Below are 71415 nucleotides of genomic sequence, written 5' to 3' on the forward strand. Positions count from 1 at the left end.
GTCTGTGAGACAGGAGGAAGGTTTTAGTTTAGAAACTATATCTGTGAGCACAGACAGTGGCACAGACTCAAACTGACAGAAAACAGCTGAGCACTGAGTGGATACACAACACCACAATGAAGAGGGAGATATGTTGGCCCTAATAGCAGCAACCTTTTCATTAAAAAAGGAGAGGAATTGTTCACACGTTTTCTTTGACATCTCCAATGAAGTGGACTGACTCGGACTAAAAACAGAACCCATAGTTTTAAAAAGAACTCTAGGCTTACTGATGTTATTCAAAATCAAGGCTGAGAAATATTTCGTTTTTTCAACTTTAACAGCACTCTGATAATTTCTCCAGCACTCTCTAAAGCCCCATCTCCACCGCACACAAGTGCCGGGGCGGAGCGGTACGGAGCAGTTCGGAAGCACTAACCCCGACCGAAATTTTGGGTCGTGTCTCCACTGCAGAGAGGAGCATGAAAAGTGGGCGGGGCTTATGAGCTCCGCAGAAATGTGACATTATAACAGAAAAGAACGTCGTCAGATGTAGATCTTATGAATCCTCTGTTGTTTAAATTCTCCACTTTGCACTGTTATTTTTTGCAGCGGAAAAAAAAGAAGTTATTTTTTGCAGCAGTCATTTTTTGCAGTGGAGAGCTGCAGCACAACTTCCGTGTTTGTTTTGAGAGAGCGAGTCGCTCGGCCGCTTGCCAGCGACTTGCCCCGCACTCCAGCGCTCGGGTGCGGGGCAAGTGGCCGGAGCGTTCCCCCCGGTTGGCTGAGGCACAGACACGGGAGTCTGAGGAGGTTCTCCACTCCGGCGCCTCCGTGTTCCGGCAGCACAGCGCCGGAACACGGAGGCTCCGAGCTCAGAGCTCCTTTTCATCGCTTCCGCGGTCTGTCCCCGCGATAAAGCGCCACTGACCGCGGCTGAACAGAACGGAGACGAGAGCTCCAGACTCCGGTGTCCCGGGCGTGCATCAGCGCCACGGCCAGCGCTATGCCGCAAACAGAAAACTCCAACGCGATGCAAAGTCCCTCCCCCCGGTCTCCCCCTGCCTCAAGTCCGCTCTTTCACAACAAACACTAAAGTTGAGCAGCAAAGAAAAGAAAATGAAAATAAAAACAACCAGTGCGCAGCTGACCACACTGACAGCAGAGGCTTCATCCAGCCAGCACATTAAAATATTGAGGGCGTGTAGTAAATCACTGACCAATCAGCAGACAGCAGCTCAACCTCAGACCCGTTCCATGGTCCACGGCACCCCAACGGATGGGTAGCGGAAAAGCGGTCGCCTTTGGAGCGGTCTAGAGCGGTTTAGACTGCATTCCATGTCGTGACACGCGAGCCGGAGCGGTTTAAACCCGTCTAGGCTGGTACTTTTTGTGCGGTGGAGACGGGGCTTTTGAATCTGGTGCGAAACCTCCAAGCGATCCTTCTTCCACCTACGCTCCGCCCTCCGACACTCACGCCGAGCTGCGCGCGTAGTGTCATTGAGCCACAGTTCCTGCTTTGGCTTGGGACAAATGGCTTTAAGTGGAGCAACACTGTCCAGGACTTCAGAGCAGGTGGAAATAAAAGAGTTCATCAATTGCTCCGTGTCCGTAAATGCAGCGGAGTTTTGAAGATCCAGTGCCGATGCAGTGAAAAGAGGAGAAAAAGCAACGGCCGTGTCAGGCTTGATAACACGACCGTGACGCACGGGAGACAGCTTCACCTCTAAGTCCAAAATAAAATCAAACGTGACAGGGCTGTGGTCAGAGAACACGACATCTCCGACAACGACATGGCCAACAGTAAAACCATAAGACAACACAAGGTCCAGCGTGTGCCCGTGCACTTGTGTTGGGTCAGTGACGTGCTGTGTCAAATTAAAAGCTTCCACCAAGTCCAAAAACTCCCGGCCATTGGCTTAGAGGGACAGCATACGTGCACATTAAAATCTCCGACAATTAAAACCCTGTCATAACGCGCAATAAATTCATAAAAGTCTCCAATAAAATCCTTGTTGTGCTTCGGTGGTCTGTAGACGACAGCGCACAGTACTGGGTCAGTCTGGCGTAGCTCGAAACAGCTCAGTTCAAATGAAGAAAAAGACCACTCAGATACCACTTTGTGGTAAAAGCAGTTCTTTAAAATAGTAGCTATACCTCCGTCACGACTGGTGGTTCTCGGTGCGTTGATAACAATACAGTCTGGAGGTAGTAGCTCTGAGAAAGCGGTGGACTCACCGGTGTTGATCCAAGTCTCTGTTAAAAACATTACATCCAAAGTGCGCGATGTGAAGAAGTCCTGCAGGATGAAAGTCTTATTCACCACAGACCTCGCGTTCACGAGTGCGCACCTCGTGGAAGCTGTGGTGGCCGCGTGAGCTGCCCGGCTCAGCGGCCTGAGGTTAGCCGGGGACACACCGCCAGAGCCCCGGAAAGAAGAGCGGTGAGGGCGCAGCGCGCAGAAATCCTCCCGGTGTCCGAGAATGGGCACCAACCAGGTGCCAACAGGAGCGAGTGTCCGTCGCGAGACACAACGACGAAAGCAGTCTCTGTAATCCCGTCGAAGATCCGAGGACCGCACCGCGCCGGGAGAAAGAGCCAGCCAGGCTTTCAGCTTCACCAGCCGACCGGATCGCACTCCCCGGCGTTTGCGTTTTCTGGGAAGCGGTGCATTCACCCGGCGGAGGTGCTCAGGCAGGTCGGCCAGGTAGAATTAATTCGACTTGTTTGCGTCACGAATTGTACACGATTGTACCGTTTGTTCTATTTTTTGTAGTTCTTGACGATTATACACCAGCAGTGAGTCGATGGTCCTTGTGACAGAAGTTAAAATCAGCATAAAATAAAACTGAGCAGAGCCAAGCGGCGTACCAGACACACCGGCGCCATCTTGGAAGTCGGAGCCAACAAAGTACTACTACTACTAATAAAAAAAAAAACCTTAATGTTTCCTCGGAGAAAAACAATGTTTTTATGAGGCTATCGTGGCTGACCAAGTTAGGCCACATTTACACATAACCAGTTAAAAAAAAAAGAAGAAAACCCTGACATTTCCCTTGACGTTTAAAAAAAAAAATCTTCATTTACACTGACCCACATGTACAGCTGGTTCAGAGCTGCTATGAGCCTGCCAAACCTGTAGGGGGCAGAGTAGCAAGAAGCATGAAGTCATGATATCCAATCAGAATCCTGGAAAGAAAACAGGACCTCACGACTTGTGACGTAATTAACCGCCAAAACCCCTTTCGATGCAAATGGAGACAAATATTTTCTCCAGATCTCCACTGTGGCCGTCAGGAATCATAGTTTGTGGCGAGTCGTCGTTGCGTTTATGTGGCAGACTGAAGACCGGTTGAAGCACTCAGGGAACGAGGCAACACAGGGACCAGCACGTTTATTTTTCACCTGTCAGTCAGCAAGGAGGGCACAATTAGTGTCAGCACACAACACAGGCACTCTCTCTCCCAATTCAGAAGCTGCTTGGTTCTCCAGACAAAATACATATCTGATTCGACAAACAACACAAACATTTAGAATAAAAATAGATATAAAAGTCAACAATAAATACGAAACTCTAGTACAAAAATTTAAGTAAACTGTCAAATAAAATAGTTTGTACTTTTCCCCACAATACAGTCGTCATACAAAGAAATTAAATTAAACACAGATCAACAAAAGTGAATTGAATTTAGAATAGTACAGTCCTGCTTTTAAAGTGCTTACAAATAAAACAGTGAACATAGGAACATTATAACACACCTGTCAGTCAGCAAAGAGGGCACAATTAGCGTCAATTAACTGCTGAAAATAAAGTTGATTAAAACCCCCTTTTTGACCCTTAAAATCAATAATTTGGTCCTCATACACATCACAAAACATGGCTGTTACTATTTCATGAGGGTTTTAAAAGAATTTAGTGACTTTCTCATTAATTAATTGGAACTAATGGAGAGAGAGGTTCAGCACATCTTACCAATTTGGTTCTGCCAGACAAATGCAGCTTCTTGGGTGCATCACCAATTTATGTCCCCCCCACTACAGCAGGTAAGAGGAACTATTTAATTAACTTCGTACACAAACAATATAAACCAAAATACTATGAAGGCAGTCTGTTATATTAATTCATAAGGCAGAAAATATTACAATGTAATTTTGAGAAGGTTCGCAAATTTAAATAGAATAATATTTCAATATAAAATACTTACTCAGCTCCATTTATGTGTAAATGAACCCAAACGCAGAGAAATATGACAGATTTCTTTTGATTTTATGCTGGGACTGATGTATGGAGTTATTTTTTATTTTATTTTTTTAAATGTAATTAATTGTGAATAAAATCACTTCCTCTGTAATTCAATCTTCACAAAGGCTTTTTTTTTTGGCACTAAAATGACGCCATAGTTTCAGTCCTCAACTCAGTATCAAGTCTCTGGAAATGGTGAGACGGATGTTTGATGCTGTCTCTGCACGTTTTGTCTCGTTGGTAAAGAGGAAAAAGTCATGAAACACCGAAACGTCTCATCCACGAAGACTAAAACTGTACAAGGTAGAATCGAGATGCAAAATGCAAATTAAGTTTGCCGCTTTCAGTCTCAGAAATATCTAAACTAGACAGGGACGTGTTTTTTTTACATTTATTAGTTTCGGGTGTTTTTAAAAAATAGGGTGTAGTCAAGTCTTTTTGTTCCCTGACTGGGGAAGCAAATGTTTAGGAACGTGGGCAGAGTCAAAACATTTGAGTGAAATGGAGAGAGACTAATTTAACTTGTTTAGTACCCCCCCTGCAGCCTCAATCAGCACCAGCCAATCAACTCTGAGCCCCACAATCACTTGACCTGAGTGAACGGAGCCACAGCCTGTGCACTTTTAAAGGACCACAGGTGAGTTGAACAGCAGGTTGCCATGTTGGCTGACCAGAAACCACCAAACTGCTAAAACTGGAGGAAAAACTTGCAGGTAAAATACTTATTTGTGGCCTTTCTCTGGCTCTCGTGTGTGTGTGTGTGTGTGTGTGTGTCTGTGTATACTATTGCCACTTTGTTCATGTAATAAATTCACAACTTTGGTTCTTAGAAATATTACTATTCTCAAAGTGGTGGACCTGCACTCTAACTAAACTCAGACGTTAATTAATTAATTAATGTTTTTATTATTTTGCTAACGTTGTCGGGAAGCCGTTTCACCAAAAGCACGTTGTAAAAACGGTCTTTGATTTTAAATATAGTCTGTGCACGTCGAGTCGACGTCAATTCCGTGGTTTTCCCTCAATAAACATCCATTACAAGCTTCTGGCTTCAGGAGAAAAACAATGTGATTAATCAGCAAATAATTACAGAAAACTGTGTGATAAAAAAAAATTTTTAATCGATTGACAGCATTAGTAAAAAGTACATTACCGTTCATCCGAGGTCACTGAAATGTTACAAATAATTGACTTATTATATAATAAGTCCACTATTTGGGAATCGTCTGTCTGGGAATCTTCTATTTGGGAATCGTCTATCTTGGGAATCGTCTATCTGGGAATTGTCTGTCTGGGAATTGTCTGTCTGGGAATCTTCTATCTGGGAATCGTCTATCTTGGGAATCGTCTACCCTGGATAACACCGTTTCGTACACAGTCATCAGTTTGTGTCTCCGACGAGTTGCGACTCCTCGCATCGTAAACCGACACGCCCGCTTTTAAAAACGTACAAAAGCAAAGTCCCCCAGGTCGAGATTCTGTGAAGTGTCTTGAACCTGGATTTTCTTTCAGACGTGCAAATCTACGTCTCCGACGTCGGCGCCCGAAAAAAAGTACCACGTTGATCTTTGGCGCCCCCTCCAGGCGTCCGGGAAGCAGGAAGCTCCTCTTTTATACAAGATCCTCTCAATAACAAATGCAAAAAAAAAAATTTTTAAAATATTATAAAACGATAAAAGCCATAAAAGGGAAAGCGCCGAAGGACGTCCGACGAACAGTCCGCGGCCCGCTGGGGGGGGGGGCCTCAGCCCCAGAAGCCGAGCGCCGCCATGACGGTGAAGCCCAGCAGGATGAAGAGCACCTTGAGCAGCTGCCTGCCCGGCGTGTTCAGCTCGTGGGGGAGGATCTCCAGGAAGGTGATGTAGACGAAGGTGCCGGCGGCCAGGCCCTCCAGGACGGCCTGGATCAGGGCGCCGGCCGGCAGCTGGGCCTCCGTCACGCCCACGCCGATGGCGATGCCCAGCGGCGACATGACGGCGAACACGCCGATGTACGCCGCCACCCAGGCGGGCGGCACGGCGCTCTGCACCAGCTTCAGGGACAGGCTGAACACGATGATGCTCTTATGGACCATGATGGCGACGCAGATCTCCAACACCTGCAGACAATTCACACCAACCATTTGTTGTTGTTGTTGTTGTTGCTGTTAGCGCTAAAGCTTTAGCTACTTGCTAATCAAAGTCAAAGTCAGCTTTATTTGTCAAATGTGCCGATATGCATGGCATACAGCCCAGATGAAATTCCGGTCCTCTCAGACCCACAGTGCACAGCTTAATAATATATTAGGAGAACAATATAAAGACTTAAAAATCTATACATCTAAAATCTATACACCTTATAAACAGTAAAGAGGAATACGCGTGGCGTCAGCTTTTACGAACACCAGTACTCCAGCGCACCACCTTCACCGCCTTTGATCATTAATATTAAAAATTAAACACGTCGCACAATAACCGTGGGCTGTTGAACAGACATGAGACATTTCAGCGTGCAAGACTTTCACAAGAAACGCTTAATGAGGTTCTGAAACCGCTCATGTGATCGGCGGCCACAGATCTGACTCATGTGACCAGTCGGCGTTTCCTGTCCGGGCGCTGCAAACGCTCCGCGTTCTCACAGAACCTCCGCGTCAACTGAGATTAGGAGGGAAACTTCGCCTCACCCAGGAGAGGAGAGAGTAAATATGACATTCCCATGACTGGATTATTGTAGCGTTAGCGTTAGCTGAGCTGTTGGTGCAACGACCGAGTCGCTCGTTAGATTAATCCGAAGTTATGTCAGTTAGATGCTCTATAATCTGGATGTTAGAGGAGGAAGATGCTCTATAATCTGGATGTTAGAGGAGGAAGATGCTCTATAATCTGGATGTTAGAGGCGGAAGGTGCTCTATAATCTAGATGTTAGAGGGGGAAGATGCTCTATAATCTGGATGTTAGAGGAGGGAGGTGCTCTATAATCTGGATGTTAGAGAAGGAAGATGCTCTATAATCTAGATGTTAGAGGAGGAAGATGCTCTATAATCTGGATGTTAGAGAAGGAAGATGCTCTATAATCTGGATGTTAGAGAAGGAAGATGCTCTGTAATCTTTACAATCAAACCAAACCAGAGAGATCCTGATTCATTTCAGAGTGACTCTTTGCCTTCTGACCTTTGACTCTTCGTTCTGCAGCCCGATGGCGAGACCCTCGAACACCGAGTGCAGCGAGAGAGAGAGGAAGAGCATGAAGGAGCGGAAGGAGGAGTGAGCCTGAAAGTCCACGTGCACGTGGTGTCCACTGCTCTCCACGTCCGCCCCGTGTCCATGTCCATGTCCGTGTCCGTATCCGTTATGGTTGTCGGATATGAGCGGCGCTCGCTCGCCCTGCCGGGCGCCCCGCGCCTCCTTGAAGCTCAGGACCATCCGCTCCAGGATGAGGACGGTGAAGAAACCGGCTGCGATGATGAACTCGGGCAGCGGGAAGCTGGTCTGTGGACGCCGGACAGAGACGGACACTTCAACTTTTTGAAAACGGCTCCCAAGGTGAAGATTTCGAAAATGACATTGCCGTGTAAATGTGAAACTTTTCTCAAACAAAAATGCAAAAACTAGAAATGGGGCCAAAGTCACACTTGAGTATAAGTCGCGTCTTTCTACTGTCATATGGTGACATCTAGTGGTCACAGATGGTATGTACCATGTATTTTGATAAGTCATAAAGACACATTCTAACATTGTTCTAACATTGTTAGCTGAAGGCTACATGTTTAGTGTTAGCTGAGTGCTACATGTTTAGCTGGTGATTACATGTTTAGCGTTAGCTGGTGCTAAATGTTAAGTTGGTGGCTCCATGTTTAGCATTAGCTGGTGCTAAATGTTAAGTTGGTGGCTATATGTTTAGCGTTAGCTGGTGCTACATGTTTAGCGTTAGCTGAAGGCTACATGTTTAGCTGGTGGCTACATGTTTAGCGTTACCTGGTGCTACATATTAAGTTGGTGGCTAAATGTTTAGCGTTAGCTGGTGCGACATGTTAAGTTGGTGGCTACATGTTTAGAGTTAGCTGGTGGCTACATGTTTAGCATTAGCTGGTGGCTACATCTTTAGCGTTAAGCATCAGAATCCCACAGTTTTCAAACTGAAACTTTCCGTTCATCTGTTTTTGCCGTCACGTTCGTCAGCTGCTAGCAAACATGCTACTTTTACAGTGAAAGGCTTGTACCTCCAGCCCGCGAGCGTCCAGCTCTGCGCTGATGTCCGATAAATAATCGGGGATGATGTCGAGGAGACATGCCGACAGGAAAACACCACCGGCGAAACAGCTGATCAGGCTGAGAACAGTACGATGTCGTTCTGAAGGAGGGAACAAAGCAGGTCTCAATATTCAGTAATTTACCTCACAAAAGTAAAAAATAATCCAAAACATTACTTAATTTACAGTATTTGGAGTATTTGTAATGTAACTTTATAGTATCATTATTAAACATACCTGAAAAAATGACTTAATTATGTTACAAATAGAGTATTAGTAATTGTCTGCATGATTTTAAAAGGAGTTAAGTAAACACGGTGAATAATGTTTTCATGTACGAGTTTAAAAAAACAAACAGACTAATTACCTCAAATTACTATGTAAAAGCATTAATATTAGTCGTTTTAATTAGTTGCTATTAGTGCCAAAGTACATTATACGGCATAACTTGTACTTAAATATGAGTAAAATCTACTTGAAAAAAATCTGTCTCCAAAAGTACTCCGTACTTGCAGTAATTTGTATTGGATCTGTAATATTTACAGCATTTCTCTTGTAGTTACTCCACTAAGTAATAGTATTTAAAAAACATCCCCCAAGAATACTACCTGATTACAAAATTTTTTATTTATTTTCCTTCTGATATTACCAGTATTACTGATATTCACACTACTGTAATTAACCAATATTACAACTCCACTACTTGAAATGAGAAAAGTACTTGTATAAGTACTTTAACAAGTACTCTGTAGGGAACAGAGGTGGATTTAAAGAGTGCAATGCCTTCAGGGTCCTGGTGGTCTTACGGCAGTCAGCTGATGGAAGCCTGGAACTTAAAGCTCTATTGTTTACTGCTCAGAGTATCCGAGTATATGGAAGGGAGTACTTCTAACTGGGGTGTACTTGCAATTGAATGCGAGTAAAAATATATCCCACAAAAATAGAAGTAATTTATGAGTTAATGACAGTCATGGGTACGTTTAACATGTCAGCAGTAAGGTGGGTTTAAATTGTACTTGTGTGAATTACATACCCCTAAATAGTACCTGATTACAGTAATGTGAGTATTGATAATGAGAAACGTCCCCTTAAACTGTGTGTATCTCTGTCTTTCTGTGTATGTGTGTGAGAAAGTATTCATGAAAATACAAGTAGCTAAAAAAGAAATTGATTTACAGTTACTTTTACCAATTGTAATCTATTACATCCACTATTTGTGATTTGAAAAGTAGCAAGCCTTTAAAATGCACTGGAATATGAGCAGCATTAAAGTATTTGTGAAAAATACTAATAAATTCACTCAAAATGTGGCTTTAAATAAAGTAATTGAGCTTACTTTTACAGTTATAAAAAGTTTTAATCAAATATGTAAAAAGTATTAGTAAAATTACACACTGAATTACTATTTAAAAACTACTTAGTTACAATTTGGAATTCACTACTTTCATTTCTTCTGAATATATTGAAGTACTGAAGAGAAGTACATGGCGTAGTTTGTAATTGAGTGATGTCCGTGAACGTATCAACGCCTGAATCAGTGATAACGTCAGTAAATGTAAACAGGCGCTTTAAAAGCTTTTATCAACAAAACAATGATCTTTGAGTCACAGATCACCTGAATATATTCTTCCCAGTCTACACTGTGTGACCTTACTGCTTTGTGTGTTTTTATACGTGTTTGTCAGGAACAGGATCGGCAGTTATTTCCTTGTTTTCTTTGACTATCGCAGCTCAGACATGTGACTCCCGAACACTTCGAATCCGCCCAGGTCACACCAGCCTCCCTTCACATTCCCAGCAATTTCAGTTGTTTTTCACAATATGGACAAAATGACACGCTCTGTGTGATATTTTAAAAGTGAGAGTGCGTTGCGGACGTGTTCCCTTTTCATTCGGCATCAGTGTCACGAAGCAACAGTCCCTTTAATCGACGCTAAAACGTTGAATGTTACCGACCTGTGCCTTGTGTGTCCCTGAACCAGGGCAGTCGCGCGGGGATGAATCCGCAGAGCAGCGTGAGGAGGAGCAGCCCGAACAGAGCGCCCAGCTTCACCTGCAGCAGGTAATCCATCACGGGTAATCTGTAACTAGTAACTACCCGAACAGCATGTCTCGGTCCGCTGCCGCTCACGGACAGAGGATATGACAGTCTGGATATAACAGGAATCGAGTAGTGTTTTGAGAAAGAGCGGAGCGACGGTGGCCGAGGAGGAGCACACCACGGCAGAAAGCGAAGGAGGTCTTCTTCTCCTTCTTCTTCTTCTTCTTCTTGGATTAGGTAGTCTCGACGCTGCAATGGTGTATTTGCTGCCCTCTACCGTTTGTTATTCATATTTCTTTTTGCCATCTCTTGAGCGAAGGAGGTAACAAACCGGGCCAGTAATCAAATAATCCGATTACTTTATTCAACGATGGCTTTTATGGAGTATGGACGATTAAGAGTAGTATTTTAAATGTTTAATTTTACTCATAGTTACAATACATATCAGATAATACCTTAAAGTCGTAGTAGTGAAAGTCAATTATGCCTTCTGTAGTTGTGTATTTTGAGGTATCTGAACAGATTTTTCAAAGTTCATGATCTTTATACTTGAAATTAGTTTATAAAAACTCACTCCTTGGAGAAATGTGTTTCTTCACTTCAATGTTTTCATATTTTTCAGTTAAAATTTTGAGTCTTAAAAAAAATTGTACCCGGACTTTATTTTTGCGGAAGAGTATTTAGGGCCACTGAAGAAAAAAAATATCGATGGAAAAATAATCCTAATGCACTTCAAGAAAAAAGTCAAAAATGTTTGTCAAGAGCTTGTTTTTTAATATCACCAGTAGGTGGCGCGCTCTCACCATCGCGTATCCGCGAGGAACCACGTGATGACGACATAATGACGCGCCGGAAGTACCCCGAGCCTCGAGTGCTGATGTGTTCCAGGGGACTGTCGAGCTGAACCGAGCCGAGTAGAACCGAGCGGAGCGGCGAGCGACTCGGTTCCCGGGTGGACGTGTGTCAGGAAGCTGCGGTCCGGTTCGGAGCCGAGCCAAGCGGCGTGTGTGTGTGTGTGGAGGCGGCGGGACGAGCAGCGGCTCCCGGGTGGATGTGAGAGGAGAGCGGCGGAACGCGGAGCTCATGGCGGTGAGAGGCCGACAAACACCGGCTGATAATGACAACCGACACCTCGGCTCCACCTGGATCGACCGAGGCTGTCAGAGTACAGACAAGTCTGTACTGCACTATTACTGACAAGTCTACTGCAGTCCTGAAGTCTGTACTGCACTACTACTGACAAGTCTGTACTCCACTATTACTGACAAGTCTACTGCACTACTGAAGTCTGTATTGCATGACCGACAAGTCTGATCTCCACTATTACTGACAAGTCTGTACTGCACTATTACTGACAAGTCTGTACTCCACTATTACTGACAAGTCTGTACTGCACTACTGAAGTCTGTACTGCATTAACATCAAGTCTGTACTGCACTATTACTGACAACTCTACTGAAGTCTGTACTGCATTACCAACAAGTCTGTACTGCACTATTACTGACAAGTCTGTACTGTATTGACGACAAGTCTGTACAGTACTACACTTCTGACAGTCTGTATTCGAGTACTACTGACAGTCTGTACTCATGTACTACTGAAGTCTACTGCACTACTGAGCAGTCTGTACTGCACTACTGACAATCTCAAACTGTCAGTAGTGCAGTACAAACTGAGTGCACACTACTACTGACGGTCTGTACTCAAGTACTACTAACACTACTCAAGTACTGCTGACTACTCTGCTTCAAAACTACTCAAATACAACAGAAGTACTCGAGTAACAGCAGAAGTGGGAAGAGTAGTGACAGTCTAGCCCAAATACTCCAAACAGTACAAGTAATCCAAAATTGTAATTGGTCACAGAACCATCAGCATTGTGATCAAGTACATAGCATCACATGTCAATGAAATGGAGTACCCTTGAAGAGTAATAGAGTACAAAAAGACTACTTGTTTATAATTTCTTCTGATCTAGTGGAAGTCGCTTAGGAAGACGCATTTGTGGGATACTTGTATGAGTATTTTAAGTACTCGTGTTTAAGTACATTTTGGTACACATGAGTTAGTCTCAAAATGATAAACTACTGTACTAAGTACAAATACGCGTTGATGTAACATTGGAATATTTTGGGGTCGTTTATGAGTATTTTCTTGAAGTGTGTGATTTTACCGTAGTCTTATCGTGTGTGTGTGTGTGTGTGTGTGTGTGTGTGTGTGTGTGTGTGTGTGTGTGTGTGTGTGTGTGTGTGTGTGTGTGTGTGTGTGTGTGTGTGTGTGTGTGTGTGTGTGTGTGTGTGTGTGTGTGTGTGTGTGTGTGTGTGTGTGTGTGTGTGTGTGTGTGTGTGTGTCAGCCTAAAGGTAAAGTGGGCACGAAGGGGAAGAAGCAGATCCTGGAGGAAAACGAAGCGACGCTCAAGTTTTATACTCGAGTGATTCTGGGAGCAAACGTGAGGCTTATTTATTTGTTTACTTTATTTGGTTTTTTTTTGTTTGTTTTTTAGTTTATTTGCTTTGTAAGTTTGTCTGTTTGTTTGTTTGCTTCTTTGCCTGCTTGGTTATTGGTGTCATTGCTTCTTTGTTTGTTTTTTTCAGCTTATTGGCTTGTTTATGTACGACTTCTTTCTTTTCTTGTTTATTTATTTGCCTGTGTTTTGTTTGTTTATTTGTTTTTTGTTTGTAATTTTTCAGTTTATTTTGGTTTATGGAATTTGTGTTGTCACTCTGTTTCTACCCTGGTGATGATGATGGTGATGATGATGACGATGATGATAATGGTGATGATGATGACGATGATAATGGTGATGATGATGACGATGATGATGGTGATGACGATGATGATGGTGATGACGATGATGATGATGGTGATGACGATGATGATGATGGTGATGACGATGATGATGATGGTGATGACGATGATGATGATGGTGATGACGATGATGGTGATGACGATGACGATGGTGGTGATGACGATGATGGTGATGACGATGATGATGGTGGTGATGATGATGATGACGATGATGGTGATAATGATGACGATGGTGATGATGATGACGATGATGATGGTGATGACGATGATGATGATGGGGATGACGATGATGGTGATGGTGATGACGATGATGGTGATGACGATGATGATGGTGGTGATGACGATGATGGTGATGACGATGATGATGGTGGTGATGATGATGATGACGATGATGGTGATAATGATGACGATGGTGATGATGATGACGATGATGATAATGGTGATGACGACGATGATGGTGATTATGACGGTGATGATGATGACGGTGGTGATGATGATGATGATGACGGTGAGGATGATTGATGATGATGACGATGGTGATGATGATGACGATGATGATGGTGATTACGATGATGATGACGGTGATGATGATGATGATGATGATGTTGACGATGATGATGTTGACGATGGTGATGATGATGATGATGATGATGAAGATGATGAGAACCCTGCTTGCGCCCCCTGCAGGCCATCTATGCTGCAGTCAACCTGCTGGTGTTCTACGGCTCCTCGTCCTTCTGGACCTGGGTGAGTCTCCTCACACCTCCTGCCAGGTCTTCAGGGTCCTGTGGTTCTCTGGTTCTAAACAACCTGGTTCTGGTTCTGGTCCCCTCCCCCCCCCCCCCCCCCCCCCCCCACACAGCTGCTGCTGGCCTTCGCCCTGGCGGTCTACGTGGGGAGCTACCGCTCCATGTCGGCCATGGCCAAGCCGGCGTTCGCCGAGGACGGAAGTCTGCTGGACGGAGGAATCGACCTGAACATGGAGCAGGGGATGGCAGAGTGAGTCCTGGTTCTGGTTCTGGTTCTTGGGGATGGCAGAGTGAGTCCTGGTTCTGGTTCTGGTTCTTGGGGATGGCAGAGTGAGTCCTGGTTCTGGTTCTGGTTCTTGGGGATGGCAGAGTGAGTCCTGGTTCTGGTTCTGGTTCTTGGGGATGGCAGAGTGAGTCCTGGTTCTGGTTCTGGTTCTTGGGGATGGCAGAGTGAGTTCTGGTTCTGGTTCCAGGTCTGGTTCTATGCTTAGATGTTCTCTTCCTCCCTGTCTCCATCTGTTTCATTTTAAAAACAGCTGGTCTTTCCTCTGTCTACCACTAGAGGGAGCTCACACACCACAAACACACTTCATTCATGAACACAGTCTTTTTATTTCATCATTATTTGAATCTGATTTATTCAAACGTTTAACCTTCAGTATTTATTAGTTTTTTTATGTTTGAAGAGATTTAATTAAATTCTCTCTTTGTACTTTCATCCACATCATTCCAGTTTTATTCCTCTCTCTGTTTCTACATCTGGTAAAGTGAATTTACTAGTTAAGTCAAAGCTTCACACTCGACATGTAAAGGCCAAACGACTTGGATTAATTTACTGACGGAATAATGGATCAAAACAAGTGATTTAGTTCAGTAAAATCACATAAATTGTATCGTTGCTCATAAAAATAGGTTTTGTTTGTACCACAGATGTGGATGTTTTGCTTTTTGAGCTCATTTTATATAAACTGCTAGTCTTCTGCTGAGTCTGTGCAGCAAATTTGATCAATTTATTTGAAGACTTTTACACTTATTTGTCTGTTTTATTTTAATTTTGTTTGTTTTTCTTTTTGTCTTTTTAGTTCATTCTTTTTTTTTTTAGATTTTCAGTCCCGGTTTTCTTGTTTGTTACTATTTTTGATGTTTTGTATTTTAAAAAAAAGTGTGTTTTGGACTTTTTTTTTTTTATTACTATTTGTGTTCTTTAGCCCCTCAGTCTCAACTTGCAGGCTTTTAAAAAAAAATAATTTTCAGTCTCGTCAGTTTTCTTGTTTACTATTTTTGACTGTGTATTTTTTTTAAAAAGGGTGTTTTGGACTCTTTTTTTTATTACTATTTGTGTTTTTTAGCCCCTTGACTTGCAGGCATTTTTTTTTTGGTTTACTTTTCAGTGTCGTCAGTTTTCTTGTTTGTTTGTTACTAGTTTTGACTGTTTGTATTTTTTTTTTTAAACTGTTTTGGACTTTTTTTTTATTACTATTTGTGTTTTTTAGCCCCTCAGTCTCGACTTGCAGGCATTTTTTTTGGGGTTTACTTTTCAGTGTCGTCAGTTTTCTTGTTTGTTTGTTACTAGTTTTGACTGTATTTTTTTTTTTTAACTGTTTTGGACTTTTTTTTTAATTACTATTTGTGTTTTTTAGCCCCTCAGTCTCGACTTGCAGGCATTTTTTTTTCTTTAATCATTTATAGTCTCGTCAGTTTTCTTGTTTGTCACTATTTTTGACTTTTTGTATTTTATTTTATTTTTTTAACTGTGTTTTGGACTCTTTTTTTTAAAATTACTATTTGTGTTTTTTTAGCCCCTCAGTCTCGACTTGCAGGCTTTTTTTAATTTTTTTTTATTTTCAGTCTCGTCAGTTTTCTTGTTTGTTACTATTTTTGACTTTTTGTATTTAAAAAAAAAAAACACATTTTGGACTCCTTCCCTCAGTCTCGACTTGCAGGCATTTTTTTTATTTTTATTTTTTATTTTTTTATAAATAAAACACATGTCCCCCGAGATCCTCTCCAGGCGTCGTGCAGCTTCGCCTCGCCGACACCAGACTTGAATGACGTGACCTCTCGTGACTTTCAGACACCTGAAGGACGTCATCCTGCTCACGGCCATCGTCCAGGTGCTCAGCTCCATCACCTCCTACTTCTGGTACCTCTGGCTGCTGGTGAGCCTCCGATCCGCCCTCGCTTGAGTCACGCCGCTTGATTTGCGCTCGCTCGGATATGTGATGTTATTTATGTGTGTGTGTGTCAGGCCCCGGCCCGGGCCCTGCACCTCCTCTGGGTGAACTTCCTGGGGCCCTGGTTCACGGCGGAGAGCCCGTCGGCTCCGGAGGAGGTGAACGAGAAGAAGCAGCGGAGGCAGGAGCGCCGGCAGATGAAGAGGTTCTGATGCTGAGCGGCGACGCGGCAGTATTTGTTTTGAGACGCACGTCGACAAGAACTCCTAATTTAATTCAGGAAGAAACTCTGCCGGTGCCTGCGGCGCAAAACAGGGATTTTTGTGAAGCGCTCTGGATTAATACAGTAGAGAGAGAGAGAGAGAGAGAGAGGGAGGGGGAGAGAGAGAGAGAGAGTCTAGCTGTTATGATGTGTGTGTAAAATATAGATTTGTGTGTGAGAGACCTGTAAATCTTCTTCCCCCAACAACAGACACTTGTTTTTAACTATTTTTGGACAATTTGTTTTGAACTAATCCCGCTCCAGACGAGTTGTTTTTTTTCATTCTTTTTTTTTTTTTTTTTTTTGACTTCATCAGTCTTTTTTTTTAAACTTTTCTTCTTTTTACCAACTTTTCCCCCCACATTGAATTCATTTGTCTTTTTTTGACTATTTGCCTGTTTTTTTTGGTCAATTTTTGACTTTTTTTGACACTTTTTTTTTTTCCAAATTTATTTTTATGACCTTCTTTCCCCACATTTAATTCATTTGTCTTTTTTTGACGATTTACCTTTTTTTTTTTGGACAATTTTTGACTTTTGTTGACACTTATTTTTAATATTTTGTTCTTTTTATGACCTTTTTTCCCCACATTTAATTCACTTGTCTTTTTTTGACCATTCGCCTGGTTTTTTTTTGGTCAATTTTTGACTTGACGCTATTTTTTTTTAAATTTTGGTCTTTTTATGAACTTTTTTCTACAGTTAAATCATTTCTGTCTTTTTGACTTTCTTTTTTTTTTTTTTTTTACCTTGTGGGTTCTATGCACCCTCAGTCTCGACTTCTGAAATGACACCCGGTTCTGTAACGCGACATGGAGACATTACATGCTGACATTAACTGAGCCTGTGAGTCCAAAGGGAGGGTAAAATGACATTTACAGGTCCTTACAAGCACTTTCACATTTCAGTACACACACACACACACACTCATGCGCGCGCCTCTCTCTCTTCAGGTGAACTGTCATCACGCAGTTCTGCTGCTATGTCAGTTTTATTCCTTCTGCCTCATAAAATCCTTTTTTTCTGCCCGAAACCTGTTGAGATGTTTGATCTCGTACAGAACTGAGCGTCTCACTGTGACTGGACGCCGTCACACTTCACCTCATGCAGGTTTCTCACCCACAAACTGGCAACCCGTCCGTCAGACTGAAGAGAACGAGAAATGGTTTTGTAATAATAAAAAAAACTATTTGTTCAGTGTTTGGCCTCCACCTTCACCTCAGTGACTGTTTATAACCGTTAAATCTTAATATGCTGGAGCGGAGGGAAGAGAAAACTATAGAAAGTAGTGATGGGGATGTAATGTTTGTGAAACTTTAATCACATTTACAAAAAAACCTGTTTAAAAGAGCAAAACTGACTGATCGAACTTGTCGTCTTTTATAGAGCTGTGGCTAAATATGTTTAGAGATAAAAGGAAATGTTTAATGAAACAATGGGAAAAGATGGAATCTACGAAATCTCTAAATTTAATTAGTTGAAATGACAGAAAACTATTTCAAACTTGGTATAAACGACACAAATCTGGTCTAAATTTCATCCAAATGATGGAGTTCGATGTGAAGTAACTGCAGAAAATCACTTTCAACTCACTTTAACCAGGGAAAAAGCGATAATTCTGCATCGGCTCCAGATTCCAGACAAATTAAGTACATTTTTCACTTTTACTTTGATAGTAGAGTGACAGGACTTCCTGTTTAATGTCTTTTATTTTTTTAACTTGTCAAAACATTCTTGAAGCAACAACAAAACACTTGTCCAAAACATTACCTCTACAGTATTTTTTTATTTTTTTATTTTACAAATGATTTGTAAAATTAATACTTTAAATTAAAGAAAGAGGATTTTTCAGATGAAATAATCCAAACACAATAATCTCTGAGATTAAAACAGGAAGAGATGATGTTGCGCGAGTGTGTCCAGCTCCACCCTCAACACATCCTCCACGTTATCGATCCCTTCAGACCGGCACCGCCAGACAAAACAGGAACTTCGGGGGGACGTTTGACCTCTGACCTCCGTCCAACTTTGAAGTGAAGACAGAGAATCACGGGCGGAGCTGAGAGGGTTAAACCTCAACATCCAGCTGAGTCCAGGACCCAGAGGGTGGAGTCCTCTGGGAACATCAGCGTTTATACTGTCCTTAATCCAAAGTGTCCACAGCAACTCCCACTAACATCCAGATTACAGAGCACCTTCCTCCTCTTAATTCAGATTATGGAGCATCTTCCTCCTCTAACATCCAGATTATAGAGCATCTTCCTCATCTAACATCTAGATGATAGAGCATCGTCCTCCTCTTAATCCAGATTATAGAGCATCTTCCTCTAACATCCAGATTTTAGAGCGTCTTCCTCCTAATAACATCCAGATTATAGAACATCTTCCTCCTCTAACACCCAGATTATAGAGCATCTTCCTCATCTAACATCCAGATTATAGAGCATCTTCCTCCTCTTAATCCAGATTATAGAGCATCTTCATCGTTTAACATTCAGATTATAGAGCATCTTCCTCTAACATCTACATTATAGAGCATCTTCCTCCTCTTAATCCAGATTATAGAGCATCTTCTTCGTTTAACATTCAGATTATAGAGCATATTCCTCCCACTAACTGAGACGATCTAAAGAAAAAAGAAATAACACTTCCAGTCTCTCCTCTTTCATGGTCTCGTTTGCCTGTTTACGCTCTGAAAGGCCTCGTGTGACTGACCACGGGCGGCGGCGGTGGCGGTGGCGCCGCAGTCTGAGCTCAGATGGGCAGCGCTCAGGGACCCAATCCACCACGCTGGCTTCCCTTCCTCTTCCTTTGTTTTCATCCCGCTTCCTTCCACGCTTTCTTAGATCCCCTCCTGATGGAAGTCCAAGTAAACCACAATGCTGTGAACGTAAACAAACGCAGGCAGAGACCAGCTGACCACGTCTGGAGCCAAGAGATAGATAGATAGATAGATAGATAGATAGATGAGGATGAGATGCTCTACAATCTGGATGTTAGTGGATGAAGATGCTCTATAATCTGGATTAAGAGGTGGAAGATGTTCTATAATCTGGGTTTTAGCAGAGGAAGATGCTCTATAATCTGGCTGTTCGAGGGGGAAGCTGCTCTATAATCTGGCTGTTTGGGGGGGGGATGCTCTATAATCTGGATGTTGGAGGAGGAAGATGCTCTATAATCTGGATGTTAGAGGAGGAAGATGCTCTATAATCTGGATGTTAGAGGAGGAAGATGCTCTATAATCTGGATGTTAGAGGAGGAAGATGCTCTATAATCTGGCTGTTCGAGGGGGAGATGCTCTATAATCTGGATGTTGGAGGAGGAAGATGCTCTATAATCTGGCTGTTCGAGGGGGAGATGCTCTATAATCTGGATGTTGGAGGAGGAAGATGCTCTATAATCTGGATGTTAGAGGGGGAAGATGCTCTATGATCCAGATGTTAGAGGAGGAAGATGCTCTATGATCCAGATGTTAGAGGAGGAAGATGCTCTATAATCTGGATGTGAGAATAGGAAGATGCTGTATAATCTGGATGTGAGAGGAGGAAGATGCTCTATAATCCAGATGTTAGTGGATGAAGATGACCTAGTTACTGACTCACTACACCCTCTGTTGGTGAAGACTTGTATTGCAAGACTAAACATCTTCCTATTATAATATCTTATTATACCCATAATTTCTCTTTGGATTAAATAGAATTATGAACTAAACCTGGGCTTACTCAGTTTTTCTTGTTCCTCATGTTGCAGATCACCCGTTTCCCCCCTCCTCTTCCTCCTCTTCCTCCTCTTCTTCCTCTTCTTCCTCCTCCTCTTCCTCCTCCTCTTCCTCCTCCTCCTCCTGCTATCAGACCTTCAGTGGAACTCCAGATTAATGGTTAATTTCCAGGAAACCCTTTGTGTTCTGTCACAGAGTGCTTTCCATTAATTAGAGGCGGCCTTCCTCCGAGCGGAGGGGAAGAGAGGAAGAGTGGAAGAGAAGAAGAGCCGACGAGCGACGGATGAGTGAAACTGCTGCAGCTCGTCTGACGGAGAGTCTGAGGAGGAACCTGAGGCCTCATGGATCCAGGTGAGAAACGAGAGAGCAGAAGAGAATAGAAACGAAACCTAAAGTAGAATGGAATGATTTCATTAGAATATAGACTTGAAAAAATAGAATAGATGGAAAAAGGATAAAAAAAAAGACAAAACCATATTTCATAGAATAAAATAGAATAGAAACAAAAGTTTTTTTCTTCTTCTACTTCTACTTCTTTTTCTTCTACTTTTCTTCTACTTCGTCTTCTTCTACTTCTTTTTCTTCTACTACTTTGTCTTCTACTTCTTTTTCTTCTACTTCTTTTTCTTCTACTGCTTCTTCTTCTACTTCTTTTTTCTACTTCTTCTTCTTCTACTTCTACTTCTTTTTCTTTTCTACTTCTTTTTCTTCTACTACTTTTTCTTCTACTTCTTTTTCTTCTACCTCTTTTCTTCTACTTATTTTCTTCTTCTTCTACTTCTTTTTCTGTCTTCTTCTACTTCTACTTCTTTTTCTTCTTCTACTTCTTTTTCTTCTTCTTCTTTTACTACTGCTTCTTCTTCTGACTCAGCATTAGAGTGACTCACTGCACCCCCTGGTGGTGTAAAGTGGTATCACATCAGTTACTTTGCTTGCCCTCTTCTGTGAAAAAAAACCAAACTTCTGCAACACAGGAGAAAATCACTATTAAGACGATGACGTTAAAACAGATGGTTCTTCAGTCGCTTAAATATTTTAGGGCCTTTGGGGATTTTGTGACGAAATCTCCTAATTTATACTTCTTCTATAAATTAGAAGTCATAAAGACCTCGAGCCAATACTGTGACCGTTGTTGACCCACTGCACCACCTCATGGTTCAAAGTGATACTGCGTGACACGACAGACTGGGATTGAACGGTTAGCGTGGGGTTAGCTGTTAGCGTTGGGGAGATGTGGCGACGCCGTGTTCTGGAAAAGTTTCATGTTCACAGAGTGTCATTTTTGAAAACAATGTATATGAAAATTGCAGAAACGCTAAAAACTAATCAAGTGGGTGTCGTTGTTAGTTTTAGTCATGACACCACACACACACACACACACACACACGCACCTAAAGAGCAACACACTATAGATATTGATAATAGGAGAACAGGGACGACTGGGTTGGATTGTTGTTAACGTTGACTGTCAAAATAAAACTCCCCAAGCCCCCCAGAGAATAATGGACATCATCAACCTTCTGCACCTTTAAGTTACGGTCTGCGTCCATCGGATGAGTCGTGCGGCTCGCCGTGTTTGTGTGGCGGCTCCCTGGAGCGTCAGATTTTTAAGAGCAGCCTGACGGGAGTCCGGAGGTCTGGCTCGCCGTTATCTCCAGCACCCCTGGATGTTTTCATAAGGGGGGGGGGGGGGGCTCCTCGTCTCTAAGTGGCTGGGAGTGGGCAGCAGGAGCTGCATGGATGTTTATGTATGTCTGTGTGTGTGTGTGTGTGTGTGTGTGGGCGGGGTGGGAGGGGGGGGGTACTGCCGCCTTGGCGGGGGCAGCACGCTGTCTGCCATGTCTCTGGTCTTGAGTGGAGCCATTAGAGAGCCATGAAGCTGATGACATGTTGTTCCTGTGACGGGCCGCCTGGCTCCAGACTCCTCTCTGCTGCTGGGGGGGGGGGGGGGGGGGGGGGGGGGTGAGGTGGGGCTGCTGCTGGATGCTCACAGAGATGAAGAGGATGAAGGTTATTTTAGGCGCTGATGGTTTGGTGCCGGACGACCTGTGGCGGCGTCGCAGCCGTCTCACACCGTCGCCCGCCTCTTCCCACACACACACACACACACACACACACACACACACACACACACACACACACACACACACACACACACACAATCTTTGTTGCATCTTGGGGTCCGTTTGCAATCAACGAAAAACACAACTTTTCGAAAATGCAACTTTTCGATAACGCAACTTTCCGAAAACGCCCAGGCTCATTCCCTTCGACGACGCCACTACTGGTCATACACAGTCGTACAGTCGTACAGTAACTAGCATTTGCGAAACTTTTCTGAAACGAAAATGCCGAAACGACGCGTTTTTTTCACATGAAACGTCGTGGTGGTGTCAATGAGGCCTTAAAGAATCAATTAGTGACACGTCAAGCAGGTGGTTGTAATGTTATGGCTGATGGGTGCAAAATCCCGTAGATTCCTGGAGCACATGTTCGTGAAAACGCTCGTGCAGAAAAGGCTCCAAATCAAAATATACGTATGTTGAGATTCTACAAACTATGCGATTCGTGGAAAAATAAACTGTATTTCCATGTTTTGTAAGATTTGATCAAACTGTCATTAATCGGGCTCATTACTTCCTTTAAACTCACAATGACAGCTCTGCCAGGATTTACTGCAGTTTGGTATTTTTTTTAAATATTTAACATATCTCCTTCTTCCATATAGGGGGAAATGAGATCAGTTTTGATTCCGCTGATTGGTCAGGCTGTATATTCTGTTGTAAAGAATTATTATTATTATTATTGGGTGAGTAAATTTACATTTGTCTTTGAAATATTGAGTCTAATTTGAAGCAGCTATATACATTTTTTTTCATCCTAATAAACAAATTGTATGTAAATGTAAAACAAAATTATCATATTAACCCGGTGGTAAAAATTTAAGTTTTTAATTGTAATTTACAGTTAAAAAAAAAATATATATATATATATATGTGTGTGTGTGAAGTAGATGTGAACTAACATCATTGCTACGTGATTCCATGAGTTTGAGTGAGGAAACCTCAAACTTCAACAAGTGTCCAGATCAGTGCGGCGCGGCAGAGCGGCGGAGCGGCAGAGCGGCGGAGCGGCAGAGCGGCGCAGCAGAGCGGTGCGTTGCGTCTTTTAAAGAGTTAAGAAACTTGAAACCGTGTTTGCGCAACAATCAGTGCGGCTCCGAGCCGCCAAAGTGTCTAGACTGGCACATGATGACGGGAATCGACCAGCCAATGGAGAGAGAGAGAGATTGAGAGAGAGAGAGAGAGAGAGAGAGAGAGAGAGAGAGAGAGAGAGAGAGAGAGAGAGAGAGAGAGAGAGAGAGAGAGAGAGAGAGAGAGAGAGAGAGAGAGTCAAGTCGTTGAGGTTTACACGGTTTCGCAGTTTCAAAATCAAAGCTTTATGCTCTCCTGCTCTGTCAAACCATGTCTGAAACGACTTTATCAAGAATAGAGAATGTTATAGAATATATTTGTATTTTATTGATGATTGGTTTCTTCTGTGGTCCAATGATTGGTTGATTGATTGATTGATTGATCAGCTGGATGATTTAATGGTTAACAGTTGGTTGTGGTTTGTTGATTGGTTGGTCAGTTTGGTTGCTTTTCATAGGTGGTGTCACGGTTTACATCTTGTTTGTTTGTGTCTGTTTCAGCTAGATTTTGATTTAACTAGCAGGATTCCCTGTTAATTGATTAAAAAAAAGTGCTTGTTTCAACAGGATTAGTTGGTTGCTTGTTAATTGATTCTGGTCGGTTTGTTGTGGGATTGAAAGACTAGGTAGTTGGTTGTTTGAGTGGCTAGCTGGTTCATTTAATGATTTAATGGTTAGTTTCTGGGCTATACTATTGATTGATTGGTTGATCGATTGGCCCCAAGAGTGAAAGGTGCATTTGGGATGAATAAAGTACTGGTTGTTAATTAAAAAGCAAACAAGTAAAAGTACTGTTTACATAATAAATCTTACTAGATGTCATTGTTTTTAGCATTTAATTAATCGAATGCGACCCAGACACGTTTTAAACAAAGATTTTTATTGTTTGTGCGAGAAACTTGACACTGATTTCTCTCGGGCTCCCTTAATGAAATATCTTTAAAAGTAATAATGGGGAAAATACTTTTAGTTTGAAAACCTGGGCGGGCTTATGCTTATTCCGTCAGACTTGACTTCTCTGTGTGTGTGTGTGTGTGTGTGTGTGTGTGTGTGTGTGTGTGTGTGTGTGTGTGTGTGTGTGTGTGTGTGTGTGTGTGTGCGTGTGTGTGTGTGTGTGTGTGTGTGTGTTTCTCTGTATGAGTCTCCCTCTCTCGCTCTGTGCGCTCGCGCGCGCGCGCGTTCGTGTGTGTGTGTGTGACTTGCAGGGGAGTGGAGACAGAGCAGAGTAATTCCAGCTCTCTTTAAAACAACTTCTCAGCACGGAATCCGTCCTGGAGGATTCTTTTTTTTTTTTTTTTTTTTTTGTGGTTCTCTCTTTTCGGTCCCCCGGATCATTTCTGATTTCCATCCCGGGACTGTCGCTCCCTGCGCGGCCACAGGAGTGTTTGAGGTTCGAGAGGATTTATCTGGAGCCGGAGGAGAGGCGGCGTAAAGTTCACGTGAACCTGAGGGAGCGTTTGTTTGTTGTTTTTTTTTGCGGGGCTCGCTGGCGGTGTGAGTATGGTCGCTGCGCTGCGTGCGGGACCTCCGGTGCGTCGCGGAGCTCCGGGCTCGGCTGCACAAGTTGTGGCTTGATTGAGTTGGAGGCAGCGGGTCACCGAGGCGCCGAGTGATGTTTAACGGGATGCATGAATAATAATACGAATTTAAGAAAAAAAAGGAATTAAATATGACTCTCTAATGCTGGCGCGGCGCTCGGACACGGTGACCACCGGCTGCGCACGCTGTGCGCACCGTGCGCAAATTCCCGGTGTCCTGCCGCGGGCGTGAATCCCATGTTGCATCTCCCGAGGAGCGGACGGGACCGACGGGACTCATCCGACGCCGCGTAGGTTTGGTCGCATGTTCAAGTCGAAACGCTCAGGTCTCGTACGGCGACTCTGGAGAAGCCGTCTGGTCACCGAGAGCGACGGGCGGGATGGAGGCAGGCGAGGTGAGGGCGCGCGCAGCGGACACCCGGGGAGGATCCCCGGGCCGGAGCAGGCGGCGGTGACGCGCGCCGAGCCGGCTCGGGAGCCCGGAGACCCGGCGGGGAGCGCGGAGCGGGAGGACGAGGAGCAGCCGCAGCAGCAGCCCGACGATGACCGGGGAGCCGTCTCGGGCTCCCCGGGCGCGCGGGACGGCGACGACGGTCGCACGGTGACGTGTTGTTTATTTGGGGAATGGGATCGGAGGCGGCGGAGGAAAGACGGAGAGGAGCCGCCGCGGCGCGCGGGGCAGGAGGAGGAACTCGCGGGAGCCGCTCACGCGTTTTTGAAAAGACTGAAGGAGACGGAGCTGGACGGGCTGGCGAAGGCCGTGGAGACCGGGGGAGGGATCCCCGGGGAGTGCGTCATGGTGCCCGGCGCGGAGCTGCGGCTGGGCGCGCATCGCGTCTCCCCGCAGTTCGTGCTGTGCAGGCTGTTCCGCTGGAGCGACCTGCCGCCCTCCGCCGCGCTCAAAGCGCTCAGCCACTGCCGGAGCTTCGGCGCGGCGGGCGGCGCGAAGGTGTGCTGCAACCCGCATCACTACAGCCGCCTGTGTGGGCCAGGTAAGGACGGCAGCGGCGGAGGGCCGGGGGGCGGCGTGGGTGTGTGTGTGTGTGTGTGTGTGTGGGGAGGGGGGGGGGGGGGGGGGGGTCAGGTCACAGGGCAATGACTGGATCCACAAGAAGTAAAGAGCTTGTAAGTGACTTCTTGAGTGTCCTGATCGTCATGGCCTCGTGACCTGCGTGTTGCATGAAGTATTTTCAGGATTTGTCGTGTTGGACCTTCTGGGAGTTCCTCCTCAATCTGCAGGGATTAAATCAGTGATGATCTTCTGCTCTACTGCAAACTCTCTACTTGCATTATTGCACATCTGCAGAGGCGTCAAACTCAGATTAATCCAGGTGCCAAACTCAGTTTAATCCAGGTGCCAAACTCAGTTTAATCCAGGTGTCAAACTCATTTTAAATCAGGTGCTAAACTCAGTTTAATCCAGGTGCCAAACTCAGTTTAATCCAGGTGTCAAACTCAGTTTAATCAAGGTGAAAAACTCAGTTTAATCCAGGTGTCAAACTCAGTTTAATCAAGATGAAAAACTCAGTTTAATCAAGGTGACAAACTCACTTTAATCCAGGTTCCAAACTCACTTTAATCCAGGTGACAAACTCACTTTAATCCAGGTGCCAAACTCAGTTTAATCAAGTTGAAAAACTCTGTTTAATCCGGGTACCAAACTCAGTTTAATCAAGGTGAAAAACTCAGATTAATCCAGGTGCCAAACTCAGTTTAATGAAGGTGTCAAACTCAGTTTAATCCAGGTGTCAAACTCATTTTAAATCAGGTGCTAAACTCAGTTTAATCCAGGTGCCAAACTCAGTTTAATCCAGGTGTCAAACTCATCTTAAATCAGGTGCTAAACTCAGTTTAATCCAGGTGTCAAACTCAGATTAATCCAGGTGCCAAACTCAGTTTAATGAAGGTGTCAAACTCAGTTTAATCCAGGTGTCAAACTCATTTTAAATCAGGTGCTAAACTCAGTTTAATCCAGGTGCCAAACTCAGTTTAATCCAGGTGTCAAACTCAGTTTAATCAAGGTGAAAAACTCAGTTTAATCAAGGTGACAAACTCACTTTAATCCAGGTTCCAAACTCAGTTTAATCCAGGTGACAAACTCAGTTTAATCCAGGTGTCAAACTCATTTTAAATCAGGTGCTAAACTCAGTTTAATCCAGGTGCCAAACTCAGTTTAATCCAGGTGTCAAACTCAGTTTAATCAAGGTGAAAAACTCAGTTTAATCAAGGTGACAAACTCACTTTAATCCAGGTTCCAAACTCAGTTTAATCCAGGTGACAAACTCACTTTAATCTGGGTACCAAACTCAGTTTAATCAAGGTGAAAAACTCAGTTTAATCCAGGTGAAAAACTCAGTTTAATCCAGGTGTCAAACTCATCTTAAATCAGGTGCTAAACTCAGTTTAATCCAGGTGTCAAACTCAGTTTAATGAAGGTGTCAAACTCAGTTTAATCCAGGTGTCAAACTCAGTTTAATGAAGGTGTCAAACTCATTTTAAATCAGGGACTAAACTCAGTTTAATCCAGGGACCAAAAAAAACAGTTGAATTGAGGTGTCAAAATAATCTTTATCCAGTCGCCAACCTCAGATTAATCCAAGGTCCAAAATCAGTTAAATCTGGACGGGCCGAGCCAGAAAAATGGAAACTTATTAAAACTTTCAATCCAAGATTTTTTTTTGGACAACTCTAAAGTTCCCCCACTTTGTTTATGTGGATTTTGTACAACTTTGAAAAAGTCGAACCCGTTTAGAAACAAAAGTTGAACAATCTGGCAAAAAAAAATCAACAAAAAGCCGCTTTCCTGAAATACGGTCGTCTAATTGGTCGTCTAATTTACTGGCCTGTTCACACTACAAGTCTGGCTTCCACTGTCTCCATGGCGACGGAGTGTTTTCCTAAAGTTCCACCTTGGGGGGGCGTTTATCCCGTTTTTAGTGACTCCGACCGTTTTAGCATTTTAGCACATTAGCATTTTAGCATTTTCCACCTGAAACCAGAGTGCAGTTGTTGGTGAATGAAACCAGGCGCAGCAGTGATTTCATTGATAAATCAAGCGCAGTGTTTCCTTTATAAATCACTGGGACTGGAAAAGATTCCGCTGGCGGCTCACTCTTGTTGAAAACACTTTATTGTCCTCGGGGGCGAGAGATTGACGAGGAATAACTGCAGCGTGGCAGAAGGCACTGGAACCGGAGCGTTGTGACGGTGAAGCTGTTCCCATTTGAACACATTAGACCGGGAGCAGCTCCGGTTTGTGTTTTAGTGCCTTTTTTTTTTTTTTTTTACTCCCCCCCTCATTGTTTCTCCACTTCGGTTGCGTCTCTGCACATTCCTGACACGTTACGCGCGTCTTTAAAAGTGCGCGCAGCGCCACAGCTTCCCACATCTTCCAAACGGAGGTCGCTCTCAAGTTGCACTCGGGCTCTCTTCCCCCCCTCTGACGAGGAGGTCCTCCTCTTGTTATTTAGGTGAAGGAGTGCCGATAATATACAGTTTGCATGGAGCCGGCGCCAGACTGACTCGCTGGATCTCTGACTGACTGACGACTCCGGCAATTACTGGCAGCGCTCTTAAAGGGGCCGCCGCCGCAAACCCGCGTCCACTGAAGGACTGGAGGGGACTCTCCCGGGGCGGCCTGCGGCGCTGTCCACGGGGGGCGTCCACCGCACGTCCACAGGGGCGCCCACTGCACGTCCACAGTCCACAGGGGCGTCCACTGCACGTCCACTGTCCACAGGGCATCCACTGCACGTCCACTGCATGTCCACAGTCCACAGGGCTTCCACTTCACATCCACTGCCCATCCACTGTCCAAGGGGTATCCACTGCATGTCCACAGTCCACAGGGCATCCACTGGATGTCCACTACATGTCCACAGTCCACAGGGCATCCACTGCATGTCCACAGTCCACAGGACATGCACTGCACGTCCACAGTCCACACGGCATCCACTGCACGCCCACTGTAGTCTACCGTTCACAATGAATCCACTGCACATCCAGAGTCCACAAGGAATCCACTGCATGTCCACAGTCCACAGGGCATCCACTGAATGTCCACAGTCCACAAGGCATCCACTGCCCATCCACTGTCCAAGGGGCATCCACTGGATGTCCACTGCACATCCACAGTCCACTGCACATCCACAGTCCACTGCACATCCACTGCATGTCCACAGTCCATAGGACATCCATTGCATGTCCACTGCACGTCCACAGTCCACAGGAAATACAGTGCGAATGCAAAGTCCACACGGCATCCACTGCATGTCCACGGGGCATCCACTACACATCCCAACTCAGTCCACGGGGCGTCCACTGCATGTCCACTGCACGTCCACAGTCCACAGCTCATCCACAGCATTTCCCACCATTTCCTCCGCCGTCGTGTGCGTAGGAGGAGAACATTTCCTCCATTGTGATACCGAGTGGACCATGAAGGAGGACAGAAAAGGAGCAGGCAGTCTTCTGTCCTGCTGCTCTCTGTGTGTGGATGTGTGACTAAAATACAGCACCACCTAGTGGCCCGGCATGCAAACTGCAGTATTTTCAACATCTGTGGTGTTTCTGTTTGAAGTCATCGCTGCTGAAACACTTTGATCACACTAGAACACAATAACAATTAATGTGCCTCAGCATATGCAAAGATGATTTCATTTATTTATTTTTTTATTATTTTAGTCGGTTTATGACTGACTTTAAAAGGCCTCAAACGTAAACTGTAGAAGTCACTGTGGGACAGTCGTAAAATTCAATCAAATTAAACATTATGAGCAGAAAGTGTTTAATAAAGGCTCTTTTTTTCTTTCACGGGAGAGATTTCAAGTGAAAAGTGTTTCGGATGTGACATATTTCTTCAATACCAGTGTATTAAACAACATATCTGTCTTTTTTTTATTTTCCCAGAATCTCCTCCTCCTCCTTACTCTCATTCAAACCAACACAAGCCACTGGGTGAGTTTTACCAGCAAACCGTCCTCATGTCCCAGACTGTCTTCGATATTACCTCTGAAATGTGTGTGTGACACGAGCAGAGTCACTTTCCTTACAACTAATAATTATATCATGCGTGATTTATAAAGATAAATTCTGCTACTGGTTTGTTTAAGTAAATTTTTCTATTTCTTCGGTACAAACAATACATTGTATAGCAGCACAGCGCTATTTCACAGCCTGGGGATGATCTTCTACAGGAAACTAATGTGAATCGGTCGAGTTTATAGATATTTAATATCAAGAAAATGTATAAATATGTGTGAATTTGATCAGTCTAATGCTTTTCGTGGTATTTTATCATGTGGAATTGACACATAAAAGAGGTTTTACACAGATGTCAAAGTGCCGAAATGGTGCCAAAAAATCCTCAAACGTTTTCATAAATGCACTATAAAAGGAAAAAAGTCATCCTATAGATCAGGATTGTCAAACACGTCTTCGTCGATACGGTCCAGGTTCCCCTCCAGTGGGCTGGACGGTGAAAATAGTGCCATAATAACCTTTAGATTTGAACTTTAAAGTGTTTCTTTGTTGATGAAAATGTCTATATTTTCACAGTTACCACCGAAAATGACGACAATCTCAACATAAAGCCACTTTGAATGAAACATTCTGGTGCAAAATGCAGTGAAATGTCCAGATTAGCGCTCCTGAAACTGGTGCATTATGGGTGTTTTCAAAAACTCACCCTGACAACATCGCTTTGAGGCACACGTTTCTCTTTAGCTCCTCTGGAATGTATGTATGTAATCTTCAAAATAAATATTTGTATTTTATTTGCACATTGTGCTATTTAAAAATTTTTTTTTTTTTTTAAAGGACTCTTATTTTGTGGCTAAGAAATGGTTAAAAATAAAAGGTAGAGTAGCAAAAATGGCTAAAAGAACAACAATAAAGAATTAGAGAAACGTAAACAGAAAAATCGTATAAAAATGCCTCAAAAGTTCTTTAAAAAGAATGACGAACAGACAAAATCTCTAAATGAATCAACTAAAAAAACCAAAACTCAAATAGCCAAAACAGCGAGAAAAAAACCATCAAAAGATAAATAAATAAAACGTCTTTACAGAGTGAATCACTTGGAAAGGTAAAGAAGAAAACTACATGCTTTGCAATTTATATTAATAGTAATGACGAAGTATTTAGATGTTAAAATATGTGAGATTTTGCTCAGTTTTAGCTGAGATTTAAATAGCATCAAATAAAGTTGTAGAATTTTGCTTCACAGACTCTACAAAGTGTTCGCTTCTGCAATAAAATGCGTCATTTATTAAAGAAGTGCACCAAATGCGACGTATTCGACTTGTTGTGTGTGTTTTCACATTCCGTCATGTTTTTAAAGGTAAACGCATCAATCGGGTTTGCTTTCAGATAATATTTTAAAACTATTACCATACATTCGGCTCCAGAGAAACACTCATTTTTCCACTTCATTGCAGAGCTTCCCCCGATTCATTTTTGCCAGAAAACACAAAAAGAGTTCTCATTTTAAACGCGCTCAAAAGAGCAAAAGAGCAACAGGCCGTGTTTGACTTTTAGTGGTGGATTAATGACTGAGTCCTCTGAATGTGACCTCGTCTCTCCCTGCTCCTTCTCCAGACTCAACTCGGTCTTACACTGAACCTGCTCCTCCTCTCAACACGCCAACAGACTACACAGGTGAGGAATCCCTGGATTAATGCCCGCGGAGGAAACACAGCAAATTACTGCTTTATAACACTTACTTGTAGCGACTCCAGGAGGAAGTACTGGTGTTACATGACGAGTAAAAGTCTAGTTACTTGTTAACCAGTCGGTATGATATAATGTTGACTTTTGCTGGGCTGCCATTTTAATGACTGAGCCATAATCTGGATGCTGGAGGAGGAAGATGCTCTATAATCTGGATGTTAGAGGAGGAAGATGCTCTATAATCTGGATGTTAGTGGGAGGAAGATGCTCTATAATCTGGAGGTTAGAGGAGGAAGATGCCCTATAATCTGGATGTTAGAGGAGGAAGCTGCTCTATAATCTGGATGTTAGTGAAGGAAGATGCTCTATAATCTAGACGTTATTAGGAGGAAGATGCTCTATAATCTGGATGCTAGTGGAGGAAGATGCTCTATAATCTGGATGCTAGTGGAGGAAGATGCTCTATAATCTGGATGTTAGAGGAGGGAGATGCTCTATAATCTGGATGCTAGTGGAGGAAGATGCTCTATAATCTGGATAGTAGAGGAGGAAGATGCTCTATAATCTGGATGCTAGTGGAGGAAGATGCTCTATAATCTGGATAGTAGAGGAGGAAGATGCTCTATAATCTGGATGCTAGTGGAGGAAGATGCTCTATAATCTGGATGTTAGAGGAGGAAGATGCTCTATAATCTGGATGCTAGTGGAGGAAGATGCTCTATAATCTGGATGTTAGAGGAGGAAGATGCTCTATAATCTGGATGTTAGAGGAGGAAGCTGCTCTATAATCTGGATGTTAGTGAAGGAAGATGCTCTATAATCTGGATGTTAGAGGAGGAAGCTGCTCTATAATCTGGATGTTAGTGAAGGAAGATGCTCTATAATCTAGACGTTATTAGGAGGAAGATGCTCTATAATCTGGATGCTAGTGGAGGAAGATGCTCTATAATCTGGATGCTAGTGGAGGAAGATGCTCTATAATCTGGATGTTAGAGGAGGGAGATGCTCTATAATCTGGATGCTAGTGGAGGAAGATGCTCTATAATCTGGATAGTAGAGGAGGAAGATGCTCTATAATCTGGATGCTAGTGGAGGAAGATGCTCTATAATCTGGATAGTAGAGGAGGAAGATGCTCTATAATCTGGATGCTAGTGGAGGAAGATGCTCTATAATCTGGATGTTAGAGGAGGAAGATGCTCTATAATCTGGATGTTAGAGGAGGAAGATGCTCTATAATCTGGACGCAAATAATGTTTTGTGCTGTTTTTATATTGTGCGACTTTCAAAGGTTTCTAAAACAAACCAAAAACTGGGCTGCATAAAGCTTCTTTTGTCAGAGGGGCATGGGTGGGGGTGGGGGGGGGGGTATGGAGGAGGGGGGGTCTCAGTTGAGGTCTGGGGGTCTCACTATCTGGATGCCACAGCAGTGTAGCCTTTCTTTCTCTCTTTTCCCCTGTCTACACTTTCTCCACAGCAAAATATTTGACTGGGACGAAGCTGCAATAAGATCCCCGTGCATACTCCCAGTCCCCCCCTCCACCCTCACCCCCACCCCCCACACCCCACACCCAGCACCCGCCTGCCGGAGCACCCATCCCCCTCTTTCCCTCTTTCTTCCCTCAAATCCCTTCATTCCTCGCTGCAGCAGTGGAAAGAGGCTGGCACTTTGGGGGCGGGGGAGGCGGAGGTGTAGAGTTTTGTGTGTGTGTGTGTGTGTGTGTGTGTGTGTGTGTGTGTGTGTGTGGTGATGGAGGGGGGGGGTGGGGAGTCTGAGGGCAGGAAACAGCCCCCTCTAGATGATGAAACTGGAGCTTTATTTGTTTACATGCTGGGGTCGGTGGAGGTGGGGGGGGGGGGGTCCCTCGTCGTGTTCGGGGGAACCCACAGGCCCTGTAGACAGCAGACCGGAGTGTTTTCAAAAAGTTGCGGCCGTCACGCAAAACGGGGGCGGGGGGGGGGGGGGGGGGGGGGGGGCCTCGGTATAAAACTATAAGCGTCACTGACACGCGGCGGTGAGAACTGTAAAGACTCAGCCGACACTTCAAAAAGCGTCTCAACGAACAAAGAAACTTTTTTTTTTTTTTTTAAATAGTCTTAGAACTTTGATATTCAACGTGGAAAACATGGAGGAGTGGAGAATTAAAAATGATGACTTGGAGTGAGACAAAGCATGTGTGGTGGTGGGGGTGGGGGTGGGGGATGCGGGGCGGGGGGGGGGGGGCTCATCCTCCCACATTTTTGAAAACCAATAATTTAGAGAGAGACTCAAACTGACCAGTTTGTGTGTCGTGTGTGGGTCCGTTGCTACTAAGTGTGTGTGTGTGTGTGTGTGTGTGTGTGTGTGTGTGTGTGTGTGTGTGTGTGTGTGTGTGTGTGTGTGTGTGTGTGGTCTCTGATCCCCCGCCGCACCAAGAAAAGCCGGGAGCCGGCCAAGAGCTGGTGTGAACACGGCGGGCCAAGAAATCTGCATGCGGCTTTTGTTGTTAACTTCGACAGGTTATAAGACTCAACACGACCCCCCCCCCTTTCCACCAACCCCCACCCCCCCACAACACACACCCCGACACCTATCGGAGAATTCAAAAGTGTAAAAAAGATCTTTATTGTGCCGTTTTTTTTTTTCCTTCCACAACAAATTGCTGTCTTGTAGCATCTCTGTTGTTCTGCCCTTTTTAAGCGAAGTGTGTTGATGGGGTGGGGTGGGGGCTCAGGGTGTGGTCCACGCATACCTTTGCTCCGGCCCCTTTTATCGCTCCATCAGTTAACGTCCCTTTAAAACCCGCAGCGAACGGCTGGAGAGGGAAACGTCTGCTGCTGCTTCACGGCACCGCTATCTGCCGGGATCGTCCCGCTGTGATTCCAATAAGACGTGTCATTCAGCTGTCAGTGTGTGCGTGTGTGTGTGTGTGTGTGTCTGTGTGTGTGTGTGTGTGTGTGTGTGTGTGTGTGTGTGTACGTGTGTGTGTGTGTGTGTGTGTGTGTGTGTGTGTGTGTGTGTGTGTGTGTGTGTGTGTGTGTGTGTGTGTGTGTGTGTGTGTACGTGTGTGTGTGTGTGTGTGTGTGTGTGTGTGTGTGTGTGTGTGTGTGTGTGTGTGTGTGTGTGTGTGTGTGTGTGTGTGTGTGTGTGTGTGTGTGTGTGTGTGAGACAGCGAGCGAGAGAGAGAGGAATTTCTGTCTGACTCTGTGATAAGATCGTCTCAGTGCGCTCACATAGGGGTTCTATCAGGACACACACACACACACACACACACACACACACACACACACACACACACACACATTGCGCGCGCACACACACACACACACACACACAGCTGTTTTCTCCGCACTTTAGGAGACTTTACATTGTCTCGCGTTCTTCACATTCAGCACTTCAAGTGTTCGGTGGGGAAAACATGCTAATTCTACCGCGGTGCTCATGAGCAGCCGTTTCTCGCTTCCTGGTTTCCACGGAGACGCAGGGCGGAGGTTTTCAAAACGCGTTGCACCGCAGGACGCCGTCGTCCGGTGAGCCGACGGTCAACACGCGACTAAATGCGACCATTGTCTTTCGGCGTTTTTTTTGTGTTCCCAGTCGACGGTGCTCAGCGATGCGGCGATTTAAGGTGCAACTTTTTGAAAATGCTCCGACTCTCTTGGGAAAATGTGCGGGAACACAACTTTTCCATGGTCAGTAGTTCTTCTGCACATGCTCAGTAGATGGACAATAATCCAACCTGGTCATTATAAAAAAATAAAAATAAACTACTAGCAGCACCATCTTGTGGTCCTGCTGTGCTAACTGCGTCATTTTCACCGTTTCTGACATCGTTTTCAAAAATGTTGCCATGGAACGGCAAACTTCTCTGAAACAAAAGCATAAAATGACACATCTTCACTCAAAACGTTGTCGCGTAAATGATTTACTTTTGTCACACGTGAAAACAGTATAAACCTTCACCATGACTATATAATTAAACTCCTGTTTACTGGAGAGACGTTGATCGTTAATCCCCAAACTCCGACGGCAATATAAAACTTGTCCCACTCAGAACAGTAGCGTTAGCGTTAGCATGTAGCCACAGTCGCCGAGTGAGAACATTAAAGAGATGGGCAAACTCTTTAATTTTACAGTATTCAAGTATCTAGTAACTGTAGGATTTAAGTAAAATGACTTTATGGAACATTTCTGTAATATTTACTCTTGTGGTGTTACCAATAAAAAAAAAAAATAATCATCGGAAGTATTTGCGTAACAGTTATGACAGTAGTGGGCTGACATATAAAGACTTATCAGTTTCACCATAAATATACATATTTTCCCCTGAATCTCCTGCAAAAATAAAACCCCAAACCAAAAGTACAACAATGTGTATTAACCTCATGTTCGGTATATATGAGGGTAAAGCGCTTTGTCATATATGTATTATTATCATATATAAAGCTGCTATAAGCGTCTCCTTCAACTCCCAGGAAGGATCCTTGTAATAGAACGTCTCCATACGCAGCAGTGAACAGTGAAGTCAATGCAAACAGTCCATGCTGTCACCAAAAAAAAAGTGAATAATTAAACCCCCGAGGCTGATTTGACCATTTTTGGCTTTTGTTTCCTGGCGTGTCTGTGTCACTTACAGACTCTGGGTGCTGCTGGCGCCGCCGTAAACTCTCCGCTCTGGTTTTTTGGGTTTTTTTTTTTTTTAACCAGAACCGCCATGTTTTTCCACCGTCCCGTCAAGTTACGTGGCATTTTTTTTTGTGTGTGTGTTTTTACGCGACGTCCCCCCCCCCCCCCGTCAGCTTCTCGCTGCACGAACATCGTCCGGGGCTGCCAGGCGTTCGCTCACCTTGTTGTCATTAACCCCCCCACCCCACCCCCCCCCACCTCCCCTCCGACATGTGGAAACAAGTAAAGCGGCGATACTTAGTGGACATTAATGGCCTGGATGCACCGCCGCAAGACAAGTTGAGGACCGCCCCCCCCACCACCCCCCCCCCCCCCCCCCCCACCCCCCTCTCCTCTCAACCCCGCCGCCATAATCATATTTTTTTTGGGTGTCTTGTTTGCTTAAGCAGAGCGAGGTATCAGCCAACATCCTGTCTCAAAGCCCCGTCTGGCCCGGTCCCGCTGCATTAACCCCATGAATCGGCCCTTTGACTGATGTGGCACGGCCCAGGAATGTTGGGAAATTGGGGAAGGTGAGGTTGGGGGTGGAGGAGGGTGGAGGGAGGGGGGGTGGGTGGAGGAGGGTGGGTGAAAGAAGTGGGAGTGGGGCTGAGAGGGGTCTGGCTCTGGGAGAGTGACATCTGATACATGTTTGAACATATCGCTGTTAATGCTTAAGAAACGCGGAGCGGAGCCCACATTCTTTGGGTTTTTTTTTTTTGGGGGGGGGGGTTCCTTGCGTCGTGCTGCGTTAGTGAGTTCAGCTCCGGAGTGCGAAACTTTCCAGGTCACCGCCGGGCTGAAGCGGGTTTGGTAAATCATCTCCTGAACTCCACCAATGAAGTAACTCTGCACAAGGCAGCTTTTTTTTTTTAAGCGCCAGTTGTGGAAAAAAGGCAGAAGGTTGAACGTGAGATCTAGCCGCCGGCACACCGAAAAACACTCGCCTCTTACGCCCGACTGAGACACATCAGACTGTGGAATTCAACTTCCAGCGCCGGACCATTAACTGTTCGCCATTTGCTCAAATATTTTCCATCACGCCTCTTTTACGCTGCGATTAAGCGGTTAGCGGCCGCGGCTCGCAAGTCCGTCACGGATCTTTGAAGGCGCAGAAAGTAACGCTTGAGTAACGCACGTTTTTTGTGCGCTGGGGGGGCAGTAGTGAGTGACAGCTCCTCATTTAGACCCCGTTTACACCATAGACATAAACACATAGACGTTGACGCGACATGCTTACAGCGCCGCCATCTTGGAGAGGTCACCCGCTCGTGCTAATAACATAGATCCCAGGCGAGAAAACCCACAAAAACATTTCCACGGAATAGAGCTTTTCCTCAGCTTTAAAATGAGGTATTGTTTGTGTTGCTATGTGGACTAGCAAGCAAGCTACAAATGTTTTTTGTGGATTTTCTCGCCTGGGATCTTTATGTTTAGCGGAAGCGGGAGATCTCTCCAAGATGGCGGCGCTGCAGGCACGTCACAGGCGACACCGTGAGGCGTCGAGTGTTTTATATGTATGGTTTATACGACAAATGTTTTCAAGATAGCGTCCTGTTTGAACCACTGATATTTTTATTTTTAAACGGCTCCCAAGGTGGAACTTTTTGAAAATACTTGATAAATAGTAGGAGAGGAAATCGAAACCTGCAACATTTCCGACTCAGACACGAAACACGAAAGGTTTTGCTCGACGTTTGAAAAATCGGGAAATGGCAGAAACGCTGAAAACGATGTCATTAGCTTGTTAGTGCATTAGCGGGCCACTGTTGGATTGTTGTTACCATGGCGACTGTCAAAATAAAACTACCAAGTCCCCGGGAGCGTATACGGACCGGGAGTCGTGACACTCTGGAGGAAAACGTTGTCGTTCAACCCTCACTGCGCCTCTCCTCTCTCTTCGCTCTCGCATGTGATGAAAAAGCCGTGAAACCCGATCCGGCGGAGCTTTTTTAATGCTGAAACATCAGTTCCTGCTGGCGGAGATGGTTTGTGGCTGAAGACGCCTCCAAATGGTCGGCGCGCGTTAAATATTTGAGGTGTATCTGAGGTTCCCCGGGCTTTAAATGGAATGATTGAGGAGGATATTGTTGCTCCAGAATTTGACCTAAAAGGAAAAGCTGAGGGACACATTAGTCCGTTCTTAACATTCTGTGAGCAACATTCAGCATTCGCGCGAATGTGTATTCGCGGGACGTTTACGTTTTACATTTTAAACTTACTTTTTTTAACTAGCTTCCGTCTCTGCAATCACAGCAGAGTAACTTTATAGTTAAAGCATTAATAAAGCTGCTCAATAAGAGCCCACTGTTGGCTTTAGCATTAGCACGATGCTACAACGCTTGACAGAAATTAACTAGTAGTGGAGTTACTTTGCTAGTTACTGAAATTAAAAATAAGTAGATAGTTGTTTTTTTTTAAAATGCTTCACTCATTGAGTGAACAAAATCTACTTTTATTGCTAAAAGTTTGAAAAGCAGCAGCTTTTTCTTCCATACAAAGTAACTTTCAGTAACTTCGACTGCGTAACTAATTTAGAATAGTAATAGTAACTTGATAACATGTTATTTACCAAACTGCTCCTACGAAGCAGAATTAGCTTTGCTGTCCTCCGCTGGTCTGTTTATCGACTTTTTTTTTATTATTTTTTATCTCAGCTTTCCTCGTTTGTTTTCTCAGTTTTCACAGCTTTTTATTGAGTTCTGCTCTCATTAATGATGAAGTGGTGAAGAAATCATCTGTGCTATTACACAGACTCTCTCTCCCTCCCTCCCTCTCTCTCTCTCTCTCTCTCTCTCTCTCTCTCTCCCTCCTCTCTCTCTCTCTCCCTCCGTCCATGTTGTCAGACCATCACCATTTAAAATAAGGTTTAAATTACAGGACTGGCTGTGGCTTTCCGTTGTTCCCTCAGAGTTTTTGCCAACTCGCAATTTGGCTTTTAATGCCTCCTGCCATGCTGCTGAACCTAAAGATTCTTAGCAGATGTCGACAGACTCCGCCTCGGCCCGCCGCTGCAAACTGTCGCTTGCAGCGGAGAGGCTTTTCAAAGCAAAGGCCCACGTTGGACTAAAGCTTCATTTCAATTAAAATCTTTTTTTTTTTTTGCAAAGCTTTTTCCCGGCTGAAGCCACCGAAGGGTTTCAATCACCCCGGCCCCGAGGAGCAACTTCGTCACCTCGTCAAGTCGAGACGAATCGAGGCGTGGGGAACGTTTTGAAGTGAAAAAAAAAAAACGTGAACATTTCGGTTGTTTTATGGTGTCGGTTTCCATGACAACGGCGCTCGGAGCCACTGAAAACGGGGCCCAAGGTGGAAAGTTTTGATAACACTTTGACTCCGCCTCTGTGAAAATAGCAGAAAACACAACTTTTTTTTGTTTTGTTTTTTAAAGCTCAAACTCTGTCTCTGTTGCCATAGAAACGGAGAAAGCGCTCCGTTTTTTGAAAACGTTGGCAAACTCTTGTCTCCATGCAGAATTTGCTGAAACACTACTGCTCCTCCTGCCATAGTCACTCGTTGTTCTGCACATGCTCAGTAGATACTTCCATCGTTAATGTTTATAGCGCGTTTTACCCTCCATGCACGCGTGTGTTTATATTTCAAAAATGACCAACAGTGCCCAGATGTGCTTTCAAATGTTGGTTGGCGGTTAATAACTACATCCAATAGGGTGGCAGTGTTCACGCGGACGACGTTTCTAATTCAAACAGCCACGAAAGAGTCAACTCTTTCAAGCTTCTTCATCCTGATGTCCACGTGAGGACATGTGGGACATTTTGTTTATATTTACACACACATTCAACACAGTCTTTCCTCTTAAGGATCTTTTTTTCCCCCCTCTGGTCTCCTATGAACTATGATACTCAACTCTGCCCCCAGAGGTCACCAGGGGTATTGCTCTGTAGGCCTGAAAGCACCTGGAAAACTACCCAAATTACACAGGTAAAGAAAGGAGGAGACGAGAGAAGAAGACCAGTCTGTGTCTGAATGAGGATTCGGAGTGGAGAATATTTGAATATTTGGGGTCTTTATAATCACACCTTGCTCTTCACTTCCTGTTTCCACTTTCACAGTTCTGGTTCTTTACAGTTTCGCATTAAGAGAAATCAACCAGACTTTCAGAGGGAATTGCATTATATTCTCTCTCTCTGTCGCTCTCTCTCTCTCTCTCTCTCCCCCTCTATCTCTCTCTCTCTCTCTCTCTCTCTCTCTCTCTCTCTCTCTCTCACCCTTCTCTCTCTCTCTCTCTCACTGGGAGGAACAAATGGATCCATTCCACCAATAAATGTGTGTAATGATGTTGTGAGGAGTGAAGGCCATATAGTCGGCCCACGTGAGGCTCAATGAGAGACTTGTCAACTTGACCCCTGTGACTGGCTGAGCGGGGGCGGTAGAGGGGTTGGGGGGGGGGGGGGGGGGGGGGGGGTAGGAAGTGTTGAGGAAGAGGGCCCGTCCAGGAATGTGTTGGGAGGGGAGGCTTGTCAACTACCGAGAGCCGTGCTGCTCTCGGAGTCGTGAATCTCGATTTAAAAGTCTTACAAGACTTCTTGTCAAGTGACATTTTCTTGCAACAAATTGATGTGAATCGACACAAAGTCACTGCAGCATCACCGACATAAACCAGGACGTCCATCTGGAAGCTTTTTGATCAGTTTTTGTGTGAATCAATACATTTTTATGTTTCAAAATCTCTCATTTCTCAAGCATTTTTCAGGCAGTTTTTACCAAAATAAGTGTTTCAGTAGAAGTTAAAGTCATGTAAAGTAACCGTAAAGCTCTAGAGTAGTTTTATTAGTAAAGAACTGCTAAGATGGAAAAAATACAGTGGAAACATGTCAAAAGTATATTTTAAAAAACCTGTTGGCCTGAAAAGAAGAAAGCAAAACACTTCTGCCTCAAGTTTTCTCGCCTGGTTCAAGGTCATGCTCTGAATCCCACCTTTGTTTGATTAAAGAAAAAAGGAAATAAACTCCAACAGGAAGTGTAAGATCAGAATTATTAAGTTTTGGATTTCAGTTTGTCTTTTAGTGTTACCATGTCACGACCGACAATGTGTTGTTGTTGTTTTTTATGATTCTGTTGAATCTGTTATAAACGGGTCGTGTCCAGCCTCATATCAACGCCTCACATCAAGCTTTTATCAAGCAAATGGACGTGTGGGAGAACTCCCACACTGATGAGTTCAAGAGAGCCACAGAACAGAGGAAGGACTTTTGTTTAACCCGGACAGGGAATCTTCCGCAAATCATGGAATTTGGTGTAAATTGTAGAATCTGTGAGCGTTCTAAAATTGATCAAAGTTTTTTTTTTTTTAATAGAGTTTGAAGGTAGTGTCCGTTACAGAATGTCTTGAGATTCGTAAAAACCTCTTGTTCTGGAACGTGTCAGAGCTGTAGATTTTGTACCTCGGGTCGGAGGATGCGTTTGAGGTCCAGAACGTTTGAGCTTCTCCTAGAACGTGTAACAAATACGACGACGTCTCGGGGTCCGGGAACGTCTTGAGAGTTGTAAAACGTGCCCGGGGTTCTGGAACGCATCAGCGTCCTGGAATGTGGGAGACCTCTGAGAACTTGACAGAGGTCTAGAATGTTTGAAAATGATGGAACTCGTCAAAGTGTTTCAGAAGGTAGTAGGACGGAGTAGAGGACCAATCGCGGCCCTGGTGGTCTGCGTACCTTCCCTTGCGTTCTGCGAGTCGGGGAACTCAGAGGTTCTGCCGATGGGGGTGGGGGGTTCAAGGCTACCCATGGGCTTTGCGTATCTTTTGTGTATGCGGTATAAATTGGGCTTAAATACAGTCTCTGGATGCGCCAGTGTAAGGAAAATGTAGAAATCCGTCTCTTGGATCCACAACGTCTCTGGCTGCAGACGGCTTCATCACAACATCCACTTTACAATGGAAAAAGAGAGAGAGGGAAGGTGTGTGTGTGTGTGTGTGTGTGTAGGAATGTGTGTGTGTGTGTGTGTGTGTGTGTGTGCGCCCCGTCGTGTTGGGCTGTAAAAGCCGTGTCTGGCGATAAGGCGGCCCACTGATGGCAGAGATAGTCGAGACGCCAGCTTAAATGTGGCCTGCTGGATTGAAGTTGCCCTGTAATGATAGTTGTCTCAAACAACATAGACCGTACCATTAGCCGGCCGGGAGGGGTGTTTCTCTCTCTTTTTCTTCTCCTCTCGTTTGATTTTTTATTTCCACTTTTTTTTTTTTCTTTTTCTTTCGGGGGATTTTTTTTTTTTTGGGCAGGAAATGTGGGGAACCAAAACAAAGCATCTCGGAGGCGACCGACAATGGTCAGGAGCCGAACTCGATCCTCCCCTCTCGTCCCTCTGTGTGTCCCCCCCCCCCCCACCTCCTCCTCCTCCACCTCCACCTCCACCTCCTCCTCCACCCAACCCTCCCACTTCTTTCAGCACAGTGGAAGAGTCTAATAACTGGAGGGGAATCTAATCCTTGGCACTGGATGAAAGACGAGGGTCTCCCTCCCTCCCTCTCTTTCTCACAGTCTCTTTCTCTCTCTTCCATTTTTTTTTTTTTCCGTGGATGCTGGTTATGCTTGGCAGGTTTCTCTCCCCTCGTTCTCATTCGCTCCCTCTTTCAACCCCTCGCTCTCTGTTTTTCTCGACCAACTGTGTTGGTCTGCAGGAGGAAGCTGCTCAGACTGCAGCCAGAGAACTCAACAATCACATATATATACACATATATATATTTTTATTTTTTATTTTTTACATTTGTCAGATTCATCGACTGAACCTGAAACGTGTGTTTTTGGACCTTTGGAGTAAAATCCACATGAAAAAACACGCAGCAAGGCCAGCGATCCGACAGCTATGAGGGACGTTCATGTTCACGTTCACTCACTTTGAGTAACGGCGTCGTCATTTTTACCCACTTGAAACCACAGTTTCGCTCCCGTCTGCGAACTACGGCCTGTGTTACGTGAAAAAAAGGCATAATTTTTGCTTTTTTTGTTTGATTCAGAAAAACCCCAAAATCTGTATATAAGAAATGAAATGTTCTCCATGTATGCAGATGATGGTAAACCTAATGTGCAAGAATGAAGAGCACACAAGGCCTTCTTTGTTAGGAATGGTTCATTCCCTCAACTATTTACTATTACAGGAGTGCACATGTGGAGTATCAGTGTTTCACAAAGGGTTCAGTCCCCCCCCACCCCCCCTCTGTTTCTATGGAGATGGAGCATTTAAAAAAATTTTTTTAAAGTGAAAATGTTTCATAGCATCTTTAAGTTTGGCCCCAACCAAAGATAATCATCCACTCAGTGGCACCGCTGAAGCTCACAAATTAACATGTGGCACCGCGCTGGATTAATGTGTACAAAAGTTCAAGGCTCCATGACGTCGTCGCTCCGCCATAACGAATATTCCGCCACAAAGTCTCCCGGAAAACCACAAAACACTTGTGTCTTCATTTTGGTTTTCATTCAGACCAAACTAACAAACCGGGGTAAAAAAATCATTATGATCATTATCTAAAACTTAGTTTTTTTAAATCTGCTAATAAGAGAAAGAGGTTGCCATGACGATGTTCCATCGACGTGTATGTGTTGCACTGCAGGTACTGAAGTTAGCGCGCTGCTAACTAGCCTGTCCTGTAAACCGAGGCAGCAGCTCTCAGGAGTCACTCGTGGACTATGCTGGTCTTGGTTGGTCTATGTTGGTCTACACTGGTCTACGTTGGTCTTTGTTGGTCCATGCTGGTCTGCATTGGTCAATGTTGCTCTACGTTGCTCTATGTTGGTCTTTGTTGGCCCATGCTGGTGTTGGTCTATGCTGATCTACGTTACTCTATGTTGGTCTATGTTGGTCTTTGTTGGCCTATGCTGGTGTTGGTCTATGCTTACCTACGTTGCTCTATATTGGTCTATGCTTGTCAATGTTGATCAGCGTTCGTCTATGTTGGTCTAGGTGGTTCTACGTTGTTCTATGTTGCTCTATGTTTTTCTACATTGATCTATGTTGCTCTACATTATTCTACGTTCATCTATACTGGTCTACGTTGCTCTAAGTTGGTCTATGCTGGTCTATTTGTTAGTCTATGCTGGTTTTTCTTGGTCTATGCTGGTTTATTGTTTTCTGTGCTAGTCAATGTTGATTCACGCTGGAACATGCGGGTCTATGTTGGTCTACGTTGGCCTATGTTGGGCATGCACCAGATAAACCAGCATAAGACGAGTATCAAGACCACCAGTCCACCTCAAACCAGCACGGACCAGCAAAGAAGCATCATGGACCAGACTGAAACCAGTAGAGACCATAAAACAATCATAAACTAACATTGACCTTCAACATGTGTTGAAGGTAAAAAACAGACCAACACAGACCAGAATCAAACCAGCATAAACAAACTAAAACCACCACCCTATGTTCCGTTGTCTGGTTTTATGTTTTAAACATTTCCGACTATTAGTATTTGCATGAATGAAACTATGCGATGGACGACATCGTCGTCTCTTCGTGTCTCAGTCTCGTTCGTGGTGGAGAAATCCATCGTCGCGTTTCTGTGAGCGTTTAGTTTGGGCTGCAGAGAGAAAATCTCCCCTGACTGATAAAACCTCTGATTTCAGTCCCATCATGTTGAATTGTGGCTTAATATCTGCAGAGTTGTGACAGAAGCAGGAAAAGAGAGAGAGAGGAGGAGGAAATGAAAGAGGAAGGACGAGCGTTTGAAGTCCGGGTTCGACAGTCTGCGGGGAGCCGACAGGAAAGCGACTGTCTGACCTTTGAACTCAGATTGCCTCTGATTTTTTTTTTTTGTTCTGATTTTTTTTTTTTTTTTATGCTTTGGCTCAGCAGTGTTATTAACGTGTTATAAAGTTATTGTAAACCCTAAATGGTTTGATAGTCGTGTTACAGTTACGGAGGTTTTTGTTGCTTTTGTCTGGATGAAAACTTTGTCTTTCTGTCGTGTCTCCTGGGACAGCGGCTAGCATTAGCATTTCCTTAATATTCATTCCTGAACTAACTCAGTCCTCCCGGCAAAAACATTAGCATTAGCCTGAGCCTTAGCCTTAGCCTCAGCCTTAGCCCTAGCCTGTGTCCACAGTAGCTGTGATTAGCATTACCTGTTCTGCTGCTGCTTCTTAGTGTCATCGTAAATTCATGAATCAGTTTCTTTCAAGAAGAGATTACATCCAGATTATAGAGCATCTTCCTCCTCTAACATCTACATTATAGAGCATCTTCCTCCCTATAACATCCAGATTATAGAGCATCTTCCTCCCACTAACATCCAGATTATAGAGCATCTTCCTCCCACTAACATCCAGATTATAGAGCATCTTCCTCCATTCACATCCAGATTATAGAGCATCTTCCTCCATTCACATCCAGATTATAGAGCATCTTCTTCCTCTAGCATCCAGATTATAGAGCATCTTCCTCCCACTAACATCCATATTATAGAGCATCTTCCTGCCACTGACTGATGTAACTTTAGCTGAGGTTAACGAGAGACTCGCGTCACCATCAGCACCGTGTGGGTCAGAATAATGACCCACACGGTGCTGATGGTGACGCTGCAGTAATAAAACTGTGTTCACATTATCAAGCGGTGACACCCTGAAGAAGCACCTCAACGGGGAGTCGTCGTTTCCCTCTACTTTTTTAAAGTTGTACCGAACGTCTGTAAATTTCCGCACCACTGACTGTACCTGGTTCCAGCCACGGAACGGGTTTCACTTTTCCACGTCGGCGCAGTGTTCAGGTAGCATGTGCGGTACAGCGTGGCGCCGGCACGAGATTGGCACTAAGAGACAGTGATTCTGAAATGAAATAACAAAGGCTACTTATCTAATTGGTAAACAGAGCTGTTAAATGGTGGTTGGCTTAAATGCTTGCAGAACATTGTAATTGCTGCCAGCCCTCAGCCACACGCACACGCACACACACACACACACACACACACACACACACACACACACACACACACACACACACACACACACACACACACACGCACACACGCACACACGGTTTTTCAACTTCCTCCGCTTCAACATAAACACACTGATAACCTCCAGTCTGAACCTCTCTTTAAAAATTCCATTGAAGATGCTGGTTGCCTTCCTCCTCCTCCCCCTCCTCCTCCTCCTCCTCCTCCTCCTCCTCCTCCTCCTCCTCCTCTCGTCGTTCTCCCAGGAGGTGTGCCATCGTTTGGAGCTTAGCCAGACTCGGCCTCGTGACGCTTAAAACTGCGCCAGAAACATTAAACATGTCGTCCTGTCAGGCACGAGGGGGGAGAATCGTGATTGAGAGGTTTGAACTTCGCACCGCGTCCGTCAGCCTTCGGGGAGGGAGAGCCGGCCAGGAAACGCCACCGCCGCCGCCGCCTGTTGTGAAACGCAGTCGTCGTTCAGTCTGTCTATGTGGAAATTTATCTCTCGGTTAATCACAGACAAAAGACACGACACTTTCCTTATTAACCTTTTCCTTGATATTGCACAATTACCTTCCAGTGTACCTTACCTACGACTGGAGAGGTTTTTTTTTTTTTTTTTTTTAATTTGTTGTCATTTCCAGAGAAGAACAAGTAAAGATAATGAAAATACTGACTGTGCAGACACAAAAGAAGTATCGAGAAAAGCAAAAAAAAAAGTAGAAGAAATCATCAGTTGCTTGTCGCAGTGATTTCAAGTGAAAATGTAAATCTTTCATCGCGTTTTCATGGTCCGTTTACACGACTAAGCCACTGAAAACATCTCCCAAAGTGGAACTTTCCGACTCCATCGCCATGGAAACGGTAAAAAAAAACTTGCTGGAAACGTTCGGTGGCCCGTCTCCTTGTTAACGGCAGAAATGCTGCTTCTGCACACGAGCACCTCGGCCGCAGTAAACAGTTGTTCTGCACATGCTCAGTTCATGCTACACCCAACATGCTCACCGCCTCGTTTTCAGAACTTCGCCGCGTAAACACTAACGTATCAGACACCTGAGAGCCGGGATTTAATACCATATAATTTCATCGTTCATTATATGATAGAGATTAAAGTCTCCCGTCTGAAGAAAAAAAAAACCCCTAAAAAGTCCCAGTTTGTTTTAGGACTTCTTTTGGGAATTAATTTGATATTGAGCTCATAAAGTCCCCCCCGTGTTTCCCCCAGACATGTTTGTGTTGCCTTATTACAGGGAAGAGCGTGACTGGTGAAAAAAAAAGAGTGTGTGTGTGTGTGTGTGTGTGTGTGTGTGTGTGTGTGTGTGTGTGTGTGTGTGTGTGTGTGTGTGTGTGTGTGTGTGTGTGTGTGGTGTGTGTGTGTGTGTGTGTGTGTGTGTGTACATATGTGTGTCAGAAGGAGATAGAGTGGGAGAAAGAGAGGGATCCTGCTCTCTTATTGGAGAGCTGTAAAAACTCCAGACCGCAGGAGTTGCCAGCCTGGAATTCACTAATGACACACGTGGGCCTCAGATGAGAAGTGCAATTTTGTGTGTGTGTGTGTGTGTGTGTGTGTGTGTGTGTGTGTGTGTGTGTGTGTATGTGTGTGTGTATGAGGCCCCGCTCTCCTCTCTCTTTGTGTGTGCATGCATTTGTGTACAAACACTTGCACACATATCCACCCACACACACACACACACACACACACACACACACACACACACACACACACACACACGCACACACACACACACACACCCTCCGTCCCCCTGAACCAAACCAAACTGTGCAAACACAGCACACCTAGCCCCGCGTCGCTCCCGGTTCCACCCAGACGCAGCTTGTTAGCAGGCGCGGAGGAGCGTCGGCCATGCTGCCCCCTGCTCTAGGTGGGGGTGGGGGTAACGGTTGGGGGTGGTGGAGTGCGGGTGTTGGCTGGAAAATGAAAGGAATGGGGCCACAGGCACATGGGTCTTTAAATCCTCTGAGTCAATAGAGTCTCTGGAGCAAAATAATGGCATCACTCTGTGTGGGAGTTAATGTGAGCTGATAGCATGAGGGCCGGGGGGTCAGGGGTTCAGCGGCTTGCGCTGGACTGACAGAGAGCTGAACGCTCTGCGCTGCCCCCGCCCTCCTCTTTAAGGGCGGCGAGGGTGACGGTGAGGGATGTCAGGAGGAGGAAGTGGGGAGATCGGTGCCGACAGCTTTAGCCCCCTTTTCAAAATATGACAAATTGAAGGGGAAGAACTCGAGTGGGCGACTCATAAATCCCCCCCCCCTCAAAACATAGCGAGACTGGAGGCCTTAATGAGCCTGGAGGTGATGTGTGAAGCAGCGACTCTCCTTCCCGGGTCCTGGGAGTCCAACTGACCCGCGGGTACTTGTGCCGACAACAGTACCTTATGATAACGTTGCTCGGAGGCACTCAGAACACAACTTCTTCAAAATGGTCTGACTCTGTCACCAGGCAGACGAGGAAACACTTTGAAGCCTTCAGATCATGAGACTCATGTGGCCGCTTTGTTTATACCTTCTGCACCTTCAGCACACCTGACCTCAACGTTCATCCACTGTTTATCATCGGTTGATCAGATTCTCTTCTACAGCTGAGGCCTGATTGGAAATTATCTCAAAGGAAATGTTGTTCAGAGCCTCTAAGGGTACGTCCGCACGACGAGAAAAACAATCTTATTTTCTCCCGGCCTTCTCCCAAAAAAATTCCGTCCACACGTCACTGTGAACTCGGCTCAACACGAGGCTTCGGGACATGTAGTACACATGCCAGGCCTTTAGGGGCGCTGTGACTCACCAAACACACCAAAAACGCAGAAGACAAAGTACGTAGAAATGTAGAAGTGGTCTCCTGCTCATAAATCTCTATAGGATTCTAGCTCTATAGGTCTATGGCCACGCTGCAGCTCCACCGGAGCTTGTAGTCCCTGATAGTTGTGGTTATTTGATGACATCACGGACCACAGTGAAGAGACAGGGGGACGATTACGTCATCTTTTTTTTCCACAGATGATCGTCTTTGCCGTCTACCCCTCCGGCGGAGTTGGACGGCGCAAGCCGGGGTTTTAGAATTTCCCCACTCTGGGACCCGTGTTAAAAAAAAACCTATTTTCATGCTTCTAAAACCGCCTCGTGAGGACGACGGGCCAGAAACCGCTGGTTTAGGTGAACCGGTTTCCTGGTGTGGACAGACCATAAATCTCTTTTATGTGTCAGACGTCAAGTCAGTCCCAGCCTGATTCAGGCCCCGTTTGCATGACTACGTTTTTTGGTGTTTCTGCCGTTTCCATGGAAACGCGTCACTTTCAGACAAACACAGTCTTTTCCGATACGACGACGTTGTGGCTTCGGACTGCAGGGGGTGTGGCCGGTGACTAACTGTTGCTCTTCCTCTTCCTCTCCTCCCTTCCAGAGGAAACAGCGATGCTCAATAAAACCTGTGCAAACATTAATCCTGCTCCCCCCCCTCTCCCCCCCCCCCCCCCCCCCCCCCACAGACACTGGTACCTCCCTGGGCTCCTCCACCTCCGGGGGTCCTCGCTCCCACTGGTGCAGCGTCGCATACTGGGAGCAGCGCACGCGTGTCGGCCGCCTCTATCCGGCCTACGAGCCTTCGCTCAGCATCTTCTACGACCTACCTCAGGGCACCGGCCTCTGCCTCAGCCAGCTGCAGGCCAACGCCTACCACAGCCGCCGCCGCCAGGACCCGGGGGGCCACGGCGGGACGACGGGAGCGGGAGCGGGGAGCGGCGCCCTGCAGCAGACGCGCGCCAAGATCGGCTTCGGCATCGTGCTGAGCCGCGAGCCGGACGGAGTCTGGATCTACAACCGCAGCCGGCACCCCGTCTTCGTCCACTCGCCCACCCTGGACCCGCCCGGCGCCCGGGGCCTGAGCGTGACCCGCGTGATGCCGGGCTTCTCCCTCAAGGTGTTCGACTACGAGTGCTCCAGCTGGATGGAGGAGCACGGGGTGAAGCCCGAGAGCCAGGAGGGGCCCTGGGACCCCCACAGTGTTCGCATCAGCTTCGCTAAAGGATGGGGCCCCTGCTACTCCAGACAGTTCATCACCTCCTGCCCCTGCTGGCTGGAGGTGCTGCTCAACACACACACACACACACTCGCACGCACGCCGCAGGCCTCCGGATCCCAATTGTAATCTACCTAGATTTAATATAAAGTTTATATATTATATAAAATATATTATACATGTAAATACTTGAGTCATTTTTACAATGCAATTATTTATGTATAGTGTAATGTGTGTGTATGTGGACGACATAAAAAAAAAAAAGAGGAACAGGAACAGGAACATGCACTTTGGATTCAATGTATGCATCACAGATTGCCAATGGAAAAAAAACTGGTTTAGCATTTCCAACAGTATGCTACACACACACACACACACACACACACACACACACACACACACACACACACACGCACACACACACACACTGTCAATAAACTATTTGTATTAAATGAAGCTTTCTGTCATGATTTATGTGTTTTTGATGAGCATTTGTGACGATTTAATGAATAATGTAGACAAATATAAAATTTTATTGATTATGAAATGAAAGATACATCATCAACAAGCGTTTTATCACTGTTGATAAAGTATTTTATCGGTTATTTGCTGATTGTGATTCTGAGAAGGGAGATTACTCAAGCCACGGAGTCCAGCGTTCGAGTTTACGTGATGCTCCTGAACGCAACATCCACGGCCGTCAGCTGCTGGAGCTCCGGACCGCCGGAAGCAGCACGACACGAGCTCGCGACGAGCATAAATGTCACTTTTAAGGCAAGTTTTGGAGAATCGGTGGCGCCAGAAACAGCACGTATCCACATGCGGAAGTAGAATCTGGCGGCATGAAGCCTGTTAACCCGTAAAAATCCGTAAATTAGCCGCATTGTGTTCAAAGCGTTGGGGGGAAAAAAAGTTGCGGCTTGTTGTCCGGAGAATACGGTACTTTTAAAGGTCCCCGTTTACATGAAAACGCTTCAAGTGAAAAAAAACAACATTGTTTTTGTGTTTTGGTTTGAGAAAAGTTTTGAGTTTACACATTAATCTTTGTGGGAAAGTTCTACCTTATGTTGTCAAAAAAGTTGCATTTTCAGTGGCTCCAAGCACAAAAACCAAACAAAACATTTTGCGTTTTCACTAGAAGACGTTCTAATGATCCCGAACTTCACGAGCCGGTTCCGTTAAAGGGTTAAGGAGCTTGCGCGCTCCGTCTGTACAATCATATTCGGGGGTTTAACTATCTTGTTGGCATTTGGCGCTCGGGCAGCGGTGGAAAAGAGCGAAGGGAAAGGCGTCGCAGCGCCCGTGGTAAGAAAATAAAGTGCATAACTGCGAGATTACACAACAAACCGCAGCGGGGCACTCCGGCCCGCTCGGGAGAAAGTTCTGTGTTTACAGCGTAACGGCATCCTGTTTGACTCGGTCAGCAACACAATTATTTATGGAAAGTCATATTGGAGGAAGAGGTTGAAAGGCAGGAACAGGAGAGATGAAGAAGTGAAGTCTGCAGATTTAAAAAAAAAAAAAAACCCTCTTTCTGGGTGTTTTCGAGCGGCTCAGGCTCTCTGGCATTTTTGTTTTGACCCTGAACCTCTTCAGGCTGAAACCTGTAATTAACTGCAGCCTAAAAGGCAAAGAGAGGCTGATTACAAAGTGTGCAGCTCTCCTGAGGAAAAGATTAGGAGAGAGAGAGAGAGAGAGCGAGAGGAACCTCACAGCCGGAGCCCAAAATAATCAAAAACAGCAACATTACTCAACTGGACGGGCAAAAAAAAAAAAAAAAAAATCATATATGTGCAAAGATTTGCTGAGAGTTGTGGGTATTCCCATTCAACCCCCCCCCCCCCCTACCCTAAAAAAGATTCCAATGTATATTTCAGTCTCGGCTGCTGTGCTTTTCCAGGCTGAGTGTGGGACCTGTGGTCAGGGTACAATGGAAGGATTGAGAGGAGGAGCTGAGCTCCGGGAGCCGCCGCCGCCGCTGGCACCGGACTCCTTCACAAAACTCCTCTCCTCTTTGGTTTTCTCATCTGAAAACACCCGCGCTCCGTCTCCCGTCCTAATTGTTTTCCTTTGTGGAGGATTCGGACTTACGGAGACGCTGAAATGGAGGAGGAGGAGGAGGAGGAGGAGGAGGAGGAGGAGGAGGAGGAGGGTGGTGGTGGTTCTGGTCTTCGGGGCTGTGGCGGCCACTGACCTCACTGTGAACCGAAGGAAAACGGGCTCATTCTGCCAGCAGCTCCTCCGCCCCACCCCTCCGCCGTATAATTATCTCTGTACACAAGATCATGTTATAATTACGTTAATGAATGCGTCGGGGACGGGCACATAATGGAGGACGTTGTTTTTTTTTTTTTTCCTTCTGTTTTCCACAGCGAGTCAAGATGAGGGACGGTACAGTCGACCGTAATCGTCTCCTTAAAGAGCCACGGTGGTCGACAGCAGGGGGCAGCCGTGAGTCGCGTTGTACGCTAAATGACTCCTTGCACAACCTTGTGGTGCAGACCGGTACTGCAGAGCTAAACAGGCCGGGACAAATCAGAGAACCTTTAGACTTTAATACAGTGGTTCCCAACCTTTTTTGACCAGTGTACCCCTTGAGCTGGTTTCCATGTGAAAAGTACCCCCTCTCTCGTGTATGATTATTCGCCTTAATGTGTACTTATATTTAACCCTTTGTCTTTCTATCTATCCAACTGCTCATTTAAATAAAACAATGATTGTGAGTGTAAAAACATACCTTTTAATGAGACACTTGCGCTTGCTTGTCTTTCATAAGTCTTTCATAATTCCTTTTTTCACTGGGCTCCCCTGTGCCTGCGTCCGAGGCGACGGTAGCAGTAGCGGTAGCTGGACGTTTACTCCTGCCTAGCCATGCATCCATGTTTACAGTCGGTATGCAGCTAGAGTTAGCTAGCTTCGCGAATCGTGCGCGCCCGCAGCAAGAACGTGAACCTTTTTTTTTTTTTTTAAAGCGCGCCACTTTATAGTCTTTTCATATTATGTGCATTGTAGTGTTACAATCACTGTGGACGAACTGCTACTCATGGAAAATAAACCTATGGCCTTACTAAAATTCATGATATAATACAGTATAATATGGTATAATTTTTTTTTTTGTGTGTGTGGATACTGTAGGCTAATTTATAATCTTTCTGCGTACCCCCTGCAATACCCTCGCGTAATCACTGCTTTAATAGACTTTAATAGATGCGGCTTCCAACCGAAAAAAAAACTGTTGACGATGCAAAACTCTCACCCCGTTTATACCACAACGTTTCTGAAAACGTTCAATAGGGTTTTTGGGAGCTTGGAGCCACTGAAAACACAAATTATTTTTTTTGAAAACGGGTCCCGGTAGAATAGTAGAACGTTTTGAAAATGCTCCAACTCTTGTCTCCATGGCAACGCAACTTTACTGAAATGCTGCTACTGCTCATGCATGGTGTAGTAATTAGTTGTTCTGCACATGCTCAGATGCTCTGTTTTCCTCCAGGGTGTCACGACTCCCAGTCCCGATTCTCCTGGGACTTGAGTACTTTTATTTTGACAGTCACCGTAATAACTTATCCAACCTTGGTCCGCACGAATGTCCGTGTTCTACCATTGTTAACGTTTATGACGTATTAATCTCACATATAAAATAAACGGCGCCACCTCATAGCCTGAGGAAACGGACGTCGTTTTCAGAACGATACCGTTAAAATATTCCAAAACAATTTTCGCGTTCAGTTGAAGCGCTCTTGTGTAAACAGGGACTCCGGAGGGGGGAAATCAGGACGGCGCCACCTCAACTTCTGAATTCCGGTTTTTTAATGACGTGTCCACAAACTGAGCTCGTCACTCGGTGGAGAAAAGTGCCGTTCGTTGAGGTTTGTAAGTGTTCTGAAACGAAGTGAGTTTGACACTCGTGGTTTTAAAACGACATTTCAGGACAGCGCCGAGATAAGTGGAGAAGAAGAAGAAGAAGAAAATGAAAATCTTCCTCGATCTGAACGTGGCGAGAAGAGAAGGTGAAAGGTGAGAGCACTTAGAGCACTCCCTGGGACACACCTAATCACCTCCAGATTCTTACAGGTATGACACACGCACACACACACACACGCTCTGGTTCAGTTGGTCGTAACAATGTGAATAATTAAAGTGAACGTGAAGCAGTTTAATGGATTAACAGGGAGTGTAAGAACGTAGATTTCTGATGCAAATTAGGTTTAAATTACATCTTTTTGTCACACAGTAATCACTTAAACTTGTGAGTGCAGATAATAAAAACAAGAAGATTAACATTTGACAGGTCGTAGATAAAAAAAAAAAAGATTTCACTACATTTTTGTGAGTTTTTAGTGTTTGTTACTATTAATGGAATTGTTCTATTTTCCAAGTAAAAGTAAAATCTACATCTAAAATCTGAGCTTCTTTTCAGCTGCAGTAAATCCATCAACAGATGAAAAGTATCGGTATATAAGATCTTTGTGTTGAAGTTTTGTGTGAAAACAGCAGAATGTGATAAAACAATAAAGTATTTGATAGTAAACAAAAGTAAATATAAAGCAAAAATGTCACTGGAAAATAAAATGACTAACTTGTTAAAAAAAACAAAAAAAACCTACACAAAATATAACTTTTAGACTCGTGCGTGAACATAAGCACATTCATTTTAGTTTTATTTCCAATCAGAATCACATGTTTCTGCGGAGGAGGAGCTTCTTGTGAATTCATTAATGAGTTTAATGAGTTTTCCCAGATGAACGAATCAAATACACTGTTATCCACTATCTTATTTAGCTCCTTTACATATTAGTCTGAAATTACTGTTTATATTTTTTGTTTATTATTTCATATTTCCACTTTACTGAGAGTGCAGATTGTTTTTTACTGATGTCAAATTCCTCATATGCTAAACATAGCTGGCCAATAAAACTGATTCTGATTCTGATAAACCAAAAGAACCAAATGAACCAAAAGACCCGAATGAACCAAACAAACCAAAAGAACCAAACAAACCTAAAGAATCAAACAAACCAAAAGAACCAAACAAACCAAACGAAACAAAAGAACCAAATGAACCAAAATAACCAAACAAGCCAAAAGAACCAAATGAACAAAACGAACCAAACAAGCCAAAAGAACCAAACGAGCCAAAAGAACCAAACGAACCAAACAAACCAAGCGAACTCGTCTCAGACCGACTTCTCTCAGAGAAACTCTGAGCTGCTGTTTATTTTCCACTACGTCTTTGTTTTCTTCTTTTAAGCGCCGTGTCTGTCAGCCACAGTGTAATTATGTGGAGACGGGGTGGAGGTTGAGTGTGTGTGTGTGTGTGTGGGGGGGGGGATACAGCCCTCTGCTTCAACTGCTGTGAGTTCCTCCTGAAGCTCTTCTCCTCCTGAACATCAGCCAACACTCTGCGGCGCCTCTCTAACGCCTCCATTTGCCCCCAGAGGCTTTTCGTCACGCCGCCAACGCTGAGCTTCAGGAAATAAACTTCATATTTCTGTCACTTCGGCGAAAAAACTCACAATCTGTGTAAAAATGCACACAAATTAATAAAAACAAAATATCTACTACTTGTATAATTTCATAGAGATCTATGCTTAACGTTTGAACGTTATTTAGTTTTAGACGTTTTATGTCACATTGTTTATCACTTTGGCCACTAGGTGGCAGTAATTAGACACGTTGTGTCCGTCAGAGGGCAAAGGTCACAGGAAGAGATTCATACTTAAACAGTGCAAAACACATAAGAGAATATATAGAGCTACAACCAGCAGAACACAGTGATACAACTTTACTGGTGCAAACTGCCGTTAAATTAGACGAAGAAGAAGGTGAGAGGAAGAGGAGGGCATAGGCCGGTGGAGGGAACATCGTTCTCCCCAGACCAGGAAACATACCAGGAACAACCTGAAGAACGTAGAATTGCGGCTGCAGGTCATGAGAAGCGGCTCAACTGGTATCTGAAGCTGGGAGCTTCCTGTACCTTTCACAGTAAAACTGCTGCGCTGCGGAGCGCCGACAGTTCCAGGAGGTTTATTGCGGACTTGTTGAGAGTGACGGCAAATTCTAGTGAATTACACAACAACTACAGGACATTAAAGACACACCACTCACACTCATGGTTCTAACAATCCCAGATCTCCCACATTTATCTTCCATTTTAATAATGTGTAGCAATAAAGGAGCTGAGAGCTGCAATGCATTATGGGAGTTTCTGTTTGTCGTGTTTTAAATGTAATTATTGGGGGTTATGTTAGGTTTGTAGTGTTGGTAATAATTGTGTTGTGTTTTTGTTGCTTAGTTCATGTAGTTTAGTTTATTAGTTGTAAGTTGTCAACCAGCAGTGAAGAAGGTTTTGTGTGTCGTGTCATCCTGGCGTGGTCTGCCGGTGGGACTGTCAAAATAAAAGGTGTCTGGCTCTTTTGATGTAGTGTTCAGTGGGAAACGGGACCAAATGGCTCTTTGAGCATTAAAGGTTGCCGATCCCTGAACTAGACCGTCAGTGGACAGACTGGAAGTTCTGTTTTTGCGTCAAAACGCAACAAAACCTTCGCATTTTGACTTGAAAGCTTAAATATAAACAGGTTCTTCGAAATATGCGACATTGCTAATGTGACTTTCAGGCCTCCCGTTGTCCATTAGAGTGACCGTGAACCCTGGGGGCTGATTTAAAGTTGTTTTTTTTTGTAGCATCCTTTCATGGAAACATTGGAAATCGATCTTCTTGTTCCTGTTACGAACTGTTAAACACGTCTTCTTTGTGGGGAATAATTCAGACGTGACAGAAGAAAGATGAAAGCCCGACGCGTCCTGTCCGTGTCTCCTTGATCTTTCTGGAATGGATGTCTCTTTAAAACAAGAGTGTATCGTTACAATACACGGCGGATAAATGGCGGTGCGATGGCGGGGGGGTGGTTTGTGCTGTGCTGGCCCCGGGCCACACCACCTCCACCTCCACCTCCTCCACCACCTCCACACAATAGCTGCAGCTCGTTTCCAGAGACACAGAGGAGCTTTCAGTGCTTTCAATCTTTATATAATTTTACTGTTTAATGGGTTTTTTTGAGACTTTTTAAAAACCGAGTTTTCAGCCTTGTGCAGAAACATTTTGTTCTTGTGTGTGCCAGCGGGCGTATCTATCTATCTATCTATCTATCTATCTATCTATCTATCTATCTATCTATCTATCTATCTATCTATCTATCTATCTATCTATCTATCTATCTATCTATCTATGTATCTATGTATCTCTATCTATCTTTCTGTATTTGCATAGTGTCATCGCTCTCTGTCACAGTCTTGTGTGTGTGTGTGTCTCTCTCTCACACACACACACACACACACACACACACACACACACACACACACACACACACACACACACACACACACACACACACACACACACACACACACACACGCACACAAAAGGTGCAGGCCGTCATCAGACAGGCCCCCAAACGGCGGAGAGGTTAAACGTGACTCTTTCATCTGCTCCTTTTCTTCCCTTCCGTCTCTCTTCATCATTATTCCTCACATCAAAGTGTTTTATTGAACCACAAAGCCTGATTGTCTGACCTCCGCTTCCAGCCGCCCTGCAGCTCGCAGACGCTCTGCCTCCGGCTGACGTGTTCACAAACAAACACAATTTAAAAAAGGGGAGGAGCCGAGGGGCGGCGTTCTGCCGACGTCCCGCTCTGCGCTTGAAACCGAAGGCGTCACTTTGCGCTCGTCAGGTTGACGGCGGGAGATGAAAGGCTCTTGGAGGAAGCAGGTGACCTTTGTGAAGCAGAACTCCGGCAGGGCTGCACTTCCCTGCGTCGTCCTGTCAGTCAAACAGACGTGGAGGTGTTGCAGCTATTAGCCCGGTGCACCCGGAGGCAGCGATTAACACGACTTCCGACGCTCTGCAGATTGACGAAGGAGCTGTCGACACTCGGACTCGCCGCATAAAAACGACCATCTTTATTTTTCCTTCTTCTCTCGTTCATTTTCTTCTCTGGTTTTTTTGATTCTGGCGCTTCGGGAAACAAAAAACCTCCTCAGATACGAAGTAAAACACAGACATGATGAACTAAGACAGGAGCGAAACCACATCAGTTCCGACCGTTGATTGATTTGCCCTCAGCGTCGACTCACAGGCGCTCCTTTGTCTTACTGCGTTTATTTTGTTGTCGTGCCATCATGGAGAGTTGTAGAGAGTTAACGGCAGCCCAACAATTTAAAGCGGAAATGTAAAGCTTTCATGGCGTTTTGGCCGTCGACAGTGCTCAGTCGCTGAAAACACAACTTTTTGAAAATGGCTCCCAAGGTGGAAGTCTTTAAAATTCTTCTAACTCCGTCATCTGGAATGCCGCTCTTGCACGTCCACACCACGGCCGTAGAAAATAGCAGTTCTGCACATGCTCAGTAGTCAGCGGAATAAGTAATACGAATATCCGTGTTCTCACATTGGTAATGTTGATATCGTATTGTTGTTATTGTTCTCTGGATGTGTGTGTGGTTTCATGATTTAAAAAAAAAAATAAAAAAATGACCACAGCACGATCCAACAAGGTTACTACTTGATTTCAGCGTGTCTGCCATTTCCCTGTAAACGGAAATCATTTTCAAAACATTTGCTGTTTTAAACGCGAAACCTTTCTGGACCTGAAATACAAAAAATATGATATGTTTTCACTCCAGAGAGTCTGTGGCTCCGGGTTTTGTTTGTGTTTCACCTTTGTCAGTCCAGATCCACTCAGGTGTGTGTAAAATACATTTATATATTTTTTTATGTGAGTATGTTGCGCACATGCCCTCAAGTTCAAGTCAACTTTGCCTGCAGCTCTGTATTATTTTGGCTCTTATCTGGACTTACAGGCTCCATGTCATCAGGCCACGTCCCGTCCAGATCGTCTAATTTGAATTTGAATTTATTGGTCAAAACTACGCCGCCATTTATTGATAATGATAAATAAATAGTCGAAGAGCTAATGTAGCCTGCAAGTCTTGACTGAGGGCCAAAAAAACCCTATACCGAACTCATGGACAAACCCTCTGACAGAGATCAAAGAGTAACAAAGGGACATTTCCAGGTCCTTGGAGATACATTGAATCGGGGTTACACACAAATCTAAGGAGGAACACACACACACACACACACACACACACACACACACACACACACACACACACACACACACACACACACACACACACACACACACACACACACACACACACACACACACACACACACACACGAAGGAAAACAAACGTGTAGGTACTTAAATCTAAGTAGGACGACAGAAAACACCACACACATGCAGACGCACACACATTTTGGAGCTATATTAGCCGACCCAAACAGACTCTTGGTACCCCCCCCCCCCCCCCCCCCAACCCCCACCCCCCCACCCCCCCACCCCACATTTCCTCGACCCGCCCGTGGCTGGAAAGTCCTGAAAATGAAGACTTGCAGAGAACTAAAGTTCAGACCGCAGAAATGTTGGCGTGAAGCGGCGGCGGGGTTTTGCGTTGCACCTCGAGAAGAATGAAGCAGTGTGTTTCTGTCTCCACCGGCGGAATCCCAGGAATTTCATTTATCCGTCCTCACGTTTTGTTCCCGTCTCGTCGCTGAAAAGTCAACATTCAAACACAATAATGATCTCTCTTTTTTTTTTTTTTTTGATGGGAGTATAGCAGATATGCTTCTATATTTTTTTCTCCTTTTTTAGCAGAAACAGACCTTTTTTCCATATAATAGGAAAAAAGCAGACAAATGGCTGAATAAATTACTCAATATTAAAAAATATAATATATATTTTTTTTTTAAACAGACAGTAAATGTTAATCTGGTGTTAAAAATGAAGCCGCAGTGTTAATAATAGTTCAATTAAAGCCACCATGGCGTATTCATTTTGCATTGGTGGTGTTGGGATTTATGGTTGGTAATTAGCATAAATAATTACTGTAAGTAATGGACTACTGAAAGTAATGGATTACTAAAAGTAATTTAGGAAAAATTGGAATTACTAATGAAGTAAACGGTTAGTTACTCATCAGCAACTCCTAGAGTAATTGAGTAATTACTCAAAAGTTAATAAATTATCAAAAATAATTTATTAATAAAAATTATTAATTTGCATAAATTGGTTATTTATCAAATAATAATTAAATCGGGGCACCACCAGCTAAGCTGGAAATAGCTAATACCAAATTTCAGTCTCGTTTGTCAAAAAGGGTTATTTAAGTAAAGTTAATATTTCTGTGTAAGTATAACAATATTAAATAACAAGGAAGGTGTGAGCTTCGAGCACAGACTGTTACAAACCAGTGAATTGTCAACAATAAATACACAATGATAACCAAGAATCGATCAATTCAGTTAAAATGCGTTTATTAACAAAAAGTATTTATTCAAAAATAATTCATAAATCATTTATTAAAACAACACAATTAAGTAATAAACAATCAAACACGAAGATCTAATCTATTAAACAGCAAACACTATGTACAAAGAAAGAGGGTGTGTGTGTGTGTGTGTGTGTGAGAGTGTGTGTGAGTGAGTGTGTGGAAGCCTGAGTGGGGTGTAATGACCACGAACGTCCACCAGGTGGCGGCAGGCGTTGGAGGGTCAGTGTGTGTGGGTGTAATGACCTCGAACGGACACTAGATGGCGGCAGGCGTCTAGTTCGAGGTAGTAACCGGAACGACCACTAGGGGCGCGGCGGCGCACGGAGGGAGAATGCAATGACTCGACTTGTCCACCGAGTGGCGGTCTTTCAAGAGATTGCAATCACCAACGCGGCCACCAGAGGCGCTTAGTGCACTCTTTCTGGACAGCGTGACGTCACTGTGCTCGTGCACGGCTCGTGAGCCTGCTCGGAGCGCGCCTGGGGGCTCGTGGCTGAGAAATCCCAGGGACAGTGAACTACACACGGTCACAGAAGCGGGTGCAGCAGCGCGCGGCTGCTTTTACGCGATCGTTTATGAGGAGGAGAGGAAAACTGAAAAGGAGGGAGGGAGAAGGGCAGTGGACAGAATATGTTCAGCTCTGCACACTGTCTCTGGACTGCACAGTCATCTAGAAATGGTCTGTGCAAGTTGAGGGAGAGAGCGAGAGAGAGAGAGAGAGAGAGAGCGGGTTACACAGTGCGGAGGTTCGTGTGGATGTAAATCCAACGCGCAGACACAGATTGGTTGGAAACACGGGATCGGCGTCCCTGACTTCAACACAATAATAAACACACAGCAATATTACAGTCACGTTATTCTCATTGCCTGCCCAGACTCTAAGCCTTACTCAGTTTGATGAGGGTGAACGTGCTGCGGCGGCCGGTGAAAATCCGTTGATTTCCCGGCTGCGAGTTTGTTTTCACTGGCGTCCCAGGTAAAACAAGCTAAAATGGTCTGTGGACAGGGAAAAGTCCACAAGATGATTCCAGGATGATCAAGCGCTTCTTTTGAGGAGGGGGAGAAGAAGCGGCTTCAGGTCTGCATGCGGGAGGAGGGTGCGCTGGCAGCTGCACACTCGGACTCCGGTGAAGAAGAAAAAAAAGGAAAAAGGGAAAAGTAGAAGTAGTTCCACGGTGGTTGTCGGCTCGTCCGGCCGGGTGTGGAACTCCGGGCCCGGTCAGCGGGCACACGTGGCACTTCGTCTCCGTGCGAAACGGATGCGTCCGTCTTTACGCAGGTTTCAACATTGGAGAGGCAGAAATCACCCCGGCGGGGGTGTTTTATACCTCTTGTTGTGGTTTCGTGTTACCGGTCGGCTCTGGGTCATGTGGACCAATCCTGACGGAGGGCCCGCCCTGGACCTTCCAGCTGGTGAGGGAGCTCTCAGGCTCCCCCTGCCGTTGTCCTCTAGTATTGCACCTTGGAAGGGGGGTGATCCGGGGGGGTGATCCGGGATCAATGGCGAACTTTTCCATTCTGACCATGTGATCTCTTTGTTCTCAAAACGTGGTCTCCCCACCCCCTTCCATGAGGTTGAGTGGCCCCCAACATCCCCCCTTTGGTCCGAAGAGTGGGATGCGGATCTCAGGCTTTGGAGCAAACCTGGGCCGAAACGTCTATGAGTCTGTGAATGTCCCAATGTCCTGTGGAACACAAGGTCATTTTCTGTCCAACAGTTCATACATGAGGTTATTGTCCGAGCAGGGCAAGGCTAGTCTGGGCAGGGTAAGGCTAGTCTGGGCAGACCTACTATTCCTGTTCTAACTATCTAAGCATTCATACATTTCATTTCTTACAAGTGCATCACCAGTGAAAATGAAAGAGGTAGGAAAGGGCAGGAAAGTTGAAGAACAGGAGGGAGATGGGTTAGTAGGCAGCTCGAGGACAAGTTTACAAAAGCGGAGGTACCGGATACAAGGAGTAGAGTCTGATCTGTAAACTGTGGATGTGGTTGCACCAGTGAGCAAGTGTCCAAAAGCCACCAGCCGTCTGGGGGTTTTGGTGCACCTGCTCCGGTGAGGAGTGAGAGTGAAGTGTGGTGTGTGGAGGTGCACGTGTGTGTTCCCTTCCAAAACCCAACTTTCACTACAGAGGCTTCAAACTGTACACATTATTTCTGTTAATAATGGCTAAGTTTTGAAGAAATCACAACTCTTGGCTCTGTGGTTTCACAGAGGTTAAAATAGCACTGCCGAGACTGTCAGATGTATCTGTGAAGGTTGTATAACCGTGGTGGTGTTAGTCTTGAGAAATTGCTCAACCCGGGTTAGTGGAGCTAAGTAAGGTGGTTCTACCTGTACTGAAGCTGCTAACGGAGGAGCTAATCTCCCTTCGATCTCGTGTGAGATTTCTGACTATACACAGGGGTTATTTCTCCTAAACAATACTTGACTGGTCTAAGGCATGCTAAGTGGTGTTAACAGAGCTGGATATGAGTTTACAGTGACTATATTTCCCTGAATGGTTCGACTCGAGCTTTGTAACTGCTCATGTTGTCTAAGGAGGCAGGGTTAGATTTCTGATGGTGGCAGGGGTTAGTACATGCACCTGATGGGAATTGAGCATGCTGGCACTAAACCCTACTGATTAAAATCTGTTCTGCTCCTGGAATGGAGGTTCTCCCCCCTCGCTAGGGGAGGAGTTGACCTTACTCCGAGGGAGTAAATTGATTGAGTGGCTCTGCAGTGCAGGCCGTGACAACACTGACCTCTTCTGGCTGGTCCAGAAGGTGCAGTGTAAGGTCATTTCTCTACCAGTCATTCTTTGGAGGGAGTGGAACCTGTGGAGTGGTGTATGGTGGACCGATTGGTCACCAACACCCGTTGGAGGCTCACGTCTCCATCTGCACCACCGCTGTTGCCATACCGGAGTATGTGTGTGGTGCTGTGGTTGACTCGGTCAACCTGGGAGAATGACTAGGAGTGGTTTGGTGAATGGAGGTTGGCCTCCATTACCAAAATGTCGTACAGGGCAGCCATGACACTGGGTGTGGCATGTGTGCCTGTCTGAGTCGACCAAAGATGGGAAGCTCCAGTGGCTGAACGCTTGGTTCAGAAGGAGGGCAGCAGCTGGAATGGCTGTGTCAAGATGGAGGCTCCCAAGTTATGACACGTTAGTCGGGCTCTGAGGTTTTGGCTGGCATGAACTCTCCCTGCTGGGGTTCAGTCCCATCAGCGCCACCTATGAGCCCAATGAATTCAGCTTTGGTGCGGCCTCCCAAACTATGCTGAGAGCAAGTTTGGTTCACGCTACCAGAAGTTGATAAGGGACGTGTCGTGTCTCGGCTAAATGTTCCTCACAGGTGCAGTGACGCATGAGGAAGTCATCCACATAGATGAGGGTTGCCGTGAGCAGCAATGTTACTCATCATGGTGTGGAGAAGGATGGTAGACACCGATGGTGGGTCTAAGTAGCCGAAGTGGCACCGGTTCCAGGCGAACTGGCGGTTGCCAAAGGAAGAAACTAGCTGCTACTGGTTAGCGGGGACCACCTTCGTGGTCCAGCACCGCTTTACCGCGTATACAGCTAGAAAGAGTATGTACTGGTGTACACAAGATGGCGGTGCCTCGAGGTCAGTGGGGACGCACGCCGGAGGGAGGTCTGTGACCCCCCTTTCATGCGAGACCCGCGCGAAGATCGTGTGATAATCGCGGAAGACCTCAATGAATGCATCTCCTCGTTTCTGCTATGTAAAGCGCTAGCTTTAGCAGGGTGTGGCTCGGTCTTTGACTCGAAACCTGAATAAGGTTCTTCTGGTACAGACGCGGTCTGTTTACCTGAAGTGTCTGTATTCTCTGGTTGAGTCATCGGAGCCTGCACAACCAAGTCACCTTCAGTGCTCGGTTTTGTTCCATGGAGAACCTGTTCAAGGTTAACATGGTGAGCGCTGGTGATTGTTTTGGTTGTGGGAATGAGGAGAGCGGTGTCATGCGTGTCGTCACTGGTGGGGGACGACGGCAGGTTGTCAGTGAGAGGCACCATCAGTTCAAGATTGTGAAATGAACTGTCAGTTGACATCTCTAAAGGTGGAAATGCGGTCACTTTAATCTGACCGTGTGTCAGATTGTGGACCTGCGGGTTGGCTGAACGATTGTTCAGCTCCAGAAGAGATGTGTCACAGATCACCGGCACGGGGTCTGGACAGCGAGTCGAGGAGGCACATGAACCAGGGACCTTGGTTAAGGTCTGAAGTGACCATGCTGAAAGTGAGCGGTGGCTCGGAACTTTGAGCAGGCCGGCGTCGGTGGCCGATCTCTCGGACCAACGCGCCAAAGGTGCCTCCGGAACCGAGGTTCCATCCATGTGTGCACCCCCCACGGTGTGGTGGGCGTGCAAAGAAGTACTCATGTACAAAGAAGAACTCACGTCCTTCAGTGACAAGAGTAAAGAGTGGTGTGCTTGAACTGGGTCTCGGCTCGTCACCTGCAGCGGATGCTGACTGTCAGGGAGCCTTGAAGTGGATTGGCTGGGGTCAAACTCTGGGAGAGACCCAAGTATTGGTAGGGGACCTCTGGACTGGATGGCATCGACTCTGCTGTTGAAAGCTTGGTGGCCTGGTTCAGGGCCAAGGGGAGTCGGGCTGGTGACTTGGGACCAAAGGCGCCATTGGTTGCAGTCCATCAGCACGGCCAGTCGGTTTAAGAGGTCCTGACCAATAAGAAGTTCCTCTGTGTTCAGGTCAGTGACATAGATGGGATGTGTCACCGACATGTCCTGGAAAGTCATGTCGACCCAGACACGTTTAGTGATGGGAGACACGTCCTGAGTGAAGCTTCTGATGTTTATGCTACACTCTTCCACCTGAAGTGGCTTTCCTAGGGCACGCATGGTTCTAGCAACCTGCGTGAAGGTGGCTGAACACATGAGGGTGATTTCTGACCCAGAATCAAGCAGGGCGAGGGTGTCTACACCCCCTGCCATCACTGAAGTGTATACGCAGTTGGCATTGCCATTGCGTACAAGATCACCCAAGAATGTCAAAGGGGGCTCCTCTGTTGGTTCTGAGGGCCTCTTTGACCTCCTGGATCTCCTCCTCCTCCTCCTGACAAAGCAAACTTTGTGTGCGGAGGGGAGAGGCGACCGGCCTAGTCATGTGGTCAGGGGCCGGGAGTCCGGTTCCTCAGGGGAGCCGGGTCCCTTCTGACCAGGCGGGTCCAGGTCCCGCATCACCTCCTTGAGGCAGGATTTAACCCACTGTGGGACGTCTGCGTCCCAGTGGTTTTGGGTCTGACCTCGGCCTCGGTTGTGAGACTTACCTCTCCGCTGGGAGTGGTGAGGTCTCGGTCTGCCTGATCTCTTACCTCTGGGCCGTTGTCCACCTCGTGGTCGAGGTTGTGGACATCTAACGGGTCCCCCATCCACAGCAAGTGCGGGGGAGGGGACCTCGTGACCTACAGGTGCCAGGTTCGTGTTTCCAGTCGCCTGCGTTCTCAGGACGCCTGCGTCACCATCATGGTTTTCACCTGAACTGTGACGCAGCTCCCACACCATCTGCGCGTGTTTGCGGAGGTCTTTCATGGTGGGGTTTTTGGTCCTGCAGAAAAGAGCGACATCGAACCGCACACTGTTGTGGAGGTTGTTAATGAAGAGCGATTTTAAAGTCTGGTCTTCATCCAACCCCGGTGCACTGCGGCCTTGGAAGTAGGCGGCCCTAAGGCGCCTATAGTACTCTCTGGGAGGCTCCGCCTCCTTCTGAGTAATGGCAAGTGCACCAAGGGTTGAAGAGGCAGGATCATTGTACAGAGAATACTCTTCCCTAAGTGCATGACAGAGGGATGAGTAATGGTCTCTGACGGCAGGTGGGAGGGATTCCATGTAAACATGGACGCTCCTGGACATCGTCTTCCAGAGAAGCTTCAGCTTCTCACGTGACGAAGGATGAGGCAGGTCGAGGAGGCAGCGTTCAACCTCCCGGAGGTAGTCCTCTATACTAACCTCCCGGTTGTTTGGGTTGAACTGCTCTATGTCCTCTGCAAGGGACTCAAGCTGGCGGGTCCGAAGACCACGTTCCCTTGGGGGACCGGAATGGTCCGAGTCATCTGAGCTGGACCCCCCTGGTTCTCTCCGGTGGAGAGAGTGAGGGTCATGATGACCAAGAGGGTCTCCAGTGAGTGGAGGATCAAAGCTGATAGCACGGTGAGGTGCTGCAGAATAACTCCTTTCATTCTCCTGAAAAGGAGTGAAAGAGCTGTGAGAGCGCATTGAGGTGCGGCTAAGCACCGATGGATGTGTGTCGTAACACACCGGGACCCTGCGGTCCTTAAAGTGAAAAGCTGGGGGGACTGGGTGTCGGTTCAGTGGGATGCAGTCAACTCCCACAACACTGGGCAGGTGTCTTATGCCACGCCCCCCTGGCTGTGTGTCAAGCCCCCCCCTCGCCATGGCTGCGGGGAAGCTTGATGCAGTCTGTCCCCCTGACGGGACAGCTCCAAGTCTACACTCACCTGTGGTGGTCGGTCCACCTGACTGGACCACCTCAGGATTGTAGAGACCTGGAGGGGGCTGTCCACCTGACTGGACAGCTTCAAGAATGCGCATAACTGGGGTAATTTGTCCATCTGACTGGACATTTTCCAGACTGCGGAGATGTGCTGCGTCTCTGCTGAGAGCTGCACCAGGTTTTACCCCAGTGTGGTTTGGCTCATTGTGCTGAGAGCCATAACCTGACTCATCGTCTGATGAATCATCAGATGATGTGTTTGTTTTGACTTCTTTCACAGAAGTTCGGGTTAGTAACCCAATAGGTTCCGTATAAGGAGCCTGATCGTCCCTGGCCTGGATCTCCTGTCGCAGGCGGGAGTTCTCCAGCTTCAGCTGGGCATGGTTAATCCTCAGCTGCGAACTGTAAAGTTGCAGCTGGGAGAGCTGCTCTTGAGCTTCGAGAGCTTGCAGCTCGGCCTTGCGCTGGTAGAGCAGTGCAATGTGGCCTAACACATCCGGAATGGTGAGCTCTACCTGACCAACCGGGTTCCTCACATAGCTTAACAGCTGCCTGATCTCTGCTTCACAGGTCTCTAAGCTGTAGCTGTTGAGGTTTCTTCTCTCCTGTGTGGAGAGGCATAGGAGCCCAGCGACCACAGTCTGCAGGGCTGGGTCATGTGGCTCCCGAGGAGTCTCTGCTCCGAGCACGCAGTGTCTCTGACTACTCATGGTAGGAGTCACGCGAAAGCTGTGTTTTGAAAAGTGCCAAAATGTTGTTAATGCACAGGTGATGGTTACACCTGTAGCTTACAACTCTGTGGGTTGCTAATTGCTCTAACTGTAACCTCTCTGAAGTTAACAGGGTGGTGTTAGCACCCTGGGTGAGCAATAGCGGGTAAGTGTACATCTATCTCTCTGCTAGAAATAAAAGAATGCATGAAAATGCAAGAAAAAGAAGGCTTTACCACTTCACAAACACAATTGACTTTGCTTAGCAGTGCTGTAACGTGTTCTTCGAAAAACTAAGTTCTGAGAGAAACAAAGTTATCGGTTGTAAAACTAAACAGACAATTCTGGATAAATTATGCAGATATTGTGACAATACTGGTTTTAAAACAGCCTCACACGGGGCACCATTATGTTGGGATTTATGGTTGGTAATTAGCATAAATAATTACTGTAAGTAATGGACTACTGAAAGTAATGGATTACTAAAAGTAATTTAGGAAAAATTGGAATTACTAATGAAGTAAACGGTTAGTTACTCATCAGCAACTCCTAGAGTAATTGAGTAATTACTCAAAAGTTAATAAATTATCAAAAATAATTTATTAATAAAAATTATTAATTTGCATAAATTGGTTATTTATCAAATAATAATTAAATCGGGGCACCACCAGCTAAGCTGGAAATAGCTAATACCAAATTTCAGTCTCGTTTGTCAAAAAGGGTTATTTAAGTAAAGTTAATATTTCTGTGTAAGTATAACAATATTAAATAACAAGGAAGGTGTGAGCTTCGAGCACAGACTGTTACAAACCAGTGAATTGTCAACAATAAATACACAATGATAACCAAGAATTGATCAATTCAGTTAAAATGCGTTTATTAACAAAAAGTATTTATTCAAAAATAATTCATAAATCATTTATTAAAACAACACAATTAAGTAATAAACAATCAAACACGAAGATCTAATCTATTAAACAGCAAACACTATGTACAAAGAAAGAGGGTGTGTGTGTGTGTGTGTGTGTGAGAGTGTGTGTGAGTGAGTGTGTGGAAGCCTGAGTGGGGTGTAATGACCACGAACGTCCACCAGGTGGCGGCAGGCGTTGGAGGGTCAGTGTGTGTGGGTGTAATGACCTCGAACGGACACTAGATGGCGGCAGGCGTCTAGTTCGAGGTAGTAACCGGAACGACCACTAGGGGCGCGGCGGCGCACGGAGGGAGAATGCAATGACTCGACTTGTCCACCGAGTGGCGGTCTTTCAAGAGATTGCAATCACCAACGCGGCCACCAGAGGCGCTTAGTGCACTCTTTCTGGACAGCGTGACGTCACTGTGCTCGTGCACGGCTCGTGAGCCTGCTCGGAGCGCGCCTGGGGGCTCGTGGCTGAGAAATCCCAGGGACAGTGAACTACACACGGTCACAGAAGCGGGTGCAGCAGCGCGCGGCTGCTTTTACGCGATCGTTTATGAGGAGGAGAGGAAAACTGAAAAGGAGGGAGGGAGAAGGGCAGTGGACAGAATATGTTCAGCTCTGCACACTGTCTCTGGACTGCACAGTCATCTAGAAATGGTCTGTGCAAGTTGAGGGAGAGAGCGAGAGAGAGAGAGAGAGAGAGCGGGTTACACAGTGCGGAGGTTCGTGTGGATGTAAATCCAACGCGCAGACACAGATTGGTTGGAAACACGGGATCGGCGTCCCTGACTTCAACACAATAATAAACACACAGCAATATTACAGTCACGTTATTCTCATTGCCTGCCCAGACTCTAAGCCTTACTCAGTTTGATGAGGGTGAACGTGCTGCGGCGGCCGGTGAAAATCCGTTGATTTCCCGGCTGCGAGTTTGTTTTCACTGGCGTCCCAGGTAAAACAAGCTAAAATGGTCTGTGGACAGGGAAAAGTCCACAAGATGATTCCAGGATGATCAAGCGCTTCTTTTGAGGAGGGGGAGAAGAAGCGGCTTCAGGTCTGCATGCGGGAGGAGGGTGCGCTGGCAGCTGCACACTCGGACTCCGGTGAAGAAGAAAAAAAAGGAAAAAGGGAAAAGTAGAAGTAGTTCCACGGTGGTTGTCGGCTCGTCCGGCCGGGTGTGGAACTCCGGGCCCGGTCAGCGGGCACACGTGGCACTTCGTCTCCGTGCGAAACGGATGCGTCCGTCTTTACGCAGGTTTCAACATTGGAGAGGCAGAAATCACCCCGGCGGGGGTGTTTTATACCTCTTGTTGTGGTTTCGTGTTACCGGTCGGCTCTGGGTCATGTGGACCAATCCTGACGGAGGGCCCGCCCTGGACCTTCCAGCTGGTGAGGGAGCTCTCAGGCTCCCCCTGCCGTTGTCCTCTAGTATTGCACCTTGGAAGGGGGGTGATCCGGGGGGGTGATCCGGGATCAATGGCGAACTTTTCCATTCTGACCATGTGATCTCTTTGTTCTCAAAACGTGGTCTCCCCACCCCCTTCCATGAGGTTGAGTGGCCCCCAACAGTGGTGTAATTTATCATCATGAGCTATATATCTTTACTGCTTCTTGACTTTTTTTTAAAAACATTTTTCTTTGTCAACATTATATTGTAAATTTATTTTTTCCATCTTGATTTAATCATATTTTGTGTTTTGAATGTGCCCAACGTCACACGTTGCAATACTTTTAAAGCTGACTACAATAAATCTTTAGGGTCAACATTATATTGAAAAGGAACACAGTGTAATGTAATTCCACTGGTGTGCAGTAGGTGGCAGCAGAGAGTCGGGCTTTTTCAGGCCCTGTTCAAATGACGTTTCAACAAACCAACACATAGAATAACTTCCACTTTGAGAGCAGGCAGTATATTTATATTAAACCCTTTTGGGGTATTTAAATTACAATCTGTTTTTATGAACCTGGAATCTGTTCAAATGAGAAAACAACAACTTGTTGCACAGACACATTTTATAGATTAACTGTAGAAACAAATAAAAAAACATAAAATAATGTTAAATAATATCAAATTAGATTAAATTAAACTAATCAATGCATAACAAATATATAATTTCATGAATAAATAATGATTTTGGGGTATTTTTTTGGACAAAAGAAGCACCTTGAAGTGTTTTTTCTGTTTGTTTGATGTTATTATTATTATTACTATTATTTTGAATTACCTCTACAGGACAGATTAACTTGTCAGATAAGAGAGATTTGGAAATGGAAGGAAAACAAAATCTAGTTTTCATGTTGGGCCACTAGTTGGAGCTGTTGGATGTTTTTGTGATGAAATCGCACACATGCGCACAGAAAACGACACCCTATAAACATAAACAATGGAAGTACATTCTAGACATTCAGTGACTGTCAAAATAAAAGTACCAAAGTCCCCGGAGAGTTGTTACTGTCTGTCTGCTGAGCGCGTGCCGAACAACTAGTTTACTACGACTGTTGCGCTCACGACCAGTAACAGCGTTTCAGAAAAGTTGAGTTTCCTCCCGTTTCCATGGAGACGGCGTCTGAGCATTTTTGGGAACGTCGTGTCGTGAGTGGCTGCGAGCGCCGGGCCTCCTAAAAACAAAAACAAATGCTTCTGTCTTCGCGTCGTTTGCTGCTGAACAGAAACAACATTGAAATGTGATTTAATGTGATTTAATGTGAATTCACTCACTATTTATTTTCATAATTGACTTAGTTG

The 71415-nt window shown here is 45.4% G+C and overlaps 3 protein-coding genes across 3 annotated transcripts; 2 read left to right on the forward strand and 1 right to left on the reverse strand.

Annotated features, from left to right (window-relative positions):
- Positions 1-5323: 5323 nt before the first annotated feature.
- Positions 5324-10581, reverse strand: slc39a1 (solute carrier family 39 member 1). Its single transcript, XM_080501565.1, has 4 exons — positions 10407-10581; positions 8421-8551; positions 7372-7689; positions 5324-6320 (listed from the first exon to the last, which is right to left on the reverse strand). Exons 1-4 carry the CDS (start codon positions 10519-10521, stop codon positions 5967-5969), a joined length of 918 nt encoding a protein of 305 aa, XP_080357691.1. The 5' UTR covers positions 10522-10581; the 3' UTR covers positions 5324-5966.
- A 993-nt stretch (positions 10582-11574) lies between these two features.
- tmem208 (transmembrane protein 208) lies at positions 11575-16435 on the forward strand (the record flags this gene model as incomplete). The annotated part of the gene is made up of 6 exons (XM_080498193.1): positions 11575-11670; positions 12846-12941; positions 13988-14047; positions 14163-14299; positions 16124-16208; positions 16298-16435. The coding sequence occupies 6 exons, from the start codon at positions 11575-11577 to the stop codon at positions 16433-16435; spliced, it is 612 nt and encodes a 203-aa protein (XP_080354319.1).
- Positions 16436-24751: 8316 nt separating this feature from the next.
- Positions 24752-50529, forward strand: LOC308138760 (mothers against decapentaplegic homolog 6-like). The gene is made up of 4 exons (XM_080508008.1): positions 24752-25925; positions 29842-29889; positions 31531-31590; positions 49641-50529. Exons 1-4 carry the CDS (start codon positions 25238-25240, stop codon positions 50297-50299), a joined length of 1455 nt encoding a protein of 484 aa, XP_080364134.1. The 5' UTR covers positions 24752-25237; the 3' UTR covers positions 50300-50529.
- The last annotated feature ends 20886 nt before the right edge of the window (positions 50530-71415 follow it).

The sequence above is a fragment of the Blennius ocellaris genome, assembly GCF_963422515.1.
Source record: "Blennius ocellaris genome assembly, chromosome: 1".
Taxonomy (NCBI): Eukaryota; Metazoa; Chordata; class Actinopteri; order Blenniiformes; family Blenniidae; genus Blennius; species Blennius ocellaris.

What these genes read in the sequence shown, in the direction of transcription:
- slc39a1 (XM_080501565.1), bottom strand. Translation starts at nt 10,521, where the DNA reads ATGGATTACCTGCTGCAGGTGAAGCTGGGCGCTCTGTTCGGGCTGCTC. An exon ending in CAGGGACACACAAGGCACAG is followed by an intron (nt 8,552 to 10,406) that starts GTCGGTAACATT and finishes TCCCTCCTTCAG; the next exon opens with AACGACATCGTACTGTTCTC. An exon ending in TGGACGCTCGCGGGCTGGAG is followed by an intron (nt 7,690 to 8,420) that starts GTACAAGCCTTT and finishes CGGCGTCCACAG; the next exon opens with ACCAGCTTCCCGCTGCCCGA.
- LOC308138760 (XM_080508008.1), top strand. Translation starts at nt 25,238, where the DNA reads ATGTTCAAGTCGAAACGCTCAGGTCTCGTACGGCGACTCTGGAGAAGC. An exon ending in CAGCCGCCTGTGTGGGCCAG is followed by an intron (nt 25,926 to 29,841) that starts GTAAGGACGGCA and finishes TTATTTTCCCAG; the next exon opens with AATCTCCTCCTCCTCCTTAC. An exon ending in AAACCAACACAAGCCACTGG is followed by an intron (nt 29,890 to 31,530) that starts GTGAGTTTTACC and finishes CTCCTTCTCCAG; the next exon opens with ACTCAACTCGGTCTTACACT.